The 70,472-nt window shown below is 51.0% G+C and overlaps 2 protein-coding genes and 1 long non-coding RNA gene across 5 annotated transcripts; 2 read left to right on the top strand and 1 right to left on the bottom strand.

The window, feature by feature from the left end:
- Window positions 1-12,210: 12,210 nt before the first annotated feature.
- On the top strand, window positions 12,211-23,215 carry LOC122438843 (secreted and transmembrane protein 1A-like). 2 transcript variants are annotated; one of them, XM_043464050.1, is made up of 6 exons: window positions 12,211-12,363; window positions 20,466-20,619; window positions 20,811-21,125; window positions 21,704-21,736; window positions 21,987-22,147; window positions 22,774-23,215. In XM_043464050.1, the coding sequence occupies exons 2-6, from the start codon at window positions 20,532-20,534 to the stop codon at window positions 22,867-22,869; spliced, it is 693 nt and encodes a 230-aa protein (XP_043319985.1). In that variant the 5' UTR covers window positions 12,211-12,363; window positions 20,466-20,531; the 3' UTR covers window positions 22,870-23,215. The 2 variants fall into 2 exon arrangements, with proteins under 2 accessions (XP_043319985.1, XP_043319992.1); XM_043464057.1 differs by having other exon boundaries at window positions 22,548-23,215.
- A 2,608-nt stretch (window positions 23,216-25,823) lies between these two features.
- Window positions 25,824-29,374, top strand: CD7 (CD7 molecule). Its single transcript, XM_043464071.1, has 4 exons — window positions 25,824-26,203; window positions 27,226-27,540; window positions 27,800-27,933; window positions 28,923-29,374. Exons 1-4 carry the CDS (start codon window positions 26,152-26,154, stop codon window positions 29,028-29,030), a joined length of 609 nt encoding a protein of 202 aa, XP_043320006.1. The 5' UTR covers window positions 25,824-26,151; the 3' UTR covers window positions 29,031-29,374.
- Window positions 29,375-36,289: 6,915 nt separating this feature from the next.
- On the bottom strand, window positions 36,290-42,244 carry LOC122438838. Of its 2 annotated transcripts, XR_006268662.1 has the most exons (4): window positions 42,008-42,244; window positions 38,845-38,944; window positions 37,096-37,338; window positions 36,290-36,576 (listed from the first exon to the last, which is right to left on the bottom strand). It is a non-coding gene; the product is annotated as an uncharacterized LOC122438838 (long non-coding RNA). The 2 variants fall into 2 exon arrangements; XR_006268664.1 differs by lacking the exons at window positions 38,845-38,944; window positions 42,008-42,244 and adding an exon at window positions 38,263-38,838.
- Window positions 42,245-70,472: the final 28,228 nt, after the last annotated feature.

The following is a 70,472-nucleotide window of genomic DNA, read 5'->3' as shown; positions in this document are numbered from 1 at the left end:
AAACCATAGCCTTGACTAGACAGACCTTTGCTGGCAAAGTAATGTCTCTGCTTTTTAATATGCTGTCTAGGTTAGTCATAACTTTTCTTTTTTTTTTTTTTTTCTTTTCTTTTTTACATGTATTCCCAATCCCGATCCCCCCTCCCACCTCCCTCTCCACCCGATTCCTCTGGGTCTTCCCAGTGAGTCATAACTTTTCTTCCGAGGAGTAAACATCTTTTAATTTCAAGGCAGCAGTCACTGGTCCCATCACTCATGGCAAATAGATGGCAAAACAATGGAAACAGTGACAGACTTTATTTTCTTGGGCTCTCAAATCACTGTAGATGGTAACTTCAGCCGTGAAATTAAAAGATACTTGCTCTTGGAAGAAAAGCTATGACCACACAACAAAAAAAGAGAAAAGCTATGACCAACCTTGACAGCATATGGAAAAGCAGAGTCATCTCTTTGCCAACAAAGGTCCATCTAGTCAAAGCAATGCTTTTTCTAGTAGTCATGTATGGATGTGAGAGTTGGACTATGAAGAAAGCTGAGCACCAAAGAATTGATGCTTTTGAACTGTGGTGTTGGAGAAGACTCTTGAGAGTCCCTTGAGCTGCAAGGAGATCCAGCCAGTCCATCCTAAAGGAAATCAGTCCTGAATATTCATTGGAAGGACTGATGCTGCAGTTGAAGCTCCAACATTTTGGCCCCCTGATGCAAAGAGTCAGTTCTTTGCAAAAGACCCTGACGTTGGGAATGATTCAAGGCAGGAGGAGAAAGGGACAATAGAGGATGAGATGGTTGGATGACATCACCGACTCGATGGAAATGAGCTTGAGCAAGCTCTGGGTGATGGACAGGGAAGCCTGGCATGCTGCAGTCCATGGGGTCGCAAACTGTCAGACACGACTGAATGACGGAACTGATCCTGAGAAGGCCTGCCTGGGTGGTAGAGGCCTCCCTCCATGAGCCTGGTCCCCGTCTGGGCTCACAGCCTGAGCACCCAGCACCTGCATCCTCGAGCAGGGGCCCACATTTCCAGCTTCTTCTGATTTTAGGGGTGAGGCCACGGACAGCCTGTCAGAAAAGCACCAGTTCCCAGAACAGCGGACACAGTTCAAGGCAGCATGCCGAGCCCGTGGGACGGCAGGAAGAATCTGTGTGGCTGACTCATCTCTTCTGCGCAGACACTGCTGAGGCTCGGCTCTACAAGGAAACATGGACCAATTGTAAAAAGTGAGGAAGGAACTCAACTCACCACCACCCTACTCTGACACATCTTCTTGCCTGCGTCCCAGATGTCTCAGCTTTCTGGCAGGATAGCCGTCACGGGCACACAGAGGCAGGAGGCTGGGCTGCTCCCAGGGCTGGCCGTTCCGTCAAGGCCTCTGTCTAGTCCCTAGTCTGGCTTCTGAGACAGGATGACCTCCCGCTCCCGACGAGTGCCTTCCCCACCCATCTCCCCTCCCCCCAGCAGAGTGCAAGCCAGAGGTGTGCAGGACTGATGAGGAATTCCAGGCCCAAGGCCACTTCATTGGTTCCAGGTCCATGTGCTCCTTTGTGTGTGTGAGTCGCTCATGTCCAACTCTCAGTGACACCATGGACTGCAGCCCGCCAGGCTTCTCTGCCCATGGAGTTCTCCAGGCAAGAATACTGGAGTGGGTTGTCATTCCCTCTTCCAGGGGTTCTTCCCAACCCAGGGATGGAAACTGAGTCTCCTACATCACAGGCAGGTTCTTTACCATCTGAGCCATCAGGGAATCCCATCTGACCCTTTAGTAGCAAACAATCCCCACATTCTTTTTGCCTCTGAATCCTTTTTTGAATCTTTTATCAGCTGAGCCAGTGAAAATCCAACAGCAAAATGGAAACTGGGTGGCAGATACTCCATGTGCAAAAACGATGGAGTGAAGGAGTGTGGGGCCTCCATTCACATGCCACCAGCCAAGTCCTGAGATTCTGTGCCAAATGACAACAAACCAGATTTTGTGAATAGTATGCATGTTTTATGAAGCAGGTTGGACTCAGAGTTTTCCAAAAACCATACTCACCTCCTTTATTTAGCAGTCTGCCTCCAAAAGCTTCCCAGGTGACTCAGAGGTAAACAATCTGTCTACCCAGCAGGAGAGGCAAGTTTGGTCCCTGGGTGGGGAAGATCCCCTGGAGAAGGGAATGGCAACACACTCCAGGATTCTTGCCTGGGAAATCTTGGGGACAGAGGAGCCTGATGGTCTACAGTCAATGGGATGGTAAAAGAGTTGGATGCAACTCAGCAAATGAAACAGCAGCAGCCACCTCCAAAGTGGGGAGGGCCTGCGGGGCCGGCTCTGAAAACACTTGTTCCTCCGTCCCAGGGACACCCATGGCTGTTGAGCACCATTCACGGAGAACCCGCTGTGCTCAGAATGGCGGGCCTTTACCCCGCTGGAAGAGCAGGGACCTCATCAGAACAAAACACCCTTGTTTACTGACCCCTCGAAGAAGGAAACGTGCACTCTCTCTGCCCCCCTCACCCCGACCCCATGGGCCCAGCCTCAGTGTGGACTGGCCCCTGGGGCTCCCATGAAGCCTGAGCAGCTGGCTCGGCTCTGCTCTCAGCCTATGGACCTCTCCCTCAGGCTGACTCTGGCACATTCCAGAAGGTGGGAGCTGAACCCTCAGATGTGTGCTGACCAGCTGAGGGCCGGGCACCCGGACCATCCCCAGGGCACCTGCGGTCAGTCTCCTGCTCACAGCCCTCCTTGGGCCCCTTGTGGGAAAACACCCACTTTCAAACTCTGACCCTCAGTCAGTCTCAGACCTGGTGGCCTCTGGCCTGTATATTCCAGCCCTGGGCCCGGAAGCCTCTACCAGGAGAGGAGGTCAGAGTTCAAATGAGGATGTGGAGGAAGAAAGAACTGCCTCGGGGTTGGGGTGGGAGTGGGAGGACAGGAGGGGCATCTTTGCTTCTGAAGTGTCCTGGAGCTGAGGGCCAATCTTCTCAGGGCAGGAAAGGCGGGAAGAGCCTTGAAACACCCGACCCATATTCAAGTTTGAGTGAGCCTCTGAACAGGGTGGGGTTGGGGGGGCATGTTTTAGGGGGGAATCCAGTTGACTGAAAGAAAACCACAGTGAGGGAGCTATGAGTGGAGTGAGAGAATCCGTCCCAAGAGATGGGAGAGGCCAGCTGCTGTGGGGCTTCTGGCCAGGAATACAGGTGGACTTCCATGGTGGCACAAGTGGTAAAGAACCTGCCTTCCATGTAGGAAACGTAAGAGACCCGGGTTCAATCCCTGGTTAGGAAGATCCCCTGGAGGAGGGCATGGCAACCCACCCCAGTATTCTTGCCTGCAGAATCCCATGGACAGAGGAGCCTGGCCAGCTACAGGCCATAGGGTCACAGAGTCGGACACGAGTGAAATGACTTGGCATGCACAGATGGTCAAGGATATGTCTGGACGAAGGTGACTCTACTGCTTGCCACAAAGAACAGATATTAAAAAAAAAAAAACAGATATATCTCAAGTTAAGGATGATGGTGCTCTTCTTTGTGTAGGAAAATGCAACCAGCTGGGGTCACCTAAGTTCTTCCTGAGGCTCGCATCTAACCACCTAAGGGGCTGCTTGTCCAAAGTACACAGTGTCCGGTAATGTCTCTAATTCCTGTCTGAGCACAGAAGTGCGCTGTGGGTCAGCGGCTGCAGAGGATCAATCGTTGCAGAACTGGACAGTGAGCAAGACACTCTTTGCTCCTCTTTTGTGTGCAGGGTCAGGCCCACCAGGCTGCAACCCTCAGCGGAGTCACTCAGGGATGGCCCCTTGCCCTTGGTGACCGTCCAGGAGTTCCTGGCAGCTCCCACTCCTTCCAGATGGTCTTGGGGTGACCTTCCACCCAGGAAAGGCAGCATGGTGGTGCCAGGGTCCCACAGCCCCTCCCCTGGGAAAGGCCAGGGATGGGTCAGAAAGGTGAGGTGATGGCCTTCAAAGGACCCATGGTTTTGCACTTAGAGCCCATGGGCATTTCAGCCTGGCCCCACCCCTTCCACCCGCCTCCCCGAGATGTGGGGGTCATCCTACTGTCCCTTCTCCTCCTATCAACCCCTCTCTCTTTAATCTAATAAAAATTGTTGTTTATTCTTAAAGCACACAGTATTCTCTGATTACTTGAGCACAGGATCATTGTAGAAATTCTGGAGGAAAATAAGTTGAAGAAACTGTAAAAACCTGTAGTCCCCAGACTCAGCTTAATTCCTGATCACATTTTATATTCTTTCTGCTTTTCTGGAAGTATATGTTTCTATGGATTCAAAAGGAAGGGGCTTTCCAGGTGGCACTAGAGGTAAAGAACCTGCCTGCCAATTCTGGAAATAAAAGCACATGCAGGCTATATCCCTGGATCGGGAAGATCTCCTGGAGGATCGCATGGCAGCCCACTTCAGAATTCTTGCTGGGAAATCCCATGGACAGAGGAGCCTGGTGGGCTGCACTCCAGCGGGTCCGGAAGAGTCAGACACGATTGAAATGACTTAGCATGCACCCCACATATGCATTCAAAGGGAAGTTGGGACGATGCTGTCTGCAGAGTTGGGGGTTTAGGCTGCCTGGTTCTGCTGATGCCCTGACAGTACTGTCAGACAGGCCAGGCTTCACCGCAGCCCCTCAGTGCACACCAGACACGTCACACACAGGAGCTGTGTGTGGAACCTGTAACTGATGCAGCCATGTCACAGGAGCACCCCCAATCAGATCCTCTGCTTCCCCGCAGACCCTCAGGTGGTCCCAGGAGCACTGGCTCCTCCAGGTCAGTGGCACTTCCAGGAGTAGGGCCCTTCTCTGCCACTCGACAGACCCCAGGGGCCCTCCCCCTTGAGGACCATTTCAAGTAGCCCCTGAAGAAAGTCTTTCCAGCTCCTGCCTCCCCCAGGAACAGCTGAGGAGTCTCCCTCTGTCTGCAGCGCTCTTTCTGAGATGCCTCTTGGAAACTCCCATGGAGGGAGGGCATCTCCCGGGATCAGAAGGAGCCGCATCCCGGGCTGTGGCCTGCCCTCTCGTTGCTCTGGGGTTAGAGTCTTCCCAGAGAAGTGTCTTGATTCTCGGGTAATTCTGGGAATGGAGGCGGAAAGTTGAAAGGAGAGAGCAGACTCTGTGTGTGAAGGTTCCTCCACCACCTTCTCTGGGGGTCACGCAGGGTGATTGGGGCAAGAAAGAGCCGGAAGCCAGGACGTGTGGGCCACTCTCACGCTCAGTGGGATGAAGGGAAGCCTCTCTGAAGGGCTCTAACTTTTATGGATGTTTTTGTAACTGCACTGTCCCTCCCAGGCCTGCTGGTCCAGGTACTTCCCAGGATTGGGGCATAAGCTTCACCCTTCCTGGCGCTGGTTCCCACTCAGCCCTCCACAAATGTTTGTTGAATAAACAAGAGTTGATTTGGGAAAGAATTCACATTATTAAAACAGAGTACTTTAAGCAAATCAATAAATAACAACACAAAATAAAGAAACCAACAAATCAGTGCAACAATGTACTTATCCTGCCCCCCAAAGTTCCCGAGCCAGGGATGCCTCTCACCTTACAGGTGAGGATTCTGTGGGGAGCAGGTTTGAATGCCCCAAGTCATCTGCACCTTGGCAGCTTCCATGGGTGCTCCCCCAGGGCCCAGAATAGCCAGGCCAGCCCCCCAGGAAGGTCTGAGACGGCTCAGGGACTCTGGTCTGTTATCCCAGCTCCTGTGCCTGCAGCCCCACCCGGGACTTGTCTGCAACGCCCCAGGGTGATGCCAAGGAGCTCGTCACGCTTGCACAGGACCTGCCTTCCAAGGTAAACCCCCGACTGGGCCCCCCAGGGGGCAGGACACCCACTCTGAGATCAGAGGCACTAGAACAAGGGGGAACTTGCTGTTTGGGGACCAGGGAGAAGCGGAGGCTGGTAAGCCCGTGTGGATGCAGGGGGACAGTAGCAGGATGGGTGTTTACCTGAGGAAAGGGGGCAGGAGGAGCCTCACTCAGGGCCCACCGAGGGATGGGGCCACCAACCCCCTCATTGCACTGTGCATCGTGTACATAAACCACAGTGCTTATAAGCACACCAGAGGATTCCCTCTAGGGATACTATCCCAGGAGACTTACTTTATGTTGACCTCTTATTTAACTTCTATGCAGAGTACATCATGCAAAATGCCGGGCTGGATGAAGCACAAGCTGGAATCAAACTGCTGGGAGAAATACCAACAACCTCATAGATGCAGACGATACCACTCTAAATGGCAGAAAGTGAAGAGGAACTAAAGAGCCTCCTGATGAGGGTGAAAGAGGAGAGTGAAAAAGCTCCCTTAAAACTCAACATTCATAAAACTAAGATCGTAGCACCTGATCCCATCACTTCAAGGCAAAAAAAGGGGAAAAATGGAAGCAGTGACAGATTTTCTTTTCTTGGGCTCCAAAATCACTGTGGATGGTGACTGCAGCCAAAAATTAAAAGACACTTGCTTCTTTCAGAAGGAAGGAAAGCTATGACAAACCTAGACAGCATGTTAAAAAGCAGAGACATCACTTTGCTGACAAAGTTCCATATAGCCAAGCTATGGTTTCTTCAGTAGTCATGGACAGATGTGAGACTTGGACCATAAAAAATGAGTGCTGAAGAATGGTTGCTTCTGAATGGTGGTGCTGGAGAAGACGCCTGAGAGTCCCTTGGACTGCAAGGAGATCAAACCAGCCAATCCTAGAGGAAATCAATCCTGAATATTCACTGGAAGGACTAATGCTGAGCTGAAGCTCCAATACATTGGCCACCTGATGCACAGAGCTGACTCACTGGCAAAGACCCTGATCCTGGGTAAGACTGAAGTCAAAAGGAGAAGGAGGCAGCAGAGGACGAGGTAGTTGGACAGCATCACTGACTCAATGGACACAAATCTGAGCAAACTCTGGAAGATAGGGAAGGACAGGGGAGCCTGGCATGCTGCTGCCCATGAGGTCACAGAGTCAGACACAACTTAGCAACCCAACAAGAACAACTTTTGTAAATGCTGTGCAATGAACACGTTGTCATGATAAGGGGGAAACAGTGATCTAATGTTTGAGTCACCTAGTGAAACCCTCCCCTTCCAGGCAGAGCTGCCTCCCCCTGGCTACTGTGGCCACTGAATCTCCGTTTCTGTTGCCCCATCAGCAAGGTGACTTCAAGGTACACTGACAGGGCTCCTTCCCAGAGAGGAGAGGAGAGCGCACCAGGGTCTGGGCAGCCCGGACCATCAGGGACCCTGGAGGGCGCTGTGGGGACCACGTAGTTCAGCGAGACTGGCGGATCCCCGACTCTGCCCTGACTCTGAGGGGGCCAGAGCAGGAGTTAGACCCTCAGGATCCAGTTACTCAGTGCACGACGCCGGGGGCAGAGCCAGAGCCGGACCTACCTCATGTTCCCTGAAGCAGCAACAAATCACCCCAGCTAACAAGCACTTCCATTAATAAAATGTTATACTATTTTGAAGAAACTAAAGAATGTTCAGATAAATGGAATGACATATCTGGGTCTTGGTTGAGGAAGGATTAATACTGAAAATGTAATTCTTTCAAAAATGCAGTGTAAAGACAAATAATTCCCAAGAGCACAGAAGGCTGGGGCAGCTTGGGACAAAATAACCAGATGTTTGAGGAATGCAGCCATTTCAGAAAGCAAACATCATGTTTCTGGGTGTCTCCATCAGAAAGAGAAATATTAATCGGTCAAGAAGTTTAGTCTTACATTTTAAAACTTAGAAATGTCTAAAACACAAAAGTTCCATGATCTCTAGTGATGAGGATTTTGCACTTTCACTGCCGTGGCCTGGGTCCAATCCTTAGCTGAGAAATTGAGATCCCACAAGTCACGTGGCTCGGCCAGCTTGGCTGAAAATATTCTGGACCGTGAGAGTGAAATGACCGGGACTGAATGCTGACATCCGGACTGCAGGAGCCATAGAGAGATCACTGAAAATGAAGAGGAAGGATGTACATTTCTTGGAGTTTAAAAAAAAGAAGAAAAGAAAATGAAAGATTTTGGTTAGAAAGGGGATATAGGCACTAGGCAGAGGAAGTAAGGAAAACACTCCCCTCACCTCACCAAGGGCTTCCTAGATGGCTCAGTGGTAGAGAATTTGCCTCACAAAGCAGGAGATGCAGGAGGCAAGGGTTCAATGCCTGGGTCAGGAAGATCCCCTGGACAAGGAAATGGCAAGCCACTCCAGGATTCTTGCCTGGAGAATCCCATGGACAGAGGAGCCTGGCAGGCTACAGACCATAGCATCGCACAGAGTTGGACACGACTAAAGCAACTTAGCACGCATGCATTACAAACCGATTACAGTATAGTAGTGCTACATGGCCATTGCGTTAGTGGGGTACCAAGGCTAGCTTTGTTGGACTCACAAATTAGACTTGGGAATGTGCTCTCAAATCAGAACTGGTTCATATGTAGGGGACTCACTGTATAACACTTAAAATATTTGTCATCTAATAGAATAGCTTCCAAATATATGATAAAAGATTGCTGGAACTACAGGGAGAAATGGATGATTCTCCGTCTACTGAGCAATTCCAACCCACCTCTCCCAACCATTGACAAATCAGCTCAAGCTGAAAACATTTGGCAAGTACCTAAAAGATCTACATTACCCCACTGACCACCTTGATGGCAGGGACCCCAGAAGATACAGGAATGTCTCAAGGACCTGAGGCATTTACAAAAATTGTGTGTGTGTGGCAACTGAGACACAAAATGGCAAAATATCCTAGTGCGGGAGCCCTGAGAATGAGGACAGAAGTCAGAAAGAAGTCACAAGTTGCTAACAAAAAGATAAACATGCCACCACTTCTGGAATGTGAAGAATGTGCTGCTGAATGTTTGTTTGTAGTTAGACAGGAAATCAGAACTAAAATCGACAAATTCCTAGAACCAAGAGAAAATGAAACTCCACCCTTCACATGATGCAGCAGATGCTACAAGTTGAGGGTGAAACTTTCAAGAGAAGTAAAGGGACGGCACTGATGGAGCCTACTGCCCTTCAAAGACAGGGGCCCAGGTTGCACAGGAGAAGATGCACGCCTTAGACAAGCGTGAGTGTTTGTACAGACACAAGAAATGTCAGGCAAGCTCTAAGAGGACGTGTCCACAAATGTTCCCTTTGGGAAGTAAACAGGAGTCCCAGTGAGATACAGCACAGTTCATTTATCTTACCTTCTTGGGACATTTGAGTGGTTTCAGTCCAGTTCAGTTCAGTCGCTCAGTTGTGTCCGACTCTTTGCGACCCCATGAACCACAGCACACCAGGCCTCCCTGTCCATCACCAACTCCCTGAGTCCACCAAAACCCGTGTCCATCGAGTCGGTGATGCCATCCAACCATCTCATCCTCTGTCGTCCCCTCTTCCTCCTGCCCTCAATCTTTCCCAGCATCAGGGTCTTTTCAAATGAGTCAGCTCTTCGCATCAGGTGGCCAAAGTATTGGAGTTTCAGCTTCAACATCAGTCCTTTCAATGTACACCCAGGACTGATCTCCTTTAGGATGCACTTGTTGGATTTCCTTGAAATCCAAGGGACTCTCAAGAGTCTTCTCCAACACCACAGTTCAAAACCATTGATTCTTCTGTGCTCAGCTTTCTTCACAGACCAACTCTCACATCCATACTTGACCACTGGAAAAACCATAGCCTTGACTAGATGGACCTTTGTTGGCAAAGTAACGTCTCTGCTTTTTTATTTGCTGTCTAAGTTGGTCATAACTTTCTTTCCAAGGAGTGTTCCTTAATTTCATTGCTGCAATCACCATCTGCAGTGGTTTACTTTCAACATAAACTAGTTTCATTTTGAAATGCTTTATCAGGATACCCATTTTCATCAAGGTCCCAGGAGATCTCATTCTGTAGGGACAAGACTCTAAGTGCTCAGCCGATGCTCAAGGCCCGTCAGTGTGTGGGACTCTCCTCTCCTCCTGCTTCAACAGCCCCTCCCCAGGAGTCCCCATGAGCTGAGAGACACTAGGCAAGGCTGGATGTGAGGGGAAGCAAGGGCTGATTTGGAAGGTGGCCTTGGAACTAGACCCTCCTTCCAGCACAGAGGGGAATGGTGGGCAAGCATCAAACACGACGTGTGGCAATTTGGTTCCCAGGCTGGATCATTGTGAGGCCCTTCTCTACTGCCTTGATGGCCCTTGGGATGGGCCCAGGGACCCAGGCCTCTGTGCCTCTTTGTGGGCAGGATGAATTTCACACTGACTTTCGTGCCACCTTCCTGTGAGGACAGCTGACTTTGAGGTTTGTTTATCCACCAGACAAAGGTTACTCCTTTGGCACAGCCAGGACTTTGAACTGTTCAACCCAGCTCCAGACACCAGGGTGTTGGTCAACCTTCAGGCCCTGAGTCCAGCTGGAGAGATGGCCCTTTTGCCCCTGACCTCCTTGAAGATCTAGAGGCTCCACCTGTGGAGCAGCTGGAATGCTCTGTCCTGTCCAGTCTGGGCCGTTCCTCTTCCATGCACAAAATTGAGGGATCCCCCAGAACGTGGTTCTGCATCCTCCTCTCTTTACATGAAAGCTGGGCATCACCCACACCAGCAACTCTGCCCACCTCACGAGGACTTGCCCAGCCTGAGTCCACAGCCTCTCCCCTGGCGGCCCAGGGACACCTCTTTGCCCCTTACTCCGCTCTACGCCCTGCCAGCAGGTCACTTTGGGTTCTAGTGGAAGGGGACAGTCCACATGCCACTCAGTTGGCACTGAGGACTCTGGGCTTCCTTACCCCACCTCCAAACAACCAATAACTCTGGGGTCTCCCTTCTCCATACACCTTCCAGGCTTCTGCACCCCCATGGAAGCATCTTCAGACTCACTGCCCCCACCCCACTCCTGCCTTCCAGGGGCCTTTATTGGAAGTGCAGGTCTGATGAGGGACGTCCTGCATGGAACAGAAACATACTCTTTCTCCTGCCCCACAACCCTGCCACAGCATCCCTGCTGGGTCTCTCTCTCCGAGCCTCTCTCCTTGGGGGTGAGGGTGGGCAGAGCCAGGCCCAGCCCTGCACATGCCCCTTTGTCTCTGGCCACCCTTGACTCATGACTCCACCGCCCCAGGTGTGAGCTCACGGGACACGCGCTGCCCGCAGCGGCGGCTGCACACCGGCCCCTCTGCCACAAGAAGGTGAAGCCTGGAGGGTGTGAGCAGGCAGGTAGGCCAGCGGGGAGTGACAACAGCAGCCTTCCTCCTGGTCTGCAGGAAATCTGGGCCTGGCTGGCGAGAGCCCAGAGGCTAGCAAGGCTGGACATGGACCAAGGATTCCGGATTCAAGTCAACAGCAGCCGCTTGCCTCCAGCAATTGGAAAAAACGGAGCCTGAAGTCGAACAAAGAATGATTCAAACACCTCTGGCCTTCCCCACCCTTGTGACTCTCACACATTTCCCTCATTCCCCACTTTCAGCGTCTCAAAGAGAAACTTCTATCTTAGTGATTTTTATAGGCACCAAAGCATTTGTACACCAGAAGCGTGCACACCTCGTAAGGAAACTCCCAGCTCCCAGTGCTGCTCTGAGGTCAGCGCCTACTGGACTCCACCCTCTGGGAATGACCCCACTCAGGTCTGTCCCGGGGTCACCTGTTTTGGCCACAGAGAGTCTCCACACCCACCCTGCTAGGACCCTCCGTGGGGAGGGAGCCGGGAAGAGGGGCTCCTTCTGCTCAAGGGCTAATGAAGGACAACTTATATTTTAAGCTCTTTACCGCTTGCTCCTATTCACTCTCTCTCCTTATCCCTGCCTATGCCCGCAGCATGACTTCTATCCAGGTGGCCCCAACTTGCATTTCTGACAAGTTGCAATCAGGCTCTGAGGATTCTCAGTGGGCAGGGCTCTGCCCAGTGTCTGTGTGTGGGGGTGATGCACACAGCAGGGGTCTGGCAGCTCCCCAGATCCATGCAGGGGCGTGAGTACACCCAGCTCCCCAAATAAGGATCTGTTCAGACGAAGCTTGAAAGTGGAGAACTCCCTGAACTGACTCTCCTGGAAAACTGTCACCTACCGTTTTCTTTTGAAGGATCATCTAATCCCCTGCGTCTAATAAAAATATAATAAGGAATTCACTATCAAGAACATCATCTTTTTCCCTGAACTCAGGGCAGTTCCTGAAACTCGTGTGACTTCCCATAACTTGAAGTCCCTTCCTGAATGTAGGACCTGGGTGTCAGACCTCACGTGCATGGATCCTGAATCCTCCTTCCCGCCTCCTCCTTGCCTGGCTCCGCCCTGGAGTCATCATTGGGGTTTAGTCCAGCCGCGCAGACCAGCGCACAGACAGGCTGCAGCTGCGGACGGCGGGCGGGCAGGAGGCGTGCAGGAGCCGCGGGCGTGGAGGCGCCGGGGTCCCGGGGCGCAGGTGAGAGCTGGAGGGGCGCTGGCCGGGGCTCCTGGTGTCGGTCCGCTCCGCGCGCGCACACAGGGGCTGGGTTGGTGGAGATGGGGCGCTGAGCTCTCGGGCTCCGCGCTCTGCGCCTCCGCTGAGGGAGAGAAAAAGACAAAGACTTCGCAGTCCTGGTGGAGAACTGCGTCTCTGCAGGGCGGCCCCAGGCTTGGCTCTGCCCCTCTCTGGAGCAGAGAGTTGGCATCTTGAGCTCCCAGACGTCCACCCATCCACACAGAGCCCCTGCTGCCCCGGACCACATGTGGGGCGAAACACTTTCACGTCCAGGCCAACACTGCTGCTGTCATACTTGCCCACACGCGCACTTTCATGCGCATACACACTTGTGTGCATTCACATGGGGCACACATGTACACACAGCTCATTCACTCACAAACACTCATTAAAACAGAGCGAAACCTCTGAGACTTCTGCTAAGGTTGGGGGAGACTGGCATCCATTGCCTCTGTCTACGCTCTCCTTTCATTTTTGGTTAAGCTGCAGCAGCAATCTCTAAATTCAATTCACCACCCACTACTGGTTAATGATCTGCAATTTGAAAGCAACTTTTCACTCCCAGTGCCTAAGGAGCCAGAGCCCCTGGGAGGCCCTTATCCTGGGATTAAATAGAGAAGGTGATGGGGAGTACAGGGCCCCCCCCTTCCTCCCGCCCCCGGAGGGTGCATCCAGAAGGTGCAAGGAGGGGGAGGATTCTCAGAGGAAGTGCCTTGTGAAAGAGTGAGAAGTAGCCCAGCTGATGGGATGGCAGGTACTGATGGCAGGTGTGAGGCCGCAAGGTTTACAGACTCAGCCCCAGGCCCGGAGGAGCTTCTTACTGCCCAGTAGGGATCCCTCTTGGCCATAGCCGCTGGGGCAGGACACCACAAAGGCACCCGGGACTGGGCCATCTCTTCCCTCTGAGCCAGGGTTGGGGCTCCGTTTCCGCTGTCTTCTGAAGGTGGTTGGTCGCCTCCCTTCACATTGTTGGTGAAAGGCCTGCCTGGAGAGCAGGGTGCTCACCTTCCCATGTAAATATCCTGGTACATAGCAAGTTACCAGTGAGCCTTTGCGTGGGAAAGCTGGTCCAGCTTCTCCTAGGTGCTGCAGGAGTGGAGATCCCTGCTGACCGAGAACCCCTGTGCCCCTGGTCAGCCGATAACCCTCGGGTCCACACACCTGCTGCCTCAGTTTCCCCAAGGTCCTGTGGCAGGACAAAGTGCTGGCAATGGCATGCACTTTGCAAAGTGTTCCACTGACGCCCAAATGTGACCAGGTCCCCAGTGACAGCACAAACCCCAGCTGTGTGCCCAGCTTAATATATGCAGATACCAGCACCTGTGAGAGTGATCTGAGAGAATTATGAATTCTTGCCTCACTTTTCCCAACTCCAGAATTCTCAGGGCCCCTCCAGGTCTTGCCCCATGCATGCAGTCTTCCTGTTCCACCCCCGACCCTCTGCCGTCTCACCCCTATCTTCCCCTCTTGTGCCCTGGCCTCTCTCTCTCCCGTTTTTCTGTCCTTTGCAGCATCAGAGACAAGAGGAGAGACTCGGGCAGAGGAGTGGAAATGCCAAACTTAAAAACCCATCTGAATTTCAGATAACGAATCATTTTGAAATGTAAATATGTGGCAAATATTACATGAAATATACCTATATTTAAAAATAAGACAATAGTGGGACCCCAGACTGATAAAATCATCAAAGGTGCCTGAAGACACAGGGAGCTCCTCCCATCCCTAGTCCAGTTCCTCCACCCCAGACCAGCTCCTTAATCCCAGTCCAGCTCCTCTATCCTCAGTCCAGCTTCTCCATCCCAGTCCAGCTCCTCCAACCCAGGCAAGTTCCTCCATCCCAGACCAGCTGCCGCCATCCCCATTCCAGCTCATCCATCTTCAGACCAGCCCCTCCATCCCAGTCCAGCCCCTACATCCCAGTCCAGCTCCTCCATCCCCAGTCCAGCTCTTTGCAGACAGCCCTTCCGCACTATCTATAAGGTGGAAAAAGTCTGTGTCTCCGTTGTACCAGTTTGGTTTCATTGAGACTTGTCTATGGTTTCAAGGATCTGCCCCAACCTGGAGTTCTTCCCAGCTCCTAGGCTGTGTCGTCTGACAATGAGGAGCCAGGCCCAAGGTGGATGGAGTTTGGGGGCAGAGACTGGTGGGAAGGGACCCTGGCGTTTCCTTGTCCAGATTCTGGAATCCTCCAGGGCTTTCCCGGTGAGGAGAACGTCAGGGAGCGCATGAAGTTGGACTGAGAGGTTAGTGTGTGAGCAGAGCCCCGCCATGGCCTGGGGAAGGCTCAGAGAAGACTGGACGTTTAGGGGCAGCGGGAAGAGCAGCAGGGAGGCCCAACCAGTGCCCGTCTGGGAGCTCACAGCTTCAGCAACCTTGGGCAACATGACAGAAGATGGCCAGGGGTCACCTTTGCACAGGCATTCTCCCTCAGGGGACTCCAAGTGTTGGTAGAAAGTCTGTGACACTTCCTGGTTTCATACTCTTCTGGTCATTTCATTACCTGTGAGAACATACCTATAAACAACACATCTAGTGACTACAAATGGGTATTTAAGGAAGCTAAAACAGATATTAATGTTTAAAAAATGAGTCAATGTAAAATAATTTATAGGACATAGGGGTATGTGAAAAGTGAAATGTTAGTCGCTCAGTCGTAGCTGACTCTTTGTGACCCCATGGACTGTAGCCCACCAGGCTCTTGCATCCATGGGATTCTCCAGGCAAGAATACTGGAGTGGGTTGCCATGCCCTCCTCCAGGGAATCTTCCAGACCCATGGATCAAACCCAGGTCTCCCATGTTGCAGGCAGATTCTTTACCGTCTGATCCACCAGGGAAGCCCAAGAATACTGGAGTGGGTATTCTATCCTTTCTCCAGGGGATCTTCCCGACCCAGGAATCGAACTGGGGTCTCCTACGTTGCAGGCGGATTCTTTACCAGCTGAGCTACCAGGGAAGAACGAATTTGTAGGACATAGGGATACATAGTGCTGTGAAAACCACAGAGGTGGGGGCAGGGAGGCTGGCGAGACAGGCTCTCTGGGGTGTTTCCCTGGCAGGTAGACAGAATATGAGAAACTGAGGGCAGAGTGTGGTTGGGTGGGCCTGACTTAGGCTCAAGGAACCCCACACGCCTTTCTCAGGGGGCCATGCCCTCGCTGCTGGAAGACACCAGCTGCCCTCCCAGCCGGTCTCTGGACTTCAACCTGCTGCGTCCTTTTGCTTTCCTTTTACTGATCAACACACACGCTCCCTCCAGAATCCAGTTGGACAGGTCAGCGTGTTACAAAAACACCCTTTGCTGAGATCACCCACTCTCCATGTCACCTGGGCCAGGTGCAGACCAAGGTTGACCTTTGACTCATTCAGCTCTGCTGAGGCACCTGCCCAGAGCTCATTGGAGGGGACTAACCGCACCCCTCATGTGACATCGGCCCTGCAGGGAATTCTGAGCAGGACTGCAGGGATTGAGCACCTATTGTAGGCAGAGCATGTGGGAGGCCCTAGGGGCCCTCCCCACGGCACTGTGTGTGTGTGTGTGTGTGTGTGTGTGTATGTGTGTGTGTGTGTGTGCTGTGTGCACGTGACAGGGTGTTCTCCCAGGGAGTGGGATTGGATCCTGGAAGCTTCTGAAGAGGCAGTGGCTTCGCCAGGCTAGCTTGTCCTGGCTCCACATGGAGTGAGACCCTGCATGGTTCAGGACTGTGAAGGAACCCCCTCACTCATTTATTTTCAGTCAACATCCTGGTGGCTCAGAGAATCTGCCTCCTAGGCGGGAGACTCAGGTTTGATCTCTGGGTTGGGAAAATCCCCTGGAGAAGGGAAGGGCAACCTACTCCAGTATTCTTTCCTGGAAAATCCCATGGACAGAGGACCCTGGAGGACTACAGTCCATGGGGTCACAAACAGTAAATAGGACTGAGTGACTTTCACTTTCACTTTTCACTCAACATCCCAGAAAGTGTACTAGGAACTTGAAACACGACTCCTAAATTTATGGAAAGGGTAAAAGCTGGACAATGGTCAGGAAAACGTGATGAGGAAAGGTTTTGAGGGGGTGAGGTTCCTTCTGGATACTATAGTCCCCTGGCTATCTCCATCCCAGAAAGAACACACCTGCCCTTCCCACTAAGTCTCCTGGTCTCACTGGGCATTCGGTGATGATGCCAGGTCACCAGCAGGAGGCTCCCCCTCTCACACAGTGAGGGATCACTGCTCTCAGAGCACAGGCTTAGGTGGTACTCTTCCTTTGGTTCCCTGGGGGGGTGAACCCTCCATGTGACCCTGAGGACACCTGCCTGCTCCAGCCTTGGGGGCCAGTGGGCAGTTCTCCCTGGGAAGGGATTCTTCAGCCTGGGGAGACTTGGCCTGCCTCCACATCGATGGGACACCAAGGCCCACATTGGATGGGGAACAGGGGGGCCAAAGGCTGTTCCAAAGTCAGTGGAAGCAGCAGAGTGGCTGGGGTCCGAGGGGAGACCTTGAGGAGACTGGAAACGCTCGGGTTCCTACCCAAGGCTTCCTCCAGGACGGGTCAGTGGCCAGAGAAGAGCACACAAGATGAATCTCCTGCCTGCTCAGGCAGGCTCAGGGTAGGACACCCCTGGGCAAGCGTCTCCCTCCAGGCAGCCCCGAGGGCTCTGGCTAGGGGCCCAGGAGTCGACCACCAGCAAGGATGCCTTTGGGCCCTATGGGTACTGGGCACCATTCTGTTTATGAGAAATACCCAATTTAAGGAAAGTTATTTTATAAAAAAATACTCAGCAAAAGAATTCAGCAGATCTCATCAGAGGCCCCAGGAAAAGCCCCAGCACAGGAAGTTGCAACATCTCTTACTAGAACCTTCCATCACATGAGGTTCTCAGCAGCAAGTAATAGTGATGAGCTATTTATGCCCCATCCTGGCAATTGCTGAAAGCTACTGGATTGTGTCCACCTGTGAAATCTCAGCCTCTCTTGCATTATGCTGAGCAGGTTGTGGCAGGATCAGGGCAGCTGTCTCTCTTCACTCAATCACCAAATTCTTGGTTCTAAAAAAAAAAAAATTGATTAAAACTGTGTTAATGTTCTTGTGAAAAATGAATGTCAAAGGAAAGATAAACAGCCACAGAGAGAACCTGCCTTCCCAGGGGTGAAAACACACGATGGGCAGCATAGTAACTGTACCACGTGGCCTGGCAGGGCCTGAAGAGCCCCAGATGGTGGGGGTGCCTTGGCCAGGGGGACAGGGAGCTTCACTCTTCAGTGCCCCAGGCACCACTTGTCCTCCAGGAAAGGAAGCAAAATTAAACCTGTGACATGCCACTTGCAAACAGACCTTGAGGAATATTCAAGATTTGAGCATAAAAACAGACAAAACTTGACCATGATGGATATTCCACCATCTGGGAAGCCTTTTAAAAAGGATACTTTAAACAAACAAACAAAAGCTACTTTAAAAGAAAACCCTGAAGCCTTCAAGGAAAAGACAGACAGGATGATATAGACACATGGAGTCTTTATTCCAGAGACGATCCAGGGAGAAATGGTGATGGAAACGTACTTACCCTGGAAGGCAGTTTGTTTCTTTAAGGGGTGAAAGTCTTATAAACCTGTAAGGAGAAGACAGACAGTCCCAGGAGGATGAGCGAAGCGTTTGCAAAGGCAGTGACAATGTGGAAACCCGAAGGGCCAGAACCAGGATGAGCTGGTCAGCCCCTCCACAGCCCCAGGTGTCACCAGGAAGAGGCAGAGCTGGGAGCCAAGGGGCCTGGGCTGCTCACAAGCTAAGACAAAGGGAATCCTTGCAGCCACTGAAGTCAAGCTTTCAGGATCCGGGGAGGCAGACCTCACCAGCAACACACTACAAAGTGAGAACCAGACGCAGAGAAATGGACAGAACATGACCGCAGAACACTCCCTCCAGTGTCTGGGGTTTGTGCCTGATCATTCCAGTGAGGGGAAAGCTGAGGTCTGGGGAAAGAGGGAGGGGACAGTGTGAGTGTCCTGGGGCAGCCGTGACCAAGGACCACAAACAAGGAATCAAAAAAACCAACGTTTGCCCTCCTCCAGTTTGGAGGCCGGATTCCAAAATCAAGGTGTCAGCCCAGCTGCAGGGAAATATCCTTCCTTGTCTCTTCCAGCTTCTGGTGGCTCTGGTGTCCCTTGGCTTGTGGCCACATCCCTCCAGCCTGTGCCTCTGTCAGCTCCGGGCCTCTCCCTGTGTCTCTTTCTTATAGATTTGTCTCTTCTTATAAGAAAGCCAGTCACATTAGATTGGGGCCCACGCTGCTCTAATACGACCTCCTCTTTCTTTATGACTGCAAAGGCTCTGTTTCCAAGTAAGGTCACCTTCACAGGTTCTGGGTGGACATGTGTTTTGGGGCCACCTTGCAGCCTTCCCTGTTGGCTCAGTGGTAAAGAATCTGCCTGCCAATGCAGGAGATGTGAGTTCGATCCCTGAGTCGGGAAGATCCCCTAGAGAAGGAAATGGCAGCCCACTCCAATATTCTTGCAAGGGAAAGGGTCTGGTGGGGCGCAGTACATTGAGTTGCAAAGAGTCAGGCACGACTTAGCGACTAAACAACAACATTCACCCTAGTACATACAGTACAGAGGGAGAGAAGAGAGAAACAAGTAGTGGGTTATCTAACCTGATTCCACATATGTAAAATCACATACATGTGTCTCTCAGGTGACTTCTTTCTTCTTCAACTACAGATGTTGTACATATGTGAGAAAAGAAGGCTGTCCTTCTGATAATAAATTAGGAATAGAAGCAAGTCTAGAAAATCAAGGGAAGCGGGAGACAGCAGCACCAGTCACAGGGGTCTGGGTCCTGAGATTGTCCCTCCCCATTTCATTCTCCTTGTTTGACCCAGAGTCTCCTGGAGTCAGGACTGGGGCTGGTCACAACTGGCCCCCAGCTCCTGGAAGTGATTACATCCACAGTTCCCTTTGCTCCAGGCCCTTCTGCCCAATTCCCCCCGAAGTGAGGGAAAAAAATCAGAGACACTGAATTCAAAACCAAAGGGTACCAACTCCATGGCATTCTGGAAAAGGCAAAACTCTGGACACAGTAAAAAGATCAGTGGTTGTCAGGAGTTGGGGGGAAGGAGGGATGAATAGATGGAACACAGAGGATTTTTCAGGCAGTGAAGCTACTTTTTGTTGTTGTTCAGTTGCTAAGTCGCATCTGATTCTTTGTAACCACATGGATTGTAACCCGCCAGACTCCTCTGTCCTCCACTATCTCCTGAGTTTGCTCAACTTCATGTCCATTGAGTTGGTGATACAATTTAACCATCTCATCCTCTGTGTAGTACCTAATGGAGGATACCTGTCATTATGAAAAGTGAAAGTGTGAGTTGCTCAGTCATGTCTAAGTCTGTCCATGGAATTTCCCAGGAAAGACTATTGGAGTTGGTTGCCATGTCCTACTCCAGAGGATCTTCCTGACCCAGGGATTGAACCCTCATCTCTTGTGTGTCCTGCTGCATTGGCAGGCAGATTCTTTACCACTGCACCAACTGGGAAGCCCAAATGTCAGTTTACTGGATGCCAAAGCCTGAGATGAGCATTTGTTTCAGAGGAAGTGAAAGTTCAGCTTTCCAGACTGTAACTCACGAGTTCCACAGGAAGACTCTTTTTGTTGATAAAAGCAAATCTGGAGAGTGGACCAAATGTCCCCAAATGCCAAGCTGCAGAATGCAAAAGCAGAAGAGGGGCTGGGAGCATCCAAGGTGGTCTTAGGTTGTTGTCAGGTTCAAGTGGTTACTCAAGATTCTGTGTGTCACGACCTGTCTCTACAGAACACACGGCTCAGGGAGCTTTGCATGTTTTATATAAAATTCAAGATACCCCCAGCAATATCAATGAACTTGTCTCCCAGGGACTTGTTTCCTGTCTCATCTGTGTTTCTCATCTGTCTGGCAGTGGTCTCACTGCAGACATTATTAAGGTATAAAGACTGGTCAGGACATAGTGGTGAGGGAGGAGCTTGGGGACCCTGGCCAGGGTGCAGCCCCTCACAGGCTTCCGAAGGAGCCTAAGGGATCTCTGACTCATCAGCTTTCCTTCCTCCAGGGAGTGTCCCAAAAACCAGTAAGGAGGACGAGGCACCCCTTAAAACTCCTCCACGTCCTGCTGGCCATGCTGACCTCAGCATCCACTCTCCTCGCTCCCAGGATGCTCTGGGTCCTCTTGTTCTTGGCCACCTTCAGGAGTGCTCAGAGTGGAAGTAAGTTGCATGGTCCCAACTCTGCAGGGGGTTGGGGGAGGCAGCAGGGGCAAGCCGGGTGTGGCAGGAGAGACCTAGATCAGGCCAGGAGGGGCCCAGGCTCCAGGTAGTGCCAGTGACCCCAGGAAGGGCAGTCAGTGGATGTCCTGAGGTCCAGCCATGATCCACATGTGTGACTGTCCCCCACACAGACTGGGATCACCCCGACTGCACCAGGGGTGTGGTTTCTGTGTTGCGGGGCAAGCCAGCCACAATGACCTGCAGCATCTCCAATGCCTTCTCCCACATCAACATCTCCCTGCAAGCAAACCCCATGGCTCCCTGGAAACTCATCTTCAGCGTAAAGGCCCCAGGAAACTTCAGTCAGGATGGATGGCAGCTCTGGATTCGAGAGGGTGAGGCGCATCTGGTGATTGAAGAAGCCCAGGACACCCATGCAGGGCAGTACAAGTGGAATCTGAAGGGGCGCCAGAGAAATGTTGAAATCACCACTCTGAACGTCTCAGGTGAGCGGAGCGATTGAGGTGGGGGTGGACCCCAATAGCTTCTCTGTTTGGCTGTGGGGAGGGGAAGTAACTAGGGAGGAGTGATTCCTGCCCACCTGAGGTGCCCAGAACCACGGAGATGAGGCCTGAAGAGGACTCCCACCCTGCCCCACCCACCCCACGTCTGTGCCCTCTCTGAGCCTCTCCTCAGGGCAGCCCCGGCGCTGGGCCTGGTCACTCTGCCCATCTGCTCAGGGAGCCGGTGCCTTCCCTCCCTGCACACCTCCTCTCCCCCCACCCCACCCCTTCCTTTGCTGCAAAGCTTCCCCAGTCACCATCCCTCCACCCACCCCCTTCGCCTGTTCTAATGCAGTCATAGTCACCCTGAGCCCTGGGGACAGGAAGTAGGGGTGCAGCTTTGCCCCGGACCAGGAAGAGTGGGAGGAGCACCCCCAACCCAGCCGGGCCCTGGACGGGGAACCCAGTGAGGCCTTCATGAACTCCTGTATCCAGGGCTCATCTGATACCTGGGGCGGAGGGGCTGCATCAGGGCAGACCCTGGGCAGGCCCCGCCAACCTGCCCTGTGTCTCTTTGGCAGAGCCGCAAGACCTGCTCCTCACACCTTCCGCAGGTGGGTGTTTCTATCTTCATCCTACAATACAGGAGGGGAGCCTACAGAAAGCCCTCTTGGGTCTCCCCTCCTCTGACACCCTTACCCTCTGTGCCTGGAGCCCTGCCCATCCCATGCATCCATCCCCCTGCCACTCTGCTACCCATGTGCTTCCCAACCACAGGCGATGTCCCCCTCAAGGGTGCCCCAAGGGAGTCAGGGGCTCCTGCACAGGTGAACAAAGGAGGGAGGTCCCGCCCCCTCCTTGCAGGCCTGGAAATGAAGCTAGGCAGTCTCAAGACTGATCCCGAGGACAAGAGCCAGATCCAGGTGGTCTTCCCCATCCTCGCCCTGGTCGTCCTCTTCATCCTGCTGATCTTCACGTTGGCCTGGTGCCGAAGGCATGGTTCCCCACTCTCCAGGCTTCAGCAGGTATGGGCCACTGTGCCTGGTCAGTGGGCTGGGGAGGGGATCTTGCGTGGGATCATCTCAGACCTGGCATAGACACTCTGCCCCCATGGCCTTGTACCCACCGAGACTAGTGAGAGAGTGGGGAGCATTTGAGGTCCCAGAGAGCAGTGCCCCTCCCCCAGAGGACCCCAGCCAGCAAATACAGTCCCAGGCCCAGAATGCAGATGCCCCAGTCCCAGACAGGCCACTGAGTCCACACTGTCCCTAGGACACCCTGGAGGGTGGCATGGGGGCTGGACTTCCTGCTCCTTCCAGGAAACCTAAGATGTGTGTGCAGTGGATGTGTCTGCAGATACACCTGCAGACAGAGGGGTGTCTGCATGTGGCCTTCATCTCCCTCCATCCCTCCCTCTCTCCCCAGGTAAGGGGTTCTGAGCCTGGAATACCCAGCGCACCACACTATGCAGAGTGGAAGCGCTGTGTGGAAGACCAGGCCAAGGACTAGGAAGCTTGGCAACATCCTGGCCTCTCCCTAACACACACGCCGAGGAGGGGTCCTTATTAGGTCCTTGGGCCCAAAGTACAAAAATCTCAAGTTCCAAAGCACTTGACCTAACAGGACCCTCCCCCTCCTCCATCCCACCCAGGCCTGGGGTCCTCCCCTGGGCAGGAGTGCCACGCTGCCGTCACCTGGGAGATGCCCCAGTATGGGGTCCTCAGCTGATCATGTCTTCAGACTATGAATAAGACCCTCTTGGACCCTCTTGTCTTTGGACCATGAATAAGCACCAGTTTGAGGGACCTTCCTGCCAGCAGCTGTGGAACCGAAATGAGGATATCTGTGGCCTGAGATGATGCATGGGGCCTCCTCCACCACTCCCAAAGGGTAGAGCAGCCCCTCTGGATGGGAGACTGGACAGGTGGCTGCTGGTGGAATCTGTGTCCAACCTCTCTGTTCTCCCCCAGCCCTGGGGCTCCCCTCTCTGCCACCTGCCCTACTTGCTGCCCCTTCCTGTTCCCAAATGTATATCAAACCGTATCCCAAACTGTATATGCCAGGTGTCTTTACAAGAAAAACTGTATAACTCCTGTGAGTGTATCCATTGTCTTTTGGGGGTGGGTGGGTGGCGGTAGGTCTTTTTTTCTTCCTTTTCTCTTTTGTTCTCTTATGATTTGATGACTATCTTTAGTGCTGCACTTGAATTCCTTTTTCTTTTCTGTGTGTATATCTATGATATTAATAGATTTTTGGTTTGCCATAACCATGAGACTCTGATACAGCAGTCTATATATACATGCATACATACATACATGATTGTTTTAAGTTGCTGATCTCTTCCTTTCCAATGCATTTCAGATATCCTGCATGTGTACTCTGCTCCTCTCACGATTACTGCTTTTGATATCATGTTTGAGTGAGTGGATGGTTTCCTACTTTTACTGTATGTTTGCCTTTACTGGTGAGCCCTCCCATTTCATCCTTTTCTTGTTTCTCGTTGTGGGCTTTTCTTTTCAGCATAGAGAAGTTCCTTTAAAGATAGAGCTGGTTTGGTGGTTTATTGAGCGTGTTCTTAAAAGGTACATATAAGGTGATAAAAGAAGGTTTTTCTAGAAGTACTACATTCAGCGCTTTGCAAAGCAAACATCCACACTGCTAATCTTCAAGATGAATACACTAAACCTACTAGCAAATCATTGAATGAGCTGAGAAATATATCTTTATATGAAGAAAACAAAAATCTGAAAGAAGCTGCTGTGAGTCTTACAAGCTAAAAAGTCCCAACGAGGGCTTCCCTGGTGATCCAGTGGTTAAAGATTCGCCTTGCAATGCAGGAGACGCAGGTTTGATCCCTGGTGAGGGAATTAAGATCCCAAGAGCTGTGGGGCAGCTAAGCCTACATGCCACAACTAGCGAGCCCATGATACCCGACACAGCCAAGTAAATAAATATTAAAAAAAAAAAAAGAAGTCCAAATACATCCAGAAGGCCAGATATCTGGGAGGCCTCCCTTACCATGGAGAATCTCAGATGCACACAATGCATGCTGCCTGGTGGCTGTGTCCTCAAAGGAGGGTAACGATCCCAGAACAGCTTCGCTGGCACCCAGAGTCCAGGTCTAGAACTGACTGTATTTGCATCTCCCAGGTTAAAGAAAGGTTCATGCCAGAAATGGTGGGTTTGTTCCACCCCCCGGGGCCAGGCCCCTAAGACACAGTGGGCATGGCACGTGGGACCACCATGCTTTGGGGGCTGTGGAAATCTGTTCCATTTTGCCTAAAACAGACTAAAGGTGTTGATGCTTTGAAAGTCATTCAAAGGTCATTTTAATATTGCTCTCACCGTGGGACGGGCTCACATTAAGTCATTCAGCCCCTGCACACCCAAGGCAGGAAACCTAGAAAGAAATACTGTGTCTGGGTCCTTGACTAATTTTAATTTTCTACTTGTTGCTTATCGGTACATTCAAGGAGTTCTCTAAAGGAAGTTTAGCTCTGAGTCCTTGCAGTGCCCTAGAGACCCTCCCCCCAGGCCCCCCTTGCTCCTCCTCAGCCACACTGGCCCTCTTGCAGGCCCTCAGAAACCCCAGGCTCTCTCTGGCCTTGGGGACCATGTGTGTGCTGGTGCCTCTGCTTGGAGCCCTGTTCCCAGACAGACCACCTGACCCTCTCTCACCTCCTCAGTGCTTTACTCCTATGGCCCCTTGAGGTTGGGCACCCCTCTCCCAACAGGTGCTGTGTGTCCTGCCGCGGGTCTGCTCGTCCATCCCTGGAGTCGTCTCCAGGCCACGGGCATCTAGTCCATTTCACCCTCTGCCCTTGGCACCAGCACTGACAGGTGTGGGCGCCCAGGGAGTGCTGGTGATGAACAAAGGCAGGATGAGGTTGGAATGGGGCGGGTTTGACAGGCCCGACGCTTTTATTGCTTCCTGCCAACAATTTTGCTAGGATCCTCTAGGCCTTTGGCAAGATTCTGCCCCTGAAATAGATACTCGCTCATGCAAGAAATATCTATAGGTAGGTGGACAGCCCCCGCCAGGGGCTGTCAGCCCAGCAAACCTAATCTGCCCCCACCTCAAACTTCACCCAGGACCCCGAGCCATCAGCACAGGAGCATCCAGTCAGAGGAGGGGCTTTCCAGGGAGGAAATAACTTAGGGCTGTCTGCCCACGCGTGAGCCACGTGCACACACCCAGCACACCCACATGTGGCTTTGGGGCCGACACTGGAAGCTTGGCCCTCTAGCCCAAGGACCCCAGGACAGAGAAATGTCTTCCTCTTCCTGGTTGCCCAGAGTCTGTCTCTTCTTCAAGGACTTCTGAGCCCTCGGGGTCAGGGTCCAGGCATGGGTCTCCCTCTGGCCTGGGGGCTGCTCACCAGGACCCTGGTGCACCAACACACTGGATGGTAGCCCAGCTGAGCGGTCTCCAGCCCTGGCACCCACAGGAAGGAGACTCGTGAGCCACTTGGGCAGCCACGACCTGGGCACAAGCCCCGGGCCTTTCCCTAAGACCACACCCAGCCCCCAGCTGCAGTGGTGACTGACTTGATACTCCAAGTTTCTGGACATAAATCAGGTCCCAGCAGAAAGTGAACCAGAAGACCAGAGCATCTGTAACCTGACCCCCACCCTCACCTGGGGACCCCCTTGTCTTTCTCCTGGTCCTGCCCCTGCCCATTCTTGCCCTCCTTTCTCCTCTCCCTGGTGTGCCACCGGGGCAGAGGGCCATGATCGCAGATCTACATGTGAGCCCTCAGACTTAAGAGCTGGGGAGGAGACTGCCCCTCCCAGCCTCACCTACAGCACGCCCCCTCACGCATGGTACCACCTCCAGCAAGCCTTCCTGGAGGGCTCAACCGCCCGTCACTGTGTGCAGTCCCCCTGCCTACCTCCGGCTCCATCTTGCCCCCACCGCGCCTGAAAGTGGCACCTGGGAGGAGGTGGTGGCACACCGTTGGGCGCCACAGACAGGAAGAACCGTGACACCTCAGTGAGAGGGGCCCCTGCTGTTCCTTCTGCAGTGAGCATGGTTGGGCTCCTGGGGCTGCTGCTGCTCCCCTTACTCCAGGCCTCCCGAGGTAAGGCTTCCCGACTCTCCATTACCCCGTCCCCACCACACCCCCCAGCAAGCTTAGCGCTTCCACTCAGCCCTCCCCTCCCCACCTCAGACTCTCTTTCCGGGGAAGGGGGTGATCTCCGGTGACTTTGAGGAGACCTTCCCCTGGGGCCCCAGCAGTCTCTGCCGGGGGTCAGGTCCAGCCTTGGACACTTGGACCCAAAACCATAGGTATCAAGATGTTGCTGATGTCTGGGTGCAGAGTCTCTGTGGTTGAAACTCTTCTTTCTCTTTATCTGAATTTTCTCCTACAACCATCAAGGCTGTCTTTGTCCTGAGAAAACACCATCCTTCTGCTTGCCTTTTGTGCAAAATTCTGCAGTGAGAAAGAGACCTTAGTTCCGCAAAGTGGGATGGGGAACTTGATGGGCACAGTTCTGGTGCCCCCTCCCCCTCAAAAGAGCTATAGAATTTAGTTTCTGGAGAAGTCAATGTTTGGATTAAGTTTGCACCTGGAAGCTGGCCCTGCTGGGCCCTGCTAGGCAGACTAGGGAAATTTTGGGGTATCTCAGGGATGAGCCAGGATGTGCCCACCCCGTGGAGACACTGGCTTCGGGTGCCTGGAAATGGTGGGGAAACTGAGGCAGTTGGTGTTAAAAGAAACAGGGAGAGAAGACAGTGCCCCTGGCTCTTGCGGGACCTGCCATTTAAGAGGGGGAGAAGGTGTAGAACCGGGAAGAGTGGTTGGAGGTCTGAGTGCTTTGGAAGGAAGAGGCCCTACCTTCAACTTCCCCTGACCTTTGGGGTGGGGAGAGGTCACAGGTGGCCTGGCCCTCTGGGATCTCTCTGGAACTTGAGGTCAGCCCAGGGTGCTGGCATCATGTGTCGCTTGCTTCAAGGCTTCCAAAAGTTGCCTCATCCTTGGTGACATGTCAACAGTGGACTGTCCCTGGGCACCTCTGCCCTGCCACCATCCCCTGCACAGAGATGGGTTCCTGCCCTTCTGGCCAGGCCAGTGGTGATGGTGGTGGGTCCTCCTTGCAGAGGTGTGGCAGTCCCCCAGCAAAATGATCGCTTTAGAGGGGGACTCCGTCAACATCACCTGCTCCACCCCGGGGACCCTGCATGGCATCTACCTGAAACAAACGTGGCCAAGCAACAGCGATGTGATTTACTATGAAGATGGGTTGGAGCCCACCGTGGACCCGCGGTTCCAGGGCCGCATTGCCTTCTCGGGGCTGCAACACAACCTGACCGTCAGCTTGTACCACCTGCAGTTGGCTGACACCGGTGGCTACACCTGCGTGGCCATCATGGATGATAAGATCTTTGGTCCTGGCACCTTGGTCATGGTGACAGGTAAGGAGTGTGCCAGCCCTGGGACCTCTCCACCTGCCACTCGCCAGCATGGGCTCCATCTGCCCCTGTCTGGGAACCTTCCCTCTAAGTTTGCTTGAGTTACTCCTTCCAACATGAGCCTGACTCCTCTAGGAAGCCTCCTGGATTCCCCCCACCCCAACCCCCATACACACTCCAAAGTCCCACCCTGCCCTGAACCGCAGAGGTTCCCAGGGACTCCCTCACCTGTCGAATGCCTGTCTCTGTTCCTTCTTCCCAGACCAACTGCCCCAGGCAGTGAACACATGCCAGGAGTCTTGGCTGATACACTTTGCCTTCCCCACGGCCCTGGCTGTGGGCTTCTTCCTCGTCGGGCTGGGACTGGGAGCAGTGTGTGTGCTGAGAAGAACACAGGTCAGTATGGACCCTCGGGTGTCACCAGGGTCCCTAGAAGCCTACTCCTCTCAGAGAGCATGATGGGAAGGCAAGTGGATAAGCCTCAGGGATCTGGCCACATGGGAAACTCCAGCACCCACTCACTCCTTCTGTCAGAGGCCCTGGGAACTTAGAGGGTTTGGATGGTGAGGCCCAAGGTGAGAGGAAGCCCAAGAACTGGAACCACCTGCAGGGATGGTTGTGGTGCCAGGAACACAGGTCCTGGTCAGCTTTTTAAGGGGGATTAGTGAGGTTCAGTCTGGCTCAGAGGGTGCAGCAGACCCGAGTTTGATCTCTGGATCAGGAATGTCCCCTGGAGAAGGGAATGGCTACCCACTCCAGTATTCTTGCCTGGAGAATCCACATGGATGGCGGAGCCTGGTAGGCTACAGTCCCTACAGTTGCAAAGAGGTGGACATGACTGAGTGTCTAATACTTTTACAGAGGGTTCCAGAGAGATCCTTTCAGAGAACATGAGCATGCTGCATGTGACTGTGAAAGTGTGCATGCATGTACATATGTGTGCATGCGTGCATGAGTGAGGCCTGTGAGCATGTGAAAACCACGTGCAATCGTGTGCTGGAGGTGGGAGAAGAGGGGCCAACAGAAACAGGGGCCAGGAAGTGGTCAACTCATCCCTGGTCCTTCAGCTTTCACCCCCGCCTCCGCCCAGCACCTCCAGCTCTACATTCCCAGAGAGCCAGGCCCCCCTCCCTGTCCAGGGCCAGGGTGCAAGGTCAATTCCACCTTCCACCTCCCCACTGCTGCCCCTGAGGCCCTGCCTCTGCCCACCTCACCCAGGCCTGGGCAGCGCTGGAGAACCGAGGGGCTGGCCGAGGACACTCCTGAAACGGCTTCATGCAGGCCCCCAAATCTATTATAAAAGCTTCCTGAGGGGAAATGCCTTGAAGACAGAGGATGCTCCTGAGCGAGCTGCCCCAGTGGGTAGACAGCAGGCTTTCTTTCAGATCCAGAAACTCTGCTGTGCGAAGGATAAGAGCCCAGTGTACGTGATCTATGAGGACATGTCCCACAGCCGCTGTAACACCATGTCCATCCCCAACCAGTACCAGTGAGCACGGCAGGACCCCAGGCCTGCCTCTGTCCAGCAGAGCCCTGGGCCGATCATCCACCCAGAACGAACACACAGGCAGCTTCCCACAGTAGTCAGGCTCCTACAGCCTCCTCCAGGAAGCCCTCCTTGCCTGCCTCCCACCCTTGAGGCTGCTCCTGGCAACTTGGAACCACCAGGAAGGAAACTTCTCTGTCCCATGGCTACCCTGGCCCTTGCATGGCAGAAGAGGCTGCTCTGAAGGATAGACTTGCCTTGGGGCAGTGGTCAACTGGGGGGCTGGGACCTGAACTCTGACCCCAGTCAAGTCTTGCCAGAAATAAAGGACTTCTTTCCTCCCCTTTCCAACTCCAGTGTCTATTTCTCAGCCAGTTCAGAGTCGAGGCGGGGAGGCTTGCCTGACACCTTCTCTGGCGTCGCTGAGGATTTCTGCAGCCTAAAGGATTCTGTGTGAGATTTTCAGGAAGGAGGGAGGGGCCAGGGGACACAAACTCACTGCAGTTCCTGTTATGGCTGAGAAGGTGCAAATCAACCGGAGCCCTCCCAGCCTTGCTGGCCTCCACCACAGGGTGAGCTGGGAACAGAGGAAGGGGAGCAGTGATCTGAAAGTTTTAACAGAACTGCTGGGCTCTTAACTGGGCTGCTCCCAATGTGCGTTCGTGTTGGGGTGTGATGGGAATTGGGGAACTGACCTTGGGGAAACAGGTGCACCCAGCATGGGTGTGAACTGTAGCTGTGTCCTCCTGGACCTGGTGCCAAGAACTGGTAGACCATGCTGCCCACCAACTGAAATGAGAAAGCCCTTCATCCACTGGGTTTGCCAAGATTAAAATGTCTTTAAGTAGTGATGTTCCTTTTAGCAGGAATTGAGTCTTGGGGACATGATCTTTGGTCACAGAAACAAGATTACAGTGATAGCCATGGCAGTGTTGCTTCCAATAACAAAATCAGCCTCTGAAAAACTACCTAGATGTCCAAATAAGAGAGCTGCTCTATCGATTATGGGGTGCACATGCAGCAGGCATTAAAAAGATCCCATGAAGAGTGAAACATCATGCTAGGACCTTTGCAAGATGCCATAAGGATACAAGCTGGTGCAGAGTATATGTGTTACCCCACATTTATAAAGTACAGACGGGTGTATGTGGTTGCTTAAACCCCTGACAGCACTATTATGTCTACATAGATGAAATAATGGAAGAACAGAAGAGGTGGTTCTGTCTGGCTGTGGGGTGTGTGTCACTGGAGCAGGGAGTCACTGGGACATGCTGGGTTTGGGATGGACAGCTTGGGATGTGATCTCAACAGCTCTTGTGGAGGGTACCAGGACCTGCAGCTGGAACCCAGATGGGGAGGCAGAGACAAGGAACACAGCACCCCCATCTCCCAGGGTCCCGAGGAAAGGCAGACCGCCCTATTGAGCCAAGGACAGCAGGTGTTCACCTGTTACCTGCTGACTTCTGGTCCCCGCTCTTGACCACTCAGCAGCATGTCATTGGGCAAGTCCTGCCCCTCTGGGACTCAGTTTTCCCATCTGTAAATTAGGGGAGTGGGCCCATGCTCCCTTCAAGAGCTAGGTTCAGGACTTCCCTGGGGGTCCAGTGGCTAAGACTCCATGCCCCCAGTGTAGGAGGCTCAGGTTCAACTCTTGGTCAGGGATCTAGATCCCACATGCCACTATCTAAAGATGCCATGTGCCACTATCTTAAGATCCCACATGCCACAAGGAAGATCAAAGATCCTGAGTGCTGTGACTAAGACCTAGCACAGCCAAATAAATAATAATAATAATTTACAAAGAGCTAGACTCTGTGGTTTCCCAGTCACAATGAGTGCTTTTTCCATGGCCCCCACCCTCAGCTCCCACCGTAGCTTTAGCCTCTTCCCAGCTCCTGAGACAAAAGCAGACAGCACCATCAGCCCTTGTCATCAGACGCATCTCTCCACCGGACTCCACCCCAGCAACCAGCGGTCGCGCCCCCTCCATCCTCTGCCTTCCTTGTGGTCTGCGCTGGGGGTCATGCTGCCCACCGTCCTCCCCTCGAATGATCACCCTTAATTGTCTGCTCCTCTGTCCTTTCTAGGGAGGGCAGGGCTGAGTCCCTCCTCTATGTGCCCCTTGCCCCACAGCGAGCCCCATGCTTGCTGGGCCTGTTACATACACATAAGCACATTGGCATTTAAATACTGCTGGCTTTGTTTCTGTTGTGACAGACAGCCTGAGTGCGCTCTGGGTCTTGGTTCTCCCACGTTTACCCCTGGACCTCAATTTTCTCAGTGTCAAATGGGGGCAAGGAATTCCCTGGCAGTACAGTAGTTGGAACTTTGTACTTTCACTGCCAAAGGCCCAGGTTCGACCCCTAGTCAGGGAACTAGGATCCCGAGAGCTGCACATCGTGGCCAATAAATAAATCAATCAATAAAACAGGAGGGTGAAAAAAAAAGGAGGGTGCGGGCTGCTCTACCTGGGGGTGGGGGGGCATGAGGACTGAGACATCTCAGGTCAGCCCTCAGAGTGGCCTCTGCACAGCAAATGCTCCACCACCTGTGCAGGTATGGGCTGAGGCCCCGGAAGCTGGAGGCAAAGTCCTTGACTGCAGGCAGCACCCCCATCCTCAGACTGAAGCTTGGGGGGTTCCAATGCAGGGCTTTTATAATTGGAGAAATAGAGTTCAGCTTGGCCCAATCTGGCCTGGCATTGGGGATAGCAATGGAAACACGGGCCTCTAGGCACTGGCTCCTCCCCTCTCAGGCCCCCAAAGCCCGAGCATGGCCACTACCGTCCTGACACAGGGGCTGGCCAGGGACTGCAGCCCTGGGGAGGGGCTGGCACGGTGGGCAGAGGGGTTGGAGTGGAGGGTCTCGGCCGGTCCAGGGGTACCTTCCTTCCACTCCAGGTTGGCCTGCCCCAAAACCCTGGGCTAAACTTCTCAAATTAAAAAACAGTCTCGAATTGGATTTAAAAGAAAAGATTCAACACTCTATTTTCTTCAAAGAGCAACAGGACACTTTGGGGACAAAAAATATGGAAAACATATAAAAAGCAAACATGAACTACAAAAAAGCCAGGGTTATGAATTCTACTTTCTGACAAAATAGTACTGCTGTCAAAGCAGCAACAAAACAAAAACATACAACCAATGTGTACCCACGTATCTAAAATTAGCAAAATAGGTACGAACAGGAAGGACTTAACCACTGGGAGAAATAGACAGATCAACCACTTAAGCCTGAGATTTCAAAACGCCCCTTCAGGTGTGAATTATGCTGTTAGTTAATGTGAAATCCCACACTCATCAAACGGAAAACAGACCTGACACCACGGCATATGAAAAGCTTTTCAAAATGGTCATTTACTGTCGAGGGGAGCTGAGCAAAAACAGAAACAGAATGAAGTCTGCAGACTCAACGCTGTTGACACGAGCTACAAACATAACCACACAAAAGAGCAACACTCATTTTACCCTAACTAGACATTCCCATGAGAAGTCAGCCCTGAGCTTCTGAGAGGGGCAGGAGGCAGGCTGTGAGTTATCCTGGATGATGTAGGGGGGGGCCTCTGATAGGGACCCAGCCTGAAGGCCGTGTGGCCAGCCCCCAGATCCACCTCATGCTCACCTTAGAGTGTAGCAGGGAAGCTCGCTCCAAGGCGCGGGCAGCCTGAGCAGCCCAGGCGAGCCAGAGTTTGTGCGCACCAAGAGGGGCTCTCAAAGGAAACCAACATGAAATCACCAGTACAAAACCAGAGACAGAAGCACATGCTTATTTGGAAAGAGAAAAGAAATCACAAATTTTATAAAGCATCCAAAATATCCAGGAAGTAACAATGTTTTGAAATTAATTGACACCACTGACCATTCTTTTTTTTTTTTTGGCTGCATAATTTCACTGCCTCCTCTTTGGTGGGCTCTTCAAATGACCACAAAAGAACACAGAGAAATATCATCCTTATGAAAGCACAAGCCTGGCCAGGACAAGATGTTCATGAGGGACCAGGATGTGCTTGGCCAGCTGGGGATGTGAAACAAGTGCCTTGGCTCCCTACAAACACAGGAATTTCAGAAAATTCTACTTTTCAAGAGTCTCACGCAAAAAGAAAAACGGGTAGCCGGGGGGTGGTGCAGTTATAATTGTGTCTGACTGCATCATGGAGAGCAGTCCTGGAAGTGAAATATGTGTTGACCAGCATGGACGAGTACCACGGCCTCTGCCAACAACCTCACATTTTATACACCTCACCTGACGCTGGAAGGCACCGAAGGACATGGGTCCCTTTCGTCCACCCCGTGAACCACACATCTCACACCTTCCTGTCATGAAGCCAGAGAGCCCGCCCAGAGCAGGGGGCGTGCAGGGAAGAAAGCTGTACATGGAGGCCGTAATGAATTACAAATGCAGTTGTTTAAAACAACAGCAATTAATTTTTTCACAATTCTGGAGGCCAGAAGTTCAAAACCAAAGTAGAGTGGATTCTTCCTGGAGGCTCTGAGGGAGAATCTGCCCCAGGCTTCTTCCAGCTTCTGGTGGTGCCAGCAATGGGTGCTTCCTGGGCTTGTGGCTGCATCTCTCTGCCACTGTCACTACGTGGCTTTTTCCCTGTATCCAAAACTGTCTCTCCTTATAAGGAAACCAGTCATATAGGGATTAAGGCCAGACAAGATGGTCTCATCCTAACTTGACTACATCTGCAAAGGCCCTGTCTCCAGATAAGGTTCCATTCACAGGTCCTGGGTGGACATGAATTTGGGGGAGTACCATTCACCCTTGGGCTTCCCTGATGGCTCAGCCGTAAAGAACCTGCCTGCAATGCAGGAGCTGCAGGAGATGTGGGTTCGATCCCTGGGTCAGGAAGATCCCCTGAAGGAGAGCATGGCAACCCAGTCCAGTACTCTTGCCTGGAGAAGCCCATGAACAGAGGAACCTGGTGGGCTATAGTCCTTGGGGTTGCAAAGAGTCAGACCCAACTGAAGCGACTTAGCACACATGTATTCACCCTCAGTGCTCCATTCCTCTCCCAGATAGATAGCAAAATCTTCATTGATCTTAGAGCCACTGTACACCTATAAATAGACCTCCAAAACCAACTAAATGTATTCTCAGCTCAATTTGCTCTTAGCCAGGCCTCAGAGATGCTCTGGGCCAGACTGAGGCTGCCTGACACGCAAGCAGGCTGGAGGGAGACAGGGCTCTGGACCACGGCGGTTACACACCTTTACCAAGTTTTACATCATACCCGACGCTCCAGGCCTCGGGAGCGTCTAAGGCCTGCTTCTCAGAACCACATAGCAAACCCGCCTGGGCCCACTGGCCAGTATGTTTCCAAGAGATGGTGTCCACCCTGAGTTCCAGCTCAAACCACCTATGCACAGCTTCTAGACACCGTAGAGTGGATGGTTATTTCTGTATGGCAGGTGAGATGGGGCCCAGATACTTGAAGGGCAGCATGGATCCCAGGTCAAAGACCCACCTCAGCCCCACATCCTGAAGCTTCTTTGAGGGTCTGCTGTGGGCCTCTTGACCATCAGGACTAAGACCAACATAAGCCCTTACCCCACTGTGGAACTTTCCAGCCCTGCCACATACCACATTGCTGTGGGGTCAGCTCTGGGCTCTCTGAGGAGGGGAAACCCAATTCAGGGTCAGTGTGTGCTTGACCTGAAGAACACGCCGGGCTGTGCCCTATAGATACCTGAGGGATGTAACCACATTGGGGTCCAAAGGTGAAGCCAGGGCAGTTTTTGTTCTTCTCACTGGACAGTTTTCATGTCTGTGCAACAAATACTGACCGAGTGGCCATTCTGCACAGGGTGCAGATCTAGACCCAGTGGGTACAGCAGTAAAGCAGGGCCCAACCCCCAAGGAGCCAGCACTCTCGGGAGCCAGGAGAGAGATCTGGAAAGAAGCACTTGGGTGCGGGTGAGAGAAACAGCGTGAGGGGCTTCAGGGAGCCAGGACCAGGGGAGGGCTGCAAGGCTTCATGGGACCAGCTTGGGGACACCCGGGGACCATGCCACAAGAGGGACAGGAGGGCCTCAGCCTGACACCAGGCTGAGGGTCAGGGCTACACATAAGTCCATCCGCTGCCCTCACTGTCCCCGTGGAGAACTCAGGTCTCTACGGGCCTGAGCAAGGGGGAGGGGCAAACATGAGGAGCCAGGCACAGAGATGAGCAGCCACGGAAATGTCAGTCTACCCACAGGCGCCTGTCAGCTGCATCAGCAGAGGCTGTGGTTGCCACGACGGGCTTCTCTCAGGGCACAGGAAGGAGAGGCAAGGCCTTCAGTTCCCCTCACCAAATTCTCACCCCCTGACACCGCAGGCCTCACATCCACGCCAACCTTCCTCAGTCCTGCAGCCCCCCCCCATCCTCTCCGGCCCCCAACCCCCACAAGGGTAATAGCACAAGTGGTGTCTGGTGCCTGTATCCTAGCAACTATCTTTCACACCTAAACCCTGGAACCTGCGACTATTAAAATGAGCCCTGCCCCCACCACCTCGGCAAATGAAAACCCACAGCCTCAACATGATCCAGGGACCCTTGGGCACCCTGTCCTGTCCCCCTGCCCCCACCCAGCTCCTGGTGCAGCCACAGTCCTGGCAGGCCCAGGCCCGACTCCCATGCCCCCCTCACCAGGCCCTGCCCCCACCTCCTCTGGAGCCCTTGGCCAGCCCTCTCCACCTGTCTCTGGCTTCTGCGTACTTCTCTCACCCTCCTTCCCTCCCCTCTGTCTCCTCCCCTTCCCTCCTCTTCTTGTGTCCCCCTCCTCCCTCCCCTCTTCCTCCTCCCCCTCCTCAGATTCTGACCACTCTGTTCTCTGGTGGATGGCGTCCAGGGCCTCTGAGCCTCCCTGGTCTCACTGGGGATGGATGACCGTGGGCAGGTGGCCTGTCTTCTCAGGCTGGGGCTCCCACAGATCCTCAGACCTGCCCCCCAACAAAAGCATGGCCTCTGCTTCTCTCAGGCTCAAGCCCTGGGCTTCAGGCATTTCAGTCCTCAAAAGGCTGCAGTCTGCCTCCCCCGAAGTGACAAAACCAAGTCAGGGTGGGTGACTGCCCCCCACCGAGCCCCCACTTCTGACAGATGGCCCAGGAAGGAGGGCTCCCTGCAGGTTGTTACAAAACTCAGGTTCTGCTGCTCGCCACTCAAAAGCCAATAATTTAAGAGGCAAGTATCAGTAGAGAGAAGAGTTGCTTTACTCACAAAAGCCAGCAATCTGGGGAGAAGGTAGACTCATGTACAGAGACCAACTCTGAAGATTCCACTCAGAAAAGACGGTTTTTATTTTTTATTATCATTATTATTTTTTTTAACACCAAACATATTTTGTACTGGGGTATAGCCAATCAGTCATGACAGTTTTTAAAGGGGAAAAAAGGGAAAGAATCTCAGTGAATCACTGAGACAGGAAGTTGGGTGCCACATCATTCTCCTTTGCGTGCATTGGCTTTCTCTGTCTTCCGATGTTATCTTGCCTTTGTGATCTGCCTGCAGGATTGTGAGAGCTGGTCATCTTTTAACTCCTCAGTTCTTCATTCTTAGTTCTTTTTGTCTAGGAAACAAATCAACAGATTAGGCAAGGCATGGTGTGCATTCAGGAGAGCATAAGCCAGGAGTTAGCTTAAGTTACCTAGTGATCTTGTTCCTAGAATTAGAGTCTTTTAAGGTTGGAAGGGAACAGAAATGGGCAAAGAGGAAATGAGGCAAAAGAGCTGCTTTCAATTCCCCACTGTCAAACATCATTCCATTTCTATAGGATTATGGGTGAAGTTCCATCTTCTGTAACTTCATGCTGATATAAGGCACCATATTCCTAAGAGTGGAAGATGTCAACTTGGGCCTATAGCATCTCTTTGCTGACAATTTTAGTTGCCCACTTACATATATGGGCAGAGCAAGCTACAATTATTTTGATGCCCATGAAAGATATAGATTATTATGAGAAAAAATGTTAATCCCATTCTCTTGAGGCCAGTTCTTGGAATTGTGATAGCCATAGATTCAGTGGGTTTCCCTGGTGGCTCAGAGGGTAAAGAATCTGCCTGCAATGCAGGAGACCCAGGTTCAATACCTGGGTCGGGAAGATGCCCTGGAGAAGGGAATGGCAACCCACTCCAGTATTCTTGCCTGGAGAATCCCATGGACAGAGGAGCCTGGCAGGCTACAGTCTATGGGGTTGCCAAGAATCGGCCACGACTGAACAACCAACATACACACATAGATTCTGTATGGCTCGAGTTGGAGCAGATCCTTTCATGGCTGTGGTCTAGTCATCACACAGTTAGCTTTTTCCCTCTGCTGGCAGTTATGGTATCTGTAAAAACAACTCAAAAATGTGTTATCAGGCTCTTTGTCTGTGACTCTATTGTCCTGATCATTAACTGTTTAGTTCTATACTTGGGGAGGGGGTCTGCAGGGTTCTGCTTGGTTCCAAGGAGAGACCTCACATCTCCTTGAAAGTAGGGGGTCACCACCAAGTCCTGTGGTTGCATTTTAGGAGCTGCATCAAAACCACTGCTCCCTACCCTACCCCAAAGCCCTACCCCCACCCCATTCAGACACAGCAGCCCCAGGAAATGAAAGGGAGGGGGCTCTGTTTCACTGAAAGACCTGCAAAGGGGGGAATCTCCCCCCTTGACACTTGGCAGAGCATTGGGCCTCAGTCCCCCCATACCCCAATGTGGCCCTTCCCCACGGCTCTATAGCCTGGAATATAGTTCACCCCTCCAGGATCCCTATCCTATAAGACCCCACCCATCACGGTGGGATGGGACTTTCCAGCTCTTCTAAAGGCTCAGGCACCCAACAGCCCAAGGCCCTTCCCCACAACTCCTGGGAGCAGCAGCCTGCACCCCTCTCTGTGCTCACAGCTCAGCATGGTCTTGGGGCTTCCTGAGTCAGAGCAAACCTGCCTAGATACCATGGAGAAAGACCCCAGCAAGCTGAGGGACCCCATCCTGGACTCCTGTCAGTCATCACCATACCCACAGTGGCCACCGGGGTAGGGAAATAGTTTCTATTTCTAAGAGATTGACTCTGAGCAAGATGTGGTACCCTGGGTCCCAGGGGTCTTTGAGGAGCCTCTTCGGCTACAGCTGAGTTGAGTCCAAGAGGTACCTGTCCCCTGTGTCATAAGCTCCAAGACCACTCTGGCCACCCAGCTCTTCCTCACCTACAGATGTGGGAATGCCACTCAGGGTCCAGGAACAGCTCCCAGAGGCTAGAGGAGATGACCCACCTTGTCTGCGAACTTGTCAGGACCTCATGATACTGGGCCACCACCATGGGGAGCCAGCCCAGACCAACAGCTCCTGCAGGCCAAGTTCACCCAGCAGGGCCTACAGGTTGATGCTGTGGAGGCCAGGCTTCCTGTTTTTCACAGGTGGCCAAGGAACCCACATCCTGCCTCTCCTAGGGGTGCACTTCTCTGAACATACGCTGCTCCAGGGCAGTGTTCTCTCCATTCCCAACCATTGTCTCCCCTCTCCAGGGGCCTCCACAGCAGAACACAGTTCTCCCCTCCAGGATCTCCACCCTGTAAGATCCCACCCATCATGGTGGGATAGGACTCTCCAGCCTGGACCACCAGCCATCATTCCAGGATCCCCACCCTGTAAGACCTCACTCATGGTGGGATGGCACTCTCTGGCTCTCCTAAAAGGCTCAGGCACCCAACAACCATCCCCCACAGCCAGGCCAGGAGTGTGAGGCCCAGAGGATGTCCCACCTGCTCAAGTCCACTTGGTCCCCACCTGATAGGTGACCTCAGAAGGAAGATCTCTTTAAGAGGGACCCCAAATTGCACATTTTATGATTTTACCGTATATAATTTGAGTAACAAGGCATGGGACTCTCAACAGGGGCCCAGGCTCTGCCTCAGTCATGGGTGTGAGTTGTGTGCTCTCTAGAAAGAGGGATTCCTGGGGGAAGAGCAGAGGGCCAAACCATGGGTTAAGGGTGTTCTGGGCAACCCCACTTTCTCTCCTGAACATGGTACATAGCAAGAAGTTCCAGGTTGTACTTGGTACATCCAGAGAACAGCCACCTTAACCTCCTTCTACCTACCTTCCCCCGCCCCACACATACCTTCTGCCTGAGTGTCTCACTTCACCCAGACTCAAGGCTTTGGCCTTCACATGCCACAGGTGGGCAGTCTCCTGGGGGACCAGGCAGAAGCTGGAACGATTCCCTGCCCACTCTTGTAAACCCTTGGGTCCCGACCTCCCCCTGCCACGGGGCTGTCACTTGCCAAACTACAGGGGTGGAAAACAGTGGTCAGCCCCCCAAATTAGCTGTCTTCCTATGATCCTCCAGCCATGGCATCCTGGGGACACACTAATGCCCCTCACTTAGGCCTCATCAGCATCATCAGAAAGGATAGCTGGTCCTGAGTGGGATGTCTTGTGACATGGTCCATCACGTTATCTTGCCTGTAGCCAGGCCACTTAGAAGTGGAACTACCTCTCTCATCCCTTCCCAGGACATTGTATGTCCTCCAGATCAACTTCAAGCATGCTGGACTCCTGCCTGGACCCTTTTCTCTGTTCCAGGTCCCAGGCTCCCGCCATCATGTGCTGCCCCTCCCTACTCACCCATTTCTTCTGATTCCCTGCTGTTGTCACCTCCCCACTCTTCACCCAGAGAGCCTGCTCTGAGCTCAGATCTGCCCCCCAAGATGCCTCCATTTCTGCCCTCTCGTGTCTAGGCCAAACTTCCTGATGGCCCCACCCAGTCCATTCTGGGCACTTGGGACTAGGAGATCCAGTTGGGCCCACATGTCAAGGTCTCTCCCTTCCCAATATCTCAGCCAGCTATCCTCCCATTGCCCCCAGAACCCCTGGCTGGTTTTGTGGGGCTGAAGCCTTCTCCACCCACTTCCTCTGGAGCCACGAGAAAGGTTTGAACAAGGAAAGGCGCCCTGAGGAGTGGCTGTGCCCACGGCACAGCCTGCACACACACAGCCTGCACACACACACACAGCCTGCACACACACAGACTGCACACACACACAGCCTGCACACGGCACAGCCTGCACACACACGGCCTGCACACGGCACAGCCTGCACACACACACAGCCTGCACACACACACAGCCTGCACACACACAGCCTGCACACACACAGCCTGCACACACACACAGCCTGCACACACACACAGCCTGCACACACACACAGCCTGCAACACACACACACTGCCCACACACAGCCTGCACACACACACAGCCTGCACACACACACACACACAGCCTGCACACACACAGCCTGCACACACACAGCCTGCACACAAACACAGCCTGCACACACACACAGCCTGACACACACACAGCCTGTACACGGCACAGCCTGCACACACACAGCCTGCACACACACAGCCTGCACACACACACAGCCTGCCCACAGCACAGCCTGCACACACACACAGCCTGCACACACACACAGCCTGCCACACACACAGCTGTACACAGCATGCACACACACAGCCTGCACACACACAGCCTGCACACACACAGCCTGCACCACACACACAGCCGTACACACACAGCCTGCACACACACACAGCCTGCACACCACAGCAGCCTGTACACGGCACAGCCTGCACACACACAGCTGCACACACCACGCACAACACAGCCTGCACACCACACACAGCCTCAAGCCGCACACACACACGCACACACACAGCCTGTACACGGCACAGCCTGCACACACACAGCTCACACACACAGGCCTGCACACACACACACAGCCTGCACACACACAGCTTCACACACACACAGCCTGCACACACACACACACACAGCTTGCACACACACACAGCCTGCACACGACACAGCCTGCACACACAGCCTGCACACACACACACAGCCTGCACAACACACAGCCTGCACACACACACACAGCCTGCACACACACAGCTGCACACACACACAGCCTGCACACACACAGCTGCACACACACACAGCCTGCACACACACAGCCTGCACACAAACACAGCCTGCACACACACACACAGCCTGCACACACACAGCCTGCACACACACAGCCTGCACACAAACACAGCCTGCACACACACACAGCCTGCAAACACACAGCCTGCTACACGGCACAGCCTGCACACACACAGCCTGCACACAACACAGCCTGCAAACACCACAGCACTGCGCACACACAGCCTGCACACACACAGCCTGCACACACACACAGCCTGCACACACAGCCTGTAAACACAGCTGCACAAACACACAACACACATGCACACACACACAGCCTGCACACACACAGCTGCACACCTCAGCCTGCACACACACAGCCTGCACACACACAGCCGCACACACACACAGCCTGCACACACACACCTGCACACACACAGCCTCGCGCACACACAGCGCACACACACAGCCCGCACACACAACTGCACACACACAGCCTGCACACACCACAGCCTGCACAAGCCTCCCACACAGCACACACACACAGCCCCACACACACCCTGCACACACACAGCCTGCACACGGCACAGCCTGCACACACACACCCTGCACACCACACAGCCTGCACACGCACAGCCTGCACACACACAGCCTGCACACACACAGCCTCAACACACAGACAGCCTGCACACAAACACAGCCTGCACACACACACAGCCTGCAAACACACAGCCTGCGCACACACAGCCTGCACACACACACAGCCTGCACACAAACACAGCCTGCACACACACACAGCCTGCAAACACACAGACTGCGCACACACAGCCTGCGCACACACACAGCCTGCAAACACACACAGCCTGCACACAGCACAGCCTGCACACACACAGCCTGCACACGGCACAGCCTGCACACGGCACAGCCTGCACACACACACAGTCTGCCCACGGCACAGCCTGCCCACGGCACAGCCTGCACACACACAGCCTGCACACACACAGCCTGCCCACAGCACAGCCTGCACACACACACACACACACACACACACAACCTTTTCTTTCCCCTGGTTTGCCTGTGACACCCTCTTCTCTGCTGGAATCCTCAGACCTGGCCCTTAGCTGCTTTCAAGGGCCTTCAGTGCTCGCAGGTGTTGAGCTCCCAGATGGTGTCCCAGCACCCAGTCTTGTACAGCGTGGTGCCCGGGCGGGGTCTGAACCAGGTACCCCAGTCCCTGTGGGTGCTGTGGAGCCCAAGGAGCCTTAATTCACGTCTATGCAGCGGCAGCAGCCTCCCGTCAGAGTGATGTGAAGCGCGGAGCCTCCCGCCCTCTGGCGGCAGGACCGGGATAAGGCAGGGAGCCGGCCCTGCTGGTGTTCCTGGTTTGACACATCAGGCCAGAAGGGGATCACCAAGTTCCTGGAGTGCAGCCCCCCATTGACAAGTGGGGAAACTGAAGTCCAGGCACAGCAGGGGCCTTTGACAGGAGACAGAGAACCCTCAGCCTCGAGATGACTTTCCCAGTGGGCTAGATGCTAATTATGGACTGGTAAGAGGGTCACACCAGACTGTCGCCTTGTCCCCAAGAAATGAGCATCCCCACAACATTTCTGCTGGTTTGGAGGTCTTGGGTTTGGGAACTTTAACAATCAACCTGAGAGGCTGGGGTTATGAGGACATAGCAGGGCTCACACCCCAAAGTCAAGATTCGGTGAGCAGAAGAGGACAGAGGGCAAGGATCCAATCTTCTTCCTGGGAAAAAGCACTCTGGAAATGGAAAAAAGTGAGATGAAGGAGCAGGCAGGTCTCAAACAAGGTAACAGCTGAAGTAGATACATGAAAAAAATGCTCACACCCAATTAAAGAAAAGCAACGGGCCACTGCCAAGTGCAATTTTCACCTGCAACTGAGCAAAAGTCTCAGAAGTCTCAGAAATACAGGATTGGCAATGCTGTGAGAATCAGACCCCTCACACACAACATCTTGTTTACAGAGATGAACTCAGCAAGAAACATGGGCCAAAGGAGCCCTCAGCTCCCAGCAGCTGAGACCTGTGGCTGTAAACACAGGACCTGTGGCCCTCATCACCAACCAGTAGAGGCATGCTGATACAGCCGGGCAGGCGTAGGACACCTCACCCTTCAAACTGGCTGGACAATTCTACAGCAGATGTGGAGGTTTGGGGCCGCGGGGGTATGGGGCACAGGCATCACTAACTGTTCATTTAACCGAAATCCTGCAGGGGCCCAACATCAGCCCTAGACCAGGCTCCAGGTTTTATTTTTAAAGAAGAAAAATTGTATCAGAAACTTTAATAAGAATCTAAACACGGCCTCTGTACTTTCACCAAGTGGTTTTAAAGCACAGAAATCACTAAAGATGAAAGAATATTTTCCTGGGTTCTGTTTTGAGAGATGGTCCAGGTGCTGGTGGCAAGACACTGGGATCTGCTCCCACCGTCACTGCGGCCCAGGGCTGCTCTGTTCCTTTTCATCTTCTGATGCCCTTACTTCTCGTGTCAGGTTTCTTCTCTTTGAGTTGAGGGCAGCAGATGGGAGATTCCAGACCCTCCACTGCATTCAGTAGAACAAACTGCAGCCACAGAGCGGGTGTCTGCAGAAAGAAGACCATACTTCCGAGGCCCTGTGGGAAACTGAAGGAAGCAAAATCATCCTCTCAGGTGACGTCATCACTCTTCTGTTTTCTTGTTCGCTTAGTCATTGTGGGCACAGTTGGCAATAGTTGATGAGTAATGATGAAATTATTCCTGTAACTGAGCAGAGCAGTTTTACAGACACTAAACCCCCCACCAAAAGGCAGACATTCATGTCCATGAGCCCATAGCCCCCAAGCCTTCTGGAGCCTAAGGATACTGTCAACCCCTGTGACACCTCCCGGTTACCTCACCATCAACCAATCAGAGAACTATGCCCGAGCGGATCTCTGAGGGGCACCCTGGGATGCCCCTCCCTCACCTGGCCTTAAAAAGGCTTTTCTGAAATCCATCAGGAGTCCGGGCTCTCCCAGCACTAGCAATCCCAGATTCTGCTTATGGTGTGCATGCTAATTTGCTTCAGTCACGTCCTACTCTTTGCAACCCTATAGACTGTAGCCCGCCAGGCTCCTCTGTCCATAGGATTCTCCAGGCAAGAACACTGGAGTGCGCTGCCATGCCCTTCTCCAGGGGATCTTTCCGACCAAGGGATTGAACCCTAGTCTCTTACATCTAACGCATTGGCAAGCCAGTTCTTTACCACTAGCGCCACCTGGGAAAGCCCCCTTTTAAGGCTTCTGACAATAAGTGCTGCACTTCCCTTCACCACTGGGTGTCAGCAGATTGGCTTGACTGCAGCAGACCCAAGTTTGGTTGGGTAACAAATATTCCTAGGAAGATGAGGTAGCACAACGCCTCAAGGTACAGGAAAAGTAAGACTAAGGTCAGTGGACCACAGTGGTCACTGCAAGCCAGGAGATGACTTATTCTATCTGGAATAGAATAAAGGAAACAAAAGTAACACAAGGAAACGAAAGTAAGCTGGTGTTCCCCTCCTGCTTTGAAGACCTGTAAAAATTAAAGTCTCACAGGAGTTAGAACTGCCCACTACCTGAGGTGCTAAAGAGGCACTGGAGACCCAGTGTTGCACCTGGTCCCCGGGAGGTGCAGCTGGGGTGCGGGGCGGGGGGGCGCCACCTGGAAGGGCGGAGAGAGGATACAGGAAGGGGAGGAGGGCAGGGTGGGGGTCACTACAGGCTGGGGAGAGGGGAGAAACATCACGGGGAGGGAGAAGGAGCAGGGTAGGGAGGAGGAAGGAAGGTGGGTGCAGAAAAGGAAGGGTGTGGAGACTCAAAGCCCAACACCCACCCACCTGCAGGCGCTGAGGGGTGGAGGGAATGGGGGAAGCAGCCCAACACCCACCCACCTGCAGGCGCTGAGGGGTGGAGGGAATGGGGGAAGCTAGGCGTCCAGGCTGCTCCAGACCAGACTGTTTTGGAGGCACCCCTGAAGTAGAGGAGCCTGCTGAGCTGGGGGTTGCCCCCTCTGCACTGCAGGGACCTCTGAGGATCAAGGGAGGGCCAGGAAGCTGGCTTGGGACCAGACCAGACTCTTCAGAAGGGTTTGTGAGCATGGCACCCGGTGGACAGAGACCCAGAAAGCTGGGCATGCCTGGGAGGAGATCCCACTCCGTGTCTTTGTCAGAATATGGAGCCTCGGAGGACCCGAGCCCAGGAGTCAGCCCATGAGTGAAGGGGCTCCTTGCGGGGCCCAATGCCAACCCTCCCACACACACTGAGGGTCAGTGCCCATGCTGCTTTCTCCAGGAGAGGCGCAACTCAACTGCTCACTTTATATGCCACCTGACTTTTTGCAAAGGTGCCAAAGCAACCCAGCAAACAAAGGTAAGTCTTTTAACATATGATGCTACAATAACCAGACATGCATGTGGCAAAAAATGAATCCTATGTTACACTGATAATGACAGAGTAAAGGCACAAAGTGAAAAGTGTGAAAGTCACTCAGTCATGTCAGACTCTGTGACCCCATGGACTGTAGCTCCCCCAAGGTCTTCTGTGATGGAACTATCCAGGCAAGAATACTGGAGTGGGTTGCCATTCCCTTCTCCAGGGGATCTTCCCACCCCAGGGATTGAACCCAGGTCTCCTGCATTGCAGGTGGATTCTTTATCATCTGAACCAAGCAGGGAAGCCCCAAAAAGGATGAAATAGGTGATTAAACAGTTAATCCCATTAGGGGATTATAAGCAGAAGAAATACACTCTTATAAGTTAACGATTACTCAAGAAAGCAGTTTTGCTTAACCACAAAACCAAGCAGGCTTGTTTAGCAACAAAACTATACAACAGAAGCATGAGACATGCCCCCCAAACAATAAAACAATGAGGCCTACATTTTGCCCAGTGAACTCAATAAGTTAGGACATGCTCTCTGAACACGTAAAAAACAATAATCTGTGGACCCAGCTTGACCATATAGGGACAAGAAAACTCCTCTGCTCAACCTGGAGGAGGAACTGATGACAGAAGCATGACGTCTACTCAAGAAAGACAAGAACTTCTCCCCCTCCCCACTTTTCCTTTGATTATAAAACTGTAGCCCAGTAAGTTCTTAGGACATGGTACCCCCTTGCCTGCCCGTGTGTAGGCCTCATAAGCATCCTATTCTAATAAACCACTTCTTATCTATCACTTTGCCTTTTGCTGAATTCTTTCTGTGCTGAGACATAAAGGACTATAGTATTATAGCTCTTCAGAACTCCCCCAAAAATGACACCCAACAGTTTCAACATTGTGTACAAAACTTAATTTGCAATGCACCATAGATTTAAAAGTGAAAGCTAAAACTCTAAAGTTTTAGAGTAAAATATCTTTTGACTTAGGAAAAGGCTTCTTAGTCCGGAGAAAATGGAGAAATTTGACTTCATTGAAATTCAAAAAAATATCTGTTCAAGAAAATCCACTGATAAGACAATCAATCAGCAATCCAGAAGATGGGAGAAAATATTTGCAAAACTAATATATGACAAAGAATGATCTTCAGACTACATAAATAACTCCCACTGCTCTAAATGAAAAAATCAGACTACCCAGTTGGAAAACTCCATCCTATCTCACTTTTACTTTTTTGATCACATTTGAAAAAGGGTCAGCCATGGACGTGAATGCAACTGTCTTTTATGGAATAAAGTCCATGGTTTGGGGGATATTTCCATTGCACCTTGATGCGGAGAGCCAACCAGCCCAAGAAAGTAATTTGGGAGCTATCATCAACTGAAGGACACAAAGCAAAAGTACCCAGATATAAGTTAATGTATCAGACATTGGAATATGTGCTTTTTTCCAGATATAACAATATTTTTTAGATTTTTTTTAATGTGGACCATTTTTAAAGTCTCTACTGAGTTGTAACAATATTGTTCTGCTCTGTGTTTTTGGTCTTTTAGCCACAAGGCAAGTGGATTAGTTCTCTGACCAGGGATCGAACCTGCACCCACTGCATCGGAAGGTGACATCTCAACCACTGGACCACCAGGGAAGTCCCTAGATGTAATAATTTAATTGCCTACATGATAGAAAGTTACATAAAACATACACTAAATATCAATAACCTCAGATATGCAGATGATACCACCCTTATAGCAGAAAGAGGAGAGGAACTAAAAAGCCTCTTGATGAAAGTGAAAGAGGAGAGTGAAAAAGTTGGCTTAAAGCTCAACATTCAAAGAGTGTGTACTCTGTGCTTCATTTATATGACTCCTAGAACAGGCAAAACTACGGTGGAAATAATCAGAACGGTGGATCTCTCTGTACAGTAGGGGTGGACATGGAATGGGAAGGGTATGAAGGAAATTTCTGGGGTGATGAGCATGTTCTGTTTGTCCTGACTGCGCCTTGGGTCACACAGTAGTGTGTATTTGCTAAAGTTCAGCAAAACTATGATTAGGACTTATGTACTTCATTGTAAATTTAACATTAAAAATCTATAAACAAATACTACATGCTAATGCTATGCATGCTAAAGTATTTGGGGGGACATGTGCTTATATTTGTAATTTAATAATATTATAAATATATAGTTTTATGTTAATGGTTTAATAATGACCACCTGCAAATCTACCGCCAGCACCAAAACTGGAGCATTTCCAGAATCTTGAGTCTATTGGAGAGCTTCTCCCCATCCCTCTCTCCAAGATGTTTAGCATTTTCTTGCTTTAAAGGGTTCCCCCCCACCCAGCCTTCCTAAGTGATCAATGCAAAGAAATAGAGGAAAACAATAGAACGGGAAAGACTAGAGATCTCTTCAAGAAAATTAGAACTACCAGGGGAACATGTCACACAAACATGGGCACAAAAAATGACAGAAACTGTATGGACCTAACAGAAGCAGAAGATATTAAGAAGAGGGGACAAGAATACATGAAAGAACTATACCAAAAAAGATCTTCATTATCCAGATAACCATGAAGGTGTGATCGCTCACCAAGAGCCAGACATCCTGGAGTGTGAAGTCAAATGGGCCTTAGGAAGCATCACTAAGAACAAAGTTAGTGGAGGCAATGGAATTTCAGCGGAGCTATTTGAAATCCTAGAAGATGATGCTGTTAAAGTGCTACACTCAATATGCCAGCAAATTTGGAAAACTCAGCACTGGCCACAGGACTGGAAAAGGTCAGTTTTCATTCCAATTCCAAAGAAAGGCAATGCCAAAGAATGTTCAAACTACCACACAATTGCACTCATCTCACACTTTAGCAAAGTAATGCTCAAAATTCTCCAAGCTAGGCTTCAACAGTATGTGAACCAAGAACTTCCAGATGTTCAAGCTGGATTTAGAAAAGGCAGAGGAACCAGAGATTAAACTGCCAACATCATTGGATCATAGAAAAAGCAAGAGAATTCCAGAAAAACATCTACTTCTGCTTTATTGACTATGCCAAAGCCTTTGACTGTATGGATCACAGCAAACTGTGGAAAATTCTTAAAGAGATGGGAATACCAGACCACCTGACCCATCTCCTGAGAAACCTGTGCAGGTCAAGAAGCAACAGTTAGAACCAGATATGGAACAACAGACTGGTTAAAAATCAGGAAAGGAGTATTTCAAAGCTATATATCATCACCCTGCTTATTTAACTTATATATGCAGAGTACATCATGTGAAATGCCAGGCTGGATGAAGCTGGAATCAAGATTTCTGGGACAAATATCAATAACCTCAGATATGCAGATGACACCTTATGGCAGAAAGTGAAGAGGAACTAAAGAGCCTCTTGATGAAAGTGAAAGAAGAGAGTGAAAAAAAGTGTCTTAAAACTCAACATTCAAAAAACTAATATCAAGGCATCTGGGCCAATCACTTCATGGCAAATAGATAAGGAAACAACGGAGACAGTGAGAGACTTCATTTTCTTGGGCTCCAAAAATCACTGCAGATGGTGACTGCAGCCATGAAATTAAAAGACACTTGCTCCTTGGAAGAAAAGTTATGACCAACCTAGACAGCAAATTAAAAAGCAGAGACATTACTTTGCCACCAAAGGCCTGTCTAGTCAAAGCTATGGTTTTTCCAGTAGTCATGTATGGATGTGAGAGTTGGATCATAAAGAAAGCTGAGTGCAGAACTGATGCTTTTGAACTGTGGTGTTGGAGAAGAGTCTTGAGAGCCCCTTGGACAGCAAGGAGATCGAACCAGTCAATCCTAAAGGAAATCAGTCCTGAATATTCACTGGAAGGACTGATGTTTAAGTTAAGCTCCAACACTTTGGCCACCTGACGCCAAGAACTGACTCATTAGAAAAAGACCCAGATGCTGGGAAAAATTGAAGGCAGGAAGAGAAAGGGAACGACAGAGGATGAGACGTTTGGATGGCATCATCCACTTAATGGACATGAATTTTCGCAAGCTCCAGGAGTTGGTGATGGACAGGGCAGCCTGGTATGCTGCTGCCCATGGAGTTGCAGAATCGGACACGACTGAGCAACTGAACTGAACATGTTTTAAGTGTTTCTAATGAATTTAGATGCCTAACAGTAGGCGGGCTTGTGGATGTAAATACTAGCGTGGTGGTGTTCACCGGAAAACAGAATGTTGAGTCTGAAATTATCCACTGAACAAAACCCTGAAGGGCAGGTTGAGGTGAGGCAGTGCTCTGATCTCTAGGTTGTCCACCCTGGACGAGCTCTTTGCCGGAGGAGAGGAGGCGGGGATTCGAGCGCTCAGAGATGGCCTGCCTGACCGAGTCTCCGGAGGCTGCTGGAAACCCCGCCCCCACCCCCGACGCCGGCCCCCAAACCCCGGCCCCGTAACCCGGATCCCTAGGGCGGACCCATTCGACTGGGCCTCCAGGCCCGCAGTAGCCACAGCTACCCACCGCGGCCCAGCACTTCCTGCACATGACTGGACCTGACCAATCACTGTATCACAAGCTGCGGCCTTTGCGATTGGGCCAGAGGTTGACACATGATCCTACATAACCAATCAGAGCCCAGGGAAACCTATTTAAGGCTGAGCCGGCTTCACTGTCTGAACCCGGCCGCCCGAGGTCTGTAACTTTTGGAATTTTGTTTTTGCGTTGGCGGCGATCCGGCGGGACGCTGGAGGATCTAGAGAGTTGCCGAGACGCGAGAGGCGCCCGCTTGGACTACGCGGCCCTTGCTGCATTCCCCAGAGGGCGACTTGGGATGTCTCCCTAATAAGCACGCGGGGTCGGAGCAGGTTCCGTGGCGTGGTGGTTCCGAGGTCCTGAGTCGCCAGTCCCGAGAAAGCCCGGCCCAGAGGACCCGCCCAGAGACAGGCGCTGCGGACATCAGGCCTCTCTCGCAGTCCCACCGCCCCTTGGCCCCCTCAACGTGACAAGGACGCGCCCCTGGAAGGAGTACAGGGGGCTCCGGATTAAATGCTGGACGTTTATTGAGAGACAATACACTTACTGTAAAATTCACTTAATTAAAGTGTGCGCTTTTGAACCAGCTTCCTTTCCGTGATCACTTTCTAGAATTTGCATTTCTTTAGTTACGCTACAAGATTTGTCTGTGAGGGTTGAGGGTGTTAAGATGTAGTGCAGTTGTGGTTTGAGAAAGTGTGAGAACACTCACAGTCTCCTGAAAAATGTCTAGGCTTTTAGTAGCGGTAACAATATTATCAATAATAAATAGTGTGCGGTTTAGTGGTTGTCAGATTCAGAGTTGAATTTCTATTTTCATCATTTCAGATGGAAAAAACCTTGCGCTTGTTAGCAGCCATTTTCCTCCCAGTCCCTCCAGCCCTGCTGCTGCTAAGTCACTTCAGTCGTGTCCGACTCTTAGCGACCCCATGGACTGCAGCCTACCAAGCTCCTCCATCCATGGGATTTTCCAGGCAAAAGTACTGAAGTGGGGTGCCATTGCCTTCTCCGCCCTCCAGCCCTAGGTAACCACTAATCTATTTTTGGTTCATATAGATTTACCTATATTGCTCATGCTAAAGAATTATTCCTTGTATGTTTGAAGTTCAAGTTTAACAGGGTATCTTGTATGTTTGTTGGCTAAATTTGGCCCCCTCAAAGGGGAGTATTCAAGCACTCTGGCTTGAGGAGGAGGACCAAGGCGTTGACTGGAGTGTGAGATCTGCCCATAGGACATACTTCCACAAGGTATAGTTTCCAAGAAAATGGAACTGCAAAGAGGCAGACATCCAGCAATTTCTGGCTGTGCATGGGTCCTCTGGGACTATCCCTGGAACACCCTCCATGGAAGAAAATACAGGAGCTCACGGAGAGGAGCAGGTAGTGAGGGCAACTTCAGGTCTCACAGGCTCTGAAGGCCTTTCATGAATGTATTTTTTTCTGCAATGATCCTGCTTCTATATTTTCTAGTTCTCTCTATATTTAAAAATAGTCCTATTTGTTGTTGTTCAGTTGCTCAGTCTTGTCTGACTCTTTGTAACCCCATGGACTGCAGCATGCCAGACTTCCCTGTCCTTCACTGTCTCCCAGAGGTTGCTCAAACTTCTGTCCAATGAGTCGATGATGCCATCCTACCGTCTCATCCTCTGTCACCCTCTTCTGCCCTCAATCTTTCCCAGCATCAGGGTTTTTTCTAATGAGTCAATTCTTCACATCAGGTGGCCAAAGTATTGGAGCTTCGGCTTCAGCATCAGACCTTCCAGTGAATATTCAGGGTTGATTTCCTTTAGGATGGACTGGTTTGATCACCTTGCAGTTCAAGGGACTCTCAAGAGTCTTCTCCAGCGCCATTGTTAAAAAGCATCAATTCTTTGGCACTCAGCCTTCTTTATGGTCCAACTCTCACATCCGTACCTGACTACTGAAGAAACCATAGCTTTGTCTATATGGACCTTTGTTGGCAAAGTGATGTCCCTGCTTTTCAATATGCTGTCTAGGTTTATCTTATCTAGCTTTTCTTCCAAGGAATAAGCATCGTTTAATTTCATGGCTGCAGTCAGTATGCTTCTTAAATCACATTTCAATTTTGTTGTTTTTTACTATTTCCCACAATTTCATGATGTAGCACTAGTCTCTGAGCAGCTCAGTGACCCTTCCTTTCACTTAGATGGTCCTGCTGATGGGGATTGAGGCTGGTGCCTCCCCTCCCTGCCCTCCTTCACAGCAGAGTAAACAGGCTGGGAGGCCTTACCAAGCTCATCAGAAAGTAAAGGGGGCTCTACGGCTTGCAGGCTAGCCTTCCAATTTCACAGCCAGTTCCCTTCTTTCTCTGAGGGTCAGGTTCATCACACATCTCAGGTCATGGAAGATGATCATGTTTCCTAAGTGCTTGCAAGGCCCTCTCTTGTTTCATCTATTTATATTGTACTCATTCATTCTCTGCTCTCTTGTGCCTGACCTCATAGGCAGCCCTTCAGATGTATGTGCGCATATATTTCTTTTTATCTCAGAGATGATAGACTTAAACGCTAACTCTTACTACAATTATTAGCAAGCTCGGAATGATAACTTGCAAATATCCTTTTTTTCAAACTTTAAGATAAACTGTTTATTTTGCTGCACTGTGTGGCTTGTGGGATCTCAGTTCCGTAACCAGGGATGAACTCAGGCCACAGCAGTGAAAGACCAGAATTCTAACCACTAGGCAACCAGGGAATTCGATAAACTATTTTATTATAGCACACATGTATGTTTATAGAAAGGGCTTCCCTGATGGCTCAGTGGTAAAGAATCCCCCTGCCAAGCAGGAGACATTGGTTCAATTCCTGGGTTGGGAAGATCCCCTCAAGGAGGAAATGGCAACCCACTCCAGTATGCTTGCCTGGGAAACCCCATGGACAGAGGAGCCTGGCAGGCTACAGTGTATGTGGTTGTGAAAGAGACATGACTTAGCAACTAAACAACAACAACATGTTTATAGAAAAGCTGTGAAGAGAATACAGAGTTCCCATATACCTCACATCCAGTTTTCATCTATTATTATCTTACATGAATGAATATGATACATCTCTCATAATTCATGAGTCAATACTGATACATTATTATTAACTAAGGTCCACACTATTCAGGTGGCGCTAGTGGCGGAGAACCCGCCTGCCAGTCTGGGAAATTTAAGAGACCTGGGTTCGATCCCTGGGTTGGGAAGATCCCCTGAAGGAGGAAAGGGCAACCCATTCCAGTATTCTTGCCTGGAGAATCCCATGGATAGAGGAGCCTGGTGGGCTACAGTCCATAGGGTCGCAAAGAGTCAGACACGACTGAAGCGACTTAGCACGCATGCATACTATTCAGGCTTCCTCAGGTTTAACCTCATGCCTTCTAGCTGCACCAGGACCTGTCCCGACCTCACATGACACGTAGTCATCATGTCTCCTCCAGATGCTTTTGGCAGGGAGGGTCGTTCAGACTTTCCTGGTTTGAACGAACCCAATGGTTTGGAGGAGGGCTGGGCAGGAATGTGCACACTGTCCCTCTGCTGGTTTGTCTGATGCTTTCTTGTTGTTTTTCTGGGCTTGTGGGTTTGTAGGAGGAAGACCACAGAGGGAAATTGCCCTTCTCATCACATCCTGTCAGGACTGTTCTCTCAACACAAATCCTCTTGTGCGCTTGGTCACCTGACTGAGGTGTGTCTGTTAGGTGTCACCACTGAGGAGTTCCTCTTTCTCCCCCTATCCATCCTGTTCTCCCTGGAGGGGGGACCCACACTTGTGGCCCACACTTAAGGAGGGTTTGGTCTCCCTCCCGGAGGGCAGAGTATCTACATATGTACCTTCAGATTCTTTCACACAGATTTGTCTCTTCTCCTCATTCTTGTATTTGTTCAACCATTTTTGTATCAGTATGGACTCATAGATACCTATGTTTATACTTTGTGTTTTAATCTGAGGGCTTCCCTGTTGTTTATTTTGCTGCCCAAGCTTCCAGCCTTAGTCTTGGGAACTACTTTATTTTGTATCCCTTTTAACAGAGCCCCTTTGTTGTGGGTTGTTGTTTCATTTTGTTTTTGAGCACTTCTTTCCTTTCTAGCTATATTTGCCTGCTAGGGATACCATAACAAAGCACCACAGACTGGGAGGCTTAAACAACAGAAGTTTGTTTTCTCACCGATATGGAGACTGGAAGTTCAAGATCAAGGTGCTCGCAGTTTGATTTCTCCTGAGGTCTTTCCCCTTGGCACTTAGATGAGCATCTCCTCCCTGTGTCCTCACATGGCCTTTTTTATTTACTCACTCACTCCTGATGTCTCTTTCTCGTAAGGACACCAGTTCTGTTGGATCAGGGCCCCACTCTTAAGACCTGATTTAACCTTGTGTGCCTGCTATGTTGCTTCAGTCATGTCCGATTTTTTGCGACCCTGTGGACTCCGGGCAAGAATACTGGAGTGGGTTGCCATGCCCTCCTCCAGGGGTTCTTTCCGACCCAGGGATCAAACCCTAGTCTCTTATGTCCCCTGCATAGGCAGGCAGGTTCTTTACCACTAGTGCCACCTGGGAAGCCCAATCTAACTTTAATTACCTCTTTAAAGACCCCATCACCAAATATAATCAGATGGGGAGTTAGGGCTGCAATCTATGAATTTTGTGGTGGGGTGGAGGGGGTAGATTTTTGGCCACAGTTCAGTGTACTAACCTGTATGTATACACATATCTATAAATATTTCTCCATGTTCCCACAAGTATCCATAACAAGCATGAATTCCTATTGATGTCTCTAATTCTATTAGCTCCTCCTAGCCTTTTCCCTGCCGTATCTGTAAACTCCCACTTCAACAGAGAAAAGTGGCTCAGCATCTACCATCATACACTCAATAGTTCAGTTGCAGTGTGCCTGCATGGTGGTTTCAGAATTAACTGGTCCAGTGGGAAACAACATCACCAACTACAGTACAGGTCTATGTACTGTTCTTTTACTTTTAGTCTTAGAGACCCACTCATTCCCAAAGTTACTTAGGTCAGCACCTTCCCTCACCCCTTTCAGTGAGATGGTCTCAGCTACAAACTGTGGTGCTGGAGAAGACTCTTGAGAGTCCCTTGGACAGCAAGGAGACCAAACCAGTAAATCCTAAAGGAAATCAACCCTGAATATTCAGCGGAAGGTCTGATGCTGAAGCTGAAGCTCCAATACTTTGGCCACCTGATGCAAAGAGCTAACTCATTAGAAAAGTGTGATTGAGGGCAGGAGGAGGAGGTGGTGACAGAGGATGAGATGGTAGGATGGCATCATCGACTCAATGGACATGAGTCTGAGCAAACTCCAGGAGATAGTGAAGGACAGGGAAGCCTGGCATGCTGCAGTCCATGAGGTCCCAAAGAGTTGGACATGACTTAGCAACTGAACAACAACAACTTGTAATGCAGCTGGATTCTTCTGTCATTCTTCTGGAGATCGCCATCTCCTAAATGATTCTCTTAAATTTGCATACGTTAAGCCTCAAATAGTCTCTGGGTTTTAACAAACGTGTACTTTCGTGTACCCACCATTACATTACCATACAGAGTAGTTTCACTGCTCTAAAAATCCTCTGTGCTTCAGCTATTCTTCCCTCCCCCTATCCCCACCCCTACCCTTGGTAATCATTAATGTTTTTGCTTTTTCCAGAATGTCATATAAAAGGAATATACAGTATATAGCCTTTTCACATGGACTTCTTTCAATGTAACATGCATTTATGATTTATCCATGCTTTGTGTAACTTGACAGCTTGTTTTTCCAAACAGTATTCCATTGTGTGGATGATCCAGTTTGCTATCCACTCATATAGTGAAGGACATCTTGGTTATTTCCAGTTTGGGGCAATTATAAACAAACTTGTTAAAAATATTTGCAAGGAGGTTTTTGTATGGATGTAAGTTTTTAACTGTTGGGTAAATACCTAGAAGCATGCCTTGGTTCAGGCTGTTATGACAGAACACATAGACTGGGTGGCTTAAAAAACAAACATTTATTTCTCATAGCCTGGAAGATGGATGACCAAGATCAAGGTGCTGGCAGACCTGGCATCTGAAGGAAGCTGCTTCCTGACTTGCAAAGACGTCTTCTTGTTGTGTCCTCACTTGGCAGAAAGCAGAGAGTGAGAGTGAGCTCTCAGGCCTCTTCTTAGAAGAGCATTAATCTCATCAGGAGCTCTGCTCTCTTGACCTGTTGTTGTTTAGTTACTAAGTCACACCCAACTCTTTGTAATCCCCGGAGTGCAGCATGCCAGACCTTCCTGTCCCTCACCATCTCCCGGAGCTCACCCAAGTTCATGTCCATTGAATTGATGATGCCATCTAACCATCTTATCCTCTGCCGTCCCTTCTCTTTTTACCTTCAGTCTTGTCCTACTCACCGCCCCCCCAAAAGGCCCACCTCCTCACACCATCACACTGGGGGCTAGGATTTCAACATAGGAAATGGCAGCGGGGGGAACATTCATTCAATAGCAGGGCATGACTGCTGGATATTGTAGTCTCTGGGATGGTCTTGGTCTGAGCCACCACACACTCTCCACCAGTACTATAGGCTTGGGGGCATGATTCCCACTGGTCTGCTGTTTCTACTGTGCTGACAGCTTTTTAATCAGTAACAAAATAGACTAAATCTGTTGTATTCAAGACACGTGTCAAGTGCGTTTCTGTCCCTATCGACTTATTCATAGGATCTTTCTCCTTTATTTATGAGATGGATTTGGATTGATGTGTTTGGGATTAAACTAGAGAAACCCAGGTCATGAGGTCTGTTTCTCACTTATAATCATGAACTGTTTTCATTGGCTACACCTCGCAGCATGTGGGATCCTAGTTCCCCAACCAGAGATGGAACCCACTCCCCCTACAATGGAAGCACAGGTTTTTAACCACCAGACTGCCAGGGAAGCCCCCTGTAATTGGGCCTAATATTTTATTTCAGATGTTTTGCACCCAAGTTCCTGAGTGAATGGGCCTCTCGTTTTCTCTTCCCATTTGTCTGGTTCAGAGCCAGACACAGTGAGCTGGACGCATCCCACACTCTTCCACTTTCTGGAACATTTTGTCCAAAGCAGGAATTAACTGGTCCCTGGAATCAGGGTGGGACTCAACTCACAAAGCAGCCTGGGCTCCAGACTGGGAGAGAGGAGGGCTTGGGCCATCACTTTTTAGTCTATTGCTATTTGCCCTTCTTTTTGTGACTTAATATTTTTTTCTAAGAATTTATCTGGTTCATTTAGGTTTTCAATTTTATTAGTTTATGAATTTTCCTAATTCTATGATTTAAAAATCTGTCTTGTGTCTGCATTTATTTCCTCTTTGTATGTTTTATCCCCAGTGTTGTGCTCACCCCTTCTTTCTTGCCAGAGTATTTTCACGTGATTGTTCTTCCAGTGAACCAGCTTAGGGTTTTGTTTCTCTCTGCTCTTCCTTCTCTCTCCCTCCTCCATGATCTCTGCCCTTTTAAATTTCTTTTTGTGCTTTCTCCTTCTTGTTTCTTTGGGTTTGCCATGAGTTAAACTGCATTTCTGGAATCCATGTTTAGTTGGAGCAGAGCTGGTCCTGAGTCAGCTGCCTTTCCTACCCCATCCCTCTCTCAATGTCACAGAGATTATTTCCAACAGTCGTCACCGCTGCCCTTTCCCGGGGTTTGTGCATCCCGAGCACTGCAAGAGCCTGCACCACATCCTCCTCCACCCCTGCCCTGCACTCCTAGGCAGGTGTCCTCAGCCTCATTTGAGAGCACTCCAAGTCTAGCCTTCATTTGACCCCAGAATCCTCAGCTCTTGTCCCAGTTCCCAGGGCACCCCTCCTGGAGGCCTCCCAAGGGAACAGGCTTCAAGCTGGCCGGGGTTGGGTCACTCAACCAGATACCTTCTGCCAGCTGAGATGGTGGGGTGTTCTGGCTGGAGGGCCCCTCTGATGTCAGAGGCCCCAGCCCCCACCCTGTCAGGGACTGTGCCGCGGGACCTTCCAGGTGTGTGAGGCCCCAGGGGAAGGGGTGTTATGGACGTGCTTGTGGCCGCCAGCTCACTGGTGGCACCCACAGAGGCTTTGCCCACCTGGGGCAGAATCTCAGCCCGGTGACTCACTGCCCAGTCACACAGCACAGCTGGAGATGCAGAGGTTGGCAGGCGAGGGGTCTGGGCTCTACCAGCTGGCCTGTCCACGGGGCACACAGGGTGGCCACAAGAAAGGGGAGACCACCCGAGGCCAGAGAAAGGCCAGCAGCTGCAGCCCATCAGAGAGGAGACTTGAGGGTCACCCCAACTTCCTTCTGTCCAGGCTAAAACCACAGGTGCCTCAGCTGTGTGGGCATCACTCCCTGCCCATAGGCCACCATCCCTGGCAGCTGGGACAGCACCTATAGCCCTGCCCATCCCCAGGGTGAGGAGGAAGGGGCTCTCGAGGGAGCTGTGTGGGCAGGAGCAGGTCTAGACCCCAACTAGAAGACACCCCAACTCTGCCTACAGGAGATGACAGTGGACAGAGAGTGGCGGGGTCGGGCTCTGGGCCAAGGGTAGAGGTGAGAGCCCAGGAGAAAGGCCTCCTGCAGAAGGGGCTGCCTCCAGAGATCCTTCTACTCGTGCCGGGGCAGGGTTGGGGGCCAAAGGGGTGCTGCCCTTGGACTCCAGAGAGGCTGGAGAGACCTGCTTCCTGTCCAGGAATAGGGCTGGGGACCACTTTGGGGGGACCCTCTTGCATCCACTGACCATGGATGACAGCAGTGCAAGCTCTGGGAGGTACCTGCTCTCTACAGGCCCACCCGAGCCGAGGACGCAGGCTGGAAACCAGCTCCCCGAGGCTGAAAAGGAAACAGGGAACCACAAAGAGGGGGTGGGGAGCTTGGGCTTAAAGGTCAGCATTGATGTGCTTTCAGAGCGAGGTTGCTGCCTCAGCGCCTGCTGGCCCTCTGTCTGTCCCATCCAAGTACCGAGGACCTGCTGAGGCTGTGTAGCCAAGTCTCTGCCCTCCGGAGAGGCTGGGGCAGGGTTGGGGCGCTCCCGAGCTGGGCCTGCTAACACAAAGATGGAAGACCCGACCTGTACCCAACCCAGGTGACCAGTCGCCTCTTGAGTGTGCCCCTCCCCACGCCCCCACAGATCTGAGGCTCAGAACTCCAAATGTCCAGTCCTCTGCCTTACAAAGAGAAGGGCAACACACTTGTGGATGTCCTTGAGCACGCCCCCCACCCCTGCCAGAGGCTGGCACAGTAGAGCCATCCATCCACCAGGCCTCCTCCAAGCTCCCACTCTCACCTGACCCAGGTAAAGGACCCACGTGGGAGTCAGGCTTACCAAGGTCCAGTGGGCAGAGATGCTAATCAGGTGCTGGGCTCCATCCAGGGCAGGGAGCTCTCCACCTTGGCCCCCGTGACACTTGGGGCCAGATCATTCTCATTGCAGGGGGGCAGTACACTATGCACTGTAGGATATTCAGAGTGTCCTCCACCCATGAAGTGCTGGTGAGCCCCTGACTGTGATAACACAACATTGCCAAACGCCACCCCACCCCAACCCTGTCCCCACGCCAGTTGAGGCCCCTGGTATCCAGCAGCCCTGCCCAAGAGAGCTTTCTGGAAGGATGGAAATACTCTGTTCTGTGCTGTCTGATCCAGGCATCACCGAGCACATGGAACGTGGTTAGTGAGACTAAGGAACTGGGTCTTTATTTTACTTCATCTTAATGAAGCTAAACAGCCATGCATGGCTAGTGGCTGCCTCCACAGCAAACACCCCTCAGTCCTAGCCCAGCTCTGGGCTAGCCCACCCCTCCACCCCCGTCTGGCCTAGGCCTGGGCTAACTGTGGGAGTTAGGTTGGCGGCATGAACTCACTTCCGTTTCCTTCCTGGTGTGGGTTGGGGCTGCATGCCTCTACCCGATGAGTCATGAGGCTGGCACAGAGCACCCAGAGCCTGGAAGGATGTTCTGCCCGATCCCAGGGGTGCTCTGTCAGGCTGGGGACCCTGGATGACCCCAGTGTCTTGTGGAGTTTTCCTTGGCCGGTGGCTGCGTTCTAGCTGTTTGGGAAATACTCACACATACACACACGCACACACAAGCTGCCAGAAGCCAGAGACCACAGCCCCATGCCCCTCTGTGCCCGCCTGGAGCCTGTCTGGGTACTCCACAGTTCACTTCCCAATGGTGGGTTCGGTCCCCCAGATAGGGACTCACTGGGCAAGTTTGGTTAATTATGTGGGGATGATCATACGAACTGGCAGCAAGGGGTGGGCACAGAACCTGCACCAGAATCTGAGCAGGAGGCTCCTGAGGAGGGCCTGGCCCTGGACTGAGATGAGGAAAGCATCCCTGCCTGGAGGGCACTCTGCTGCCTGTGATGCCCCTGGAGGTTGGGAGTCAAGAATGCAGTTGAAGAAGCCAGGCCCACAACACAGAGTGGTTGAGCTCTGGGCCTGGTCTGTGGCCCCTGAGGCAGGCTCTGCTGTGGTCCCCACGATCCCTGTACTAGCCCTAGAATCATGCTCTAACCCCAGAGTCTCCTCCTGCTTCCAGGGAGAAGCTGTTAGTGGAAAAGACGTGCCTTTCAGTAACAGGGAGCAAAGTTCTTAAAGTAGGGGAAGGGGAGAGGCTGAGAGCAGGCTGCATGGTGACCCCGGGGTGACGGGGACAGTCCAGGCTCTGGGCTGCACCCCGGGAGAGTGGGAGCTTGGAGCAGAGAGTGAGAGGGCTGATGTGTAGGCCTACTGTTTAAAGGTCAAAGGTGGTTTCCGTCAGCCAAGGTGTATGCTCCCCATGAAGGAACCGCAGCTTCACCTTGGTCTCAGGGAGGAGTAAGGAAATGAGCACTTCTTGTGGGCTGATCTTCCCCTCCCCCTCTACCCTGGGAGCAAAAGGAAGTTTGGTTGTCTTTGTCCTGGTGGCCCTGGAACCCTGGACCCATTATGCCCCCAGCCAGCCCAAGGGGAGCTTTCCTCCCTACTAGGAAGGCCAAGAAGAGCAGCTCTCAGACAGCTCTTCCCAATTCTCAGATGAGGGCCCCAAGAAAGAGTTTCCAGCTCTCAGACTGCATGTCGGGCCCCTAAATGGGGAGGGGCCACAGTGAATTGTGTGCAGAAGTGGTTCTCCTACCCCTGCCGACCCACAGAAGTCTCTTCTTGTGCTCTCTTTTGAGAGGCCAGCTGCTTCATCTCTCTGGGCCTGTGAATGACTGACAAGCAGAGTCTCCTCCCAGCCATGATGGGGGGTAAGCAAGAAACTCTTGCTTTTGGTCCCTGAGGTCTGGGGGTTGTTTGTTACTCAGCTTATCCATCCAGGCCTGACTGAGACAGTCTGTACCTATTTGATCCCAAAGTATTCAGGGCTGGGGGCTGGAAGGTGGCTACCTGGAAGGGGCTGGGGACTCAGGAGCAACCCCCCCAACTCAGGCAAGAAGCACTGGCTCATTGTGGGGACCCAGGAGAAGGTCAGTCAGAGAGCAGGTGTTGGGGGGTGGCATACCCAGCCCCACAGAGGGCATTGAGGGTCCAGAAATTTGCCCACTTTCCTTGTCCTTCCTCCAGCTCCAGTTAAGTTCAGTTCAGTTGCTCAGTTGTGTCTGACTCTTTGTGACTCCACGGACTGCAGCACATCAGGCTTCCCTGTCCATCACTAACTCCCGGAGCTTCCTCAAACTCATGTCCATCAAGTCAGTGATGCCATCCAACCCATCTCATCCTCTATCATTCCCTTCTCCTCCTGCCTTCAATCTTGCCTAACATCAGGGTCTTTTCCAATTAGTCAGTTCTTCACATCAGGTGGCCAAAGTATTGGAACTTCAGCGTCAGCATCAGTCCTTCCAATGAATATTCAGGACTGACTTCCTTTAGGATGGACTGGTTTGATCTCCTTTCAGTCCAAGGACTCTCAAGAGTCTTCTCCAACACCACAGTTTGAAAGCATCAATTCTCCAGCTCCAACCACCAGGGTAAAAAAGCGGACACAGGAGATGAAGGGACTGTCCCCTCTAGTACCCAGAGCTGTAGGCTACCTGGGCCAGCAAGAGACTGGACCTGGGATCTCTGGAAGGCTAACTACCTTGGGGTTGTTTTTTTTTTTTTATTTTTGATTTTTGGCTGTGCTGGGTCTTCGTTGCTACTTGGGCCTTTCTCTGGTTGTGGCGAGCAAGTGCTACATTCTAGCTGTGTTGCCCAGGCTTCTTACTGCAGTGGCTTCTTTTGTTGGGGAGCACGGGCTCTAGAGCTTAAGGACTTCAATAAATGTAGACTCCAGAGCACAGGCTTAGTAGTTGTGGCACATGGGCCTGGTTGCTCAGAGGCTTGAGGGATCTTCCCGGACCAGGGATCAAACACATGTCTCCTGCATTGGCAGACAGATTCTTTACCATTGAGCCACCAGGGAAGCCCCCTGGGACTTAGGTTTTAATAAATGAAGAGGCAAGAAACTACGGATCTGCCCAGGAAACTCATCGGGCCTGGAAAAGCAGTTTTCTCAGAGCAGACTTGGGACTTTGGGGAGGAAGTCGTAGCTGCTCCCTGCCCTGGCCCCCAGATTCAGGCTGCCCAGCCATGCCTGGCCCTTCCTGCTCCTTCCTTTTCCCACATTGGCTCCCCCGTGCTCTGCTGCTGCCCTGGAAGCCCCACAGTACTTTCCATTCATCTATGACGTTCCTTCCCCTTCCGGATGTTAATAAGCACAGTTGTTTTTTTTCTGCTGTTATTTGAAAGGAAGACACCAACTATTTTTCTCACCAAGACGCTCTACTCCTCATCCTCCGCCCCATAACAAGATGAAATCTGTGGAACAATCTTTCCTGTTTTCCCCCCTCCTGATCACCTATCATGAGACCTGGGAAGGAGTCTATTTCCTGACCCCTTCCCCTAAATTTCAGATTTGGTAGTGCTAGCCAACTGATAGTGGCTTCCCTGGTGCTTCAGTCAGTAAAGAGTCTGCCTGCAATATGGTTCAATCCTGGGTCAAGAAGATCCCCTGGGGAAGGGAATGGTTACCCACTCCAGTATTCTTGCCTGGAGAATTCCATGGACAGAGGAGCCTGGTGGGCTACAGTCCCTGGGGTCATAAAGAGTCAGACACAACTAGGTGAATAACTTTCACTTTCACTGTCAGTCTGCTGATAGACTTCTTGGCAGCCACCTCTATGTATCAAGGATCTTTACTTTTAACACTTACTTCCCCCAGTTCCCCAGATATGACCACTACCTATTTTCCACTATATGTCAGCATGCATGCGAGTGTATGCACACAAGCCACGTATATGTGCACATGTGTATCTGGGCACACATCAGCATGTATGTCTATGCACAGGTATGCATGCAGATACACACATGAACTCCCAAATGCATCCATGATTGTGGTGTGCATATACACACACATGAGTGCACACATAGCTAGGTACGGGTGCACACAGGCAGGCACGCACAATGGGCCCATCTGTTCGGGCATGCATATGCACAGATATGGGGCTACGGAAAGACAGTTCAGCACAGCTCTCCTGGTTCCTTTATGTCTCCGTCCGGAGATCTGGCTCTGTCTCATTCTTGTTTACCAGGAGGCCTCTCTGGGCCCCTTTCTGGTTGGGCTCAGGTTGTCAGGTGCCAGCACATGAGTTCTGGGAGTGGTCCAAGCTGTTCAAAGATGCTCTTCCCCCGCCTCTGCAGGTTTCCAGTCACACAAGGAGCCCAATGCCAGTCTGACTGTCTTTCCTTTGTCAGCAACCTCTTTCTCAATGAAGCTTTGAAAATCTCTTTACCCGTGGGGTTTAGGAGTTTAACCAGGATGGGGCTGGGCGGGGCCTATCTTGGCCTCCTGCCTGGAGCTCGCTGGGGCTAGCATGCCTGCAGCCTTGGATCTTCTGGGATATGTTCTGTTATCTATCCAGTGCTCCTGGTTGCACTGACCACGTGTTGCTTTTGCCCCTCTGGGACCCCATCCACAACTGAGGTCTAAGCCTTTCACCTTTTCTTGTGTGCTTCGCCTCTCCTTACATTTTCCCTCTGTGATATGAGGTGTTCCTTCTACCCAGACATCCAGGTGTTCTTTGACAGCCACCTCTTCTTCAGTTCATTCTTCTAGTCCAGCTGCAAGGAGTGCTCTCTGCATGTGAGAACACTAGTGTGTGTGTTAGTGTGTATGTGTGTTCAAATGTGTGCACACAGGTTTTCTCTGTAGGGGCAGAGGGGTGGGATGTTCGCACTGCCTCCTCTGGCAGATCTTCCTCTTTGACTCCTGGGCTCAGGTCCATGTCCCCCTGTATTGTTGCCTCATTGGTGCCAGGTCTGATGGAAGGAGATGCTGGTCTCAGCATCTGTGGTCCCACCGGCGATGAAGACAAAGCCATCATCCTGTCCTGGATTGGTGGCTGCCCTGGGCTGGCTGCTGCCATGGGCTGGCCCACCTGCCCCCTTCCTGGCACCATCTCCACAGCACCTGTGGCCTCATCCACAGTCTCGGTTAAACACAAACAAGCAAGGCTCAAGCAGACAGCACAATACTGTTGCAGCTGTGTGAAGCTCTTGGCACCCAAGTGAGGAAAGCAAGAAAGACTGGAGCCATCAGAGTCATGGTGGGCGGGGGAGGGGGGTGTGTGTGCAGGGGAGGGGTAAGAAAGAGCAGGTGCTGAAGGGGGCAAGTCTTCTAGCATGAAGGGTCCCAAGTCCCCTGGAACCTTTTAGGACAGAAAGCTGTTTACACCAGCCACTCCTCTGCCCCTCTTCCCCTCTGTCTCTTTTTCAACCCATGGATTTTTTTTTAAATGTTAAATATACATAACATACACTCACCATTTAAACCACTAAGTGTACATTTCAATGGCATTAAGTACAATAATTACATTCATGCTGTTGTGTAACCATTACCACCGTCCATCTCCAGACTCTTTTTCACCTTCCTAAACTGAAACTTTGTCTCCATTAAACACTAACTTCCCCTTTCCTTCTCCCTCCTCTGGTAACTTCTACTTGACTGTCTCTATGAATTTGCCTGCTCTAGGGACCTCATGTACATGGAATCAGACTGTCCTCCTTTTGTGACTGGCTTATTTCATTTAGTATAATGTCTTCAAGGTTCTTCCACGTTAAGCACTTGTTGGAATTCCCTCCGTTTTAAAAGGCTGTATAATATTCTATTGTATGTACAGGCACACCTCATTTTATTGTGCTTTGCAGATATTGCATTTTTTAAATTTATTTTTATTTTTGGCTGCATTGGGTCTTTGTTGCTTTGTGCAGGCTTTCTCTAGTTGCGGTGAGTGCGGGCAACTCTTCATTGCAGTGTGCGGGCTTCTCACTGCAGTGGCTTCTCTTGTGCAGAACACAGGCTGTACGCTCGAGGGCTTCAGTAGTTGCAGCTTGCAGGTTCTACAGTGTGAGCTCAGTAGCTGTGGCACACAGGCTTAGTTGCTCCACAGCATGTGGAGTCCTCCCAAACCAGGTATTGAACCCATGTCCTCTACATTGGCAGGCAGATTCTCATCCACAGTGCCACCAGGGAAGTCCTGCTTTTTTTTTTTTTTTTTACAAATTTGAACATTTGTGCTCTGTGTCGAGCAAGCCTATGGACACAATTTTTCAACAGCGTTGTTTTAAGATTAAGGCATAGGGACTTGCCTGATCGTCCAGTGGTTAAGACCTCGCACTTCCCCTCGTGCTTCCAACGCAGGGAGTGCTGGCTCCAGCTCTGGTCTGGAAACTAAGATCCCACATGCTGTGTGGTGTGGCTAAAATAGAAATAAAACTTAAAAATAAAATTGGGGTATGTTTAGCGTTAATGCTGTTGCACAATTAATAAACTATAGAATAGTGTAAACATAATTTTTACTGAAGTATAGTTGTACAACATTATATGTTACAGGTGTACAATACAATGTTTCACAATTTTTAAACGTTATACCCCATTTGTAGTTATTATAAAATAAACGGCTATTATTTTACATTATAAAATAATTGGCTACATTCCCTGTGTTGTACAATATATACATATTTCTTACTTTATACATAATAGTTTGTACTTCTTAGTCCCCTATCCCTATATTTTTCTTCTCCCTTTCCTCTCCCCACTGGTAACCACTAGTTTGTTCTATTTGTGGGTCTGTTTCTTTTTTGTTATATGCACTAGTTTGTTATATTTTTTAGACTCCACATATAAGTGATATCATACAGCATTTGTCTTTCTCTAACTTATTTCACTTAGCGTAATATCCTCCAAGTCATCCATGTTGTTGCAAATGGCAAGATTTAATTCTTTCTTTATAGCTGAGTAATAGTCTGTCATATATATACACCACATCTTCTTATCCATCCATCTGTTGATGGACATTTAGGTTGCTTCTATGGAACTGTAAATAATGTAAATAACTTCTTGGCAACTGTAAATAATGCTATGAACATTGGTGTCCATGTATCTTTTTGAATTTGTGTTTTCACATTCTTTATATTCTTTATATTCACACCCAGAAGTGAAATTGCCGGGTCACATGGTAGCTCTATTTTTAGATTTTAGAGAAACTTCCATATCCTTTTCTACAGTGATTGCACCAATTTATATTCCCATCAACAGTGTACCAGGGTTCCCTTTTCTCCACATCCTCACCAATATTCGTTATTTGTATTCTTTTTGATGATAGCCATTCTGACAGGTGTGAGGTGGTATCTTATTGTGGTTTTGCTTGCACTTCCCTATGATTAGCGATGTTGAACATCTTCTCACTTGCTTGTTGGCCATCTACACTTCCTCTCTGGAAAAAGTGTAAACACAACTTTCATATGCACTGTTGTTGTTCAGTTGCTAAGTCATGTCCGACTCTTTGCAACCCCATGGACTGCAGCACACCAGGCTTCCCTGTCCTTCACTATCTCCTGGAGTTTGCTCAAACTCATGACCAATGAGTCAGTGATGCCATATAACCATCTCATCCTCTGTCATCCTCTTCTCATCCTGCCCTCAATCTTACCCAGCATCAGGGTCTTTTCCAATGAGTTGGCTCTTCACACAAGGTGGCAAAAGTATTGTAGCTTCAGTTTCAGCCCTAGTCTTTCCAATGAATATTCAGTGTTGATTTCCTTCAGGATTGACTGATTGGATCTCCTTGCTGTCCAAGGGACTCTCAAGAGTCTTCTCCAACACCACAGTTCAAAAACATCAATTCTTCGGCGCTCAGCCTTCTTCATATGCACTAGGAAACACAAAAATTCAGGTGACTGACTTTACTGTGATATTTGTTTTGTTTTGATAGCCTGGACCTGAACCTGAAATATCTCCCAGGTGTCCTGCCTGTCTATGCTACATTTTGTTTATCCCCTTATCCATCTGGGGTTGCTTTCATCTTTTGGTTATCCCATCCTCTCTTGAATCTCTCTTTTTGTTGGCTTTTGTTAAAATCACAGAGAAGTTGAAATTGCAGGTGCCCTGGAAAATCTTGGAATTTTAGTCAGATGGCCTCTCTGGGCCTGTTTCTGCATCTTGTAATGATGTAATGATGATCTCTAAGGGAACAACATGAATCAGCATTCCAATGGTTTGTTGACATGTAGCAGAAAGGAGGAGAATCACTCGTGGGTGCTCCGGTGGGAGCCAGTTAAGGAAGGTGGCCTTGGAGTCGGTCTTCCCTCCAGGGTGTGAGCCTGAGCCACAAAACCCCTCCTTGGTGACCCTGGGCTGCCCCAAGCTCTGATCAAGGGGAAACTACAGGTGGATACAATTTGCAAATAGCCTCGGCCCCTGTGATAGCTTGTGGTGAACAATGTCAGATTCGTGATCTCTGAAGAAGGTTTAGCTTCAGAACCAGGGACCAGGGTTGATCACTCAAGAGCTTTTGTGTAGCAGAGTTTTATTAAAGTGAAAAAGGGACAGAGAAAGCTTCTGACACAGACATTAGAAAGTGCCCCCACTCACTAGTCTTATCAAGGCCTTATATACTTTTACCAGACCCACTCCCACAACATATGTCTTAAGATAACAAGATTAGTCAGAAAACCTTGTTAAGGAGAAACATGTCCTTGAGCAAGATACATTGTTATATTGACTAAAACAAAGGAAAATAGAAAAAAAAAAACTTTTATCTTCATGACCCAGATAACCACCATGGTGTGAATACTGGGATAGAGCCAGACATCCTGGAATACAAGTGGGTCTTAGGAAGCATCACTATGAACAAAGCTGGCGGAGGTGATGGAAGTCCAGTTGAGCTATTTGAAATCCCAAAAGATGATGCTATTAAAGTGCTGCACTCAATATGCCAGAAAATTTGGAAAACTCAGCACTGGCCACAGGACTGGAAAAGGTCAGTTTTCATCCAATCCCAAAGAAATTCAATGCCAAAGAATGTTCAAACTACCACACAATTGCACTCATCTCACACGCTAGCAAAGTAATGCTCAAAATTCTCCAAGCCAGGCTTCAACAGTACGTAAGCCATGAACTTTCAGATGTTCAAGCTGGATTTAGAAAAGGCAGAGGAACCAGATATCAAATTGCCAATATCCATTGGATCATCAAGAAAGCAAGAGAGTTCCAGAAAAATATCTACTTCTGCTTTATTGACTACGCCAAAGCCTTTGACTGTGTGGATCACAATAAACTGTGGAAAATTCCGAAAGAGGTGGGAATACCAGACCACCTGATCTGCCTCCTGAGAAATCTGTATGCAGGTCAAGAAGCAACAGTTAGAACTGGACATGGAACAACAGACTGGTTCCAAATCAGGAAAGGAGTATGTCAAGGCTGTATACTGTCACCCTGCTTATTTAACTTATATGCAGAGTACATCATGAGAAACACTGGGATGAATGAAGCACAATCTGGAATCAAGATTGCTGGGACAAATATCAATAACCTCAGATATGCAGATGACACCACCCTTATGGCAGAAAATGAAGAAGAACTAAAGAGCCTCTTGATGAAAGTGAAAGAGAAGAGTGAAAAAATTGGCTTAAAACTCAACATTCAGAAAACTAAGATCATGGCATCCGGTCCCATCACTTCATGGCAAATAGATGGGGAAACAGTGGAAATAGTGGCAGACTTTATATTTTGGGGCTCCAAAATCACTGCAGATGGTGACTGCAGCCATGAAATTAAAAGACACTTGCTCCTTGGAAGAAAAACTATGACCAACCTAGATGGCATATTAAAAAACAGAGATATTACTTTGTCGACAAAGGTCCATATAGTCAAAGCTATAGTTTTTCCAGCAGTCATGTATGGATGTGAGAGTTGGACTATAAAGAAAGCTGAGGGCCAAAGAATTGATGCTTTTGAGCTGTGGTGTTGGAGAAGACTCTTGAGAGTCCCTTGGACTGCAAGGAGATCCAACCAGTGAATCCTAAAGGAAATCAGTCATAAATATTTATTGGAAGGACTGATGCTAAAGCTGAAACTCCAATACTTTGGCCACCTGATGCAAAGAACTGACTCATTAGAAAAGACCCTGATGCTGGGCAAGATTGAAGACAGGAGAAGGGTACGACAGAGGATGAGATGGTTGGATGGCATCACTAATTTGATGGGCGTGAGTTTGAGCAAGCTCCGGGAGTTGGTGATGGACAGGGAAGCCTGGTGTGCTGCAGTCCATGGGGTCGCAAAGAGTCAGACATGACTGAGCGACTGAACTGAAAACAAAGCAATGTAGAATAAAACATTTGTCTTTTTCTCCTTGAGAGCCCCAGACTCCTTTCTCCTCCTTGGGGACCCTGGACTTCTTATCAACCTACCTAGGAATTGACTCTCTCACCTGACCCATTAATTGACTCTTGCCAGTGACCTGGGGCAGAAAAAGAACCAAGGACCAAGACCAGCCAGTCAGCTGAAGGAGGCACAGCAGGGAGGTCAGGGGAGCTCGGGGACAGAAATTACCTGAAGCCAGAGCAGCCAGCCAGAGGAGGAAGGAGAACAGAGGGAGTGGCTGGGAGGTGTGGAGCTACAGTGAGATACTGCAGCCAGAGGACCAAGAGCATCTCCCAGATCCTGCCCAGGCCCAGGTCAGGTGTCCTTCCAAGGACACAGGCACGTTCATGTGCCTCGTGTCTCTGGAGGCTGGAGTGTGTATCTATCCCTCTCCCCCAAAGGATGGGTCTGACAACGCATAGCAGGAGGCCAGGATGGGGTAGGAAGGTGTGTGCTCTCAGGGGACAGGAACATGCAGACCTTTGCAACCTGATGTCAGCCCTGGTCTGACCTCAGAGAACACAATGGCTTCATTCATGCATGGGACGTCCAGGCATAGGTGTGGGGTACGGGCTTCTTTCGGGGGTGATGAAAATGTAAAATTGATAGTGATGGTGGTTGCTATATACTAAAAACCATTGAACTGTACACGAATTGTATACTCTGAAAGGGTGAAACGTGGTTTATGAACTTGATCTTGATAAAGTTACTCACGTAGGCACACAGTCGTAACCAGCAGAAGTCCAGGAACCCTCTGCGTACCAGGACACACATGGTCTCAGCTTGCTTCCTTCATGCTCTGCTTTCACATGAGGGCAGGGGACAGGCTGGGCAGCCCCTTCCCTCAGAAGCTTCCTCACCTACCCAGGAAGTCACAAGGAGTTTGGGTTAAAGCAAAGGGGACCACGGGTTTGGAAGTGCATTAAAACTGCAGTGCCAGGTGGAATGGGGATGGTCTGCAGAGAGACACGGGG

This window comes from Cervus canadensis, chromosome 1 (genome assembly GCF_019320065.1).
Source record: "Cervus canadensis isolate Bull #8, Minnesota chromosome 1, ASM1932006v1, whole genome shotgun sequence".
Taxonomy (NCBI): Eukaryota; Metazoa; Chordata; class Mammalia; order Artiodactyla; family Cervidae; genus Cervus; species Cervus canadensis.
Note: the sequence above shows the minus strand (reverse complement) of the source record. Positions and strands in the feature narration are given on the sequence as shown.

Bases quoted from the DNA above. Each gene is read 5' to 3' on its own strand.
- LOC122438843 (XM_043464050.1), top strand. From the start codon at position 20,532: ATGCTGACCTCAGCATCCACTCTCCTCGCTCCCAGGATGCTCTGGGTC. The intron at 20,620-20,810 runs GTAAGTTGCATG...TCCCCCACACAG, and splicing joins CAGGAGTGCTCAGAGTGGAA to ACTGGGATCACCCCGACTGC. The intron at 21,126-21,703 runs GTGAGCGGAGCG...TCTCTTTGGCAG, and splicing joins CACCACTCTGAACGTCTCAG to AGCCGCAAGACCTGCTCCTC.
- CD7 (XM_043464071.1), top strand. From the start codon at position 26,152: ATGGTTGGGCTCCTGGGGCTGCTGCTGCTCCCCTTACTCCAGGCCTCC. The intron at 26,204-27,225 runs GTAAGGCTTCCC...TCCTCCTTGCAG, and splicing joins CTTACTCCAGGCCTCCCGAG to AGGTGTGGCAGTCCCCCAGC. The intron at 27,934-28,922 runs GTCAGTATGGAC...GCTTTCTTTCAG, and splicing joins GTGTGCTGAGAAGAACACAG to ATCCAGAAACTCTGCTGTGC.